This window comes from Vigna unguiculata, chromosome 7 (genome assembly GCF_004118075.2).
Source record: "Vigna unguiculata cultivar IT97K-499-35 chromosome 7, ASM411807v1, whole genome shotgun sequence".
Lineage (NCBI taxonomy): Eukaryota > Viridiplantae > Streptophyta > Magnoliopsida > Fabales > Fabaceae > Vigna > Vigna unguiculata.
In genome coordinates this window covers 23855080-23927168 of record NC_040285.1, presented here as the reverse complement: position 1 = coordinate 23927168, position 72089 = coordinate 23855080, and the positions used below count along the sequence as shown (strand labels likewise).

The following is a 72089-nucleotide window of genomic DNA, read 5'->3' as shown; positions in this document are numbered from 1 at the left end:
TATATGTGAGCTACACCGCATGAACAACCAAAACATATTTATAAACCACATAGCAAATCCTCCACGAACCTGCCACATATTGTGACTCACACATATCATATTTCCATCATGAAAAATATATCTACACGATATGATCCACCTCGAGCATTAACTGCAACCTCCTCTGTAGGTCCAGGAGCACCCTCACCAAAAAAATGCAAACTCCACTACAGATTAGCGTGACTAACAATCATTACACCTTCATGAACCTGACTGCATATTCATTGTGCCAACACGGTGCTGATAGTGATAATTCCATCAAATTCTTCATTGCAACTTCATAAAATAAGGATGATTCTCCAACAACAGGAATTTAATCTTTTCTAATATGGAATATCAGACTGAGCTGCAACCACAAAAGCATACTAAGAAAAAAATCTTATTGAACCATAATTATGATACCACTTGTTGGAAAAAAGCATTGTCAATGAACAACATTATCGTTTTTACCCTTGAAAATCACCCTACTAATAGAGAAATAAGATCAACACTAGGAGTACAATAATACAACGTGAAAACTTCAAAATCAGAGAAAGGTCATGATCGTTGTCTAAAGACAACAAAAGAATAATACTATATGAAAATTTGTACTATACATAGACTACCCTCCCATGCCCTTTGACTCTAAGTACATTCACATTCTCCAAAGCAAGAATTTAACCCAAACCTCACAACACTCTATTACAAGAGTATAAGAAAATTCAAATATAAGCTTAAAGTATTTTTAACTAGGACAAGAAACACCACGGACTTACAATCCATTATATAGATACCAACACTCACTTTCTAACCTATCCTAGATGATGTAGAACTTTTCAAGACGTATTATTTTCATCGGTCCAACAAATTCCTACATGCCTCCAAATATGAAAAGAACGAATTGTACTTTTTAAAAAATATTATAGAATTGTAGTATAAGAAAGAAACTTCCTTTATAAACACTTAATTAATTTTGAATTCTTAAGAATACTTTAATTAAGTTGTTTATTAAGAATATTATATGTGATGGTGATACATTATTCTTATTTCCATTCTTACTTTTAACAAAATACAAAATGTACACCGTAAACAATTCTTGATTAGGGATGACAACGGGGCAGGGCAGGTATGGGTTTCGCTATTCCATACCCATCCCCGTAGAAAAATTCATCCTCATCCACATATCCAAACTCAACAGGTATCAAACTTTTATCCCATCCCCATTCCCACCGGGTAACAAGTATAATCTCATATCCATACATATACACGTTTTCTTCGCTATGAAATACTTTAAATAAATTGTAATTGTTTATATTTTAGATTATAATACCAAAAAAAAAAATCATGAGAATCAAAACATTTATTAAATTTGCAAATATTAATGAAACATAGTTGATAAATTTTAAAAATATTTTTTTAAAAATATAAAAGGAAAACAAATATTCAAATTAAAATATATTTTAAATGTTTGTTTACTTCGATCTTTTAAATTCTAATGAATCTTTTTTTTATACACTAATAAAAGTTATAATACATCATTTGATCAAAATGATACAAAGAACAAATAATAATCATAATAAAAGTTTAAAAGAAATTACAATTATTTACATTTTAGATTATAATACCAAATAAATTTTCATGAGAACCAACACATTTATTAAATTTGCAAACATTAATGAAACCTAGTTGATAAAATTTAAAAATATTTTTCTAAAAAATATAAAAGGAAAATAAATATTCAAATTAAAATATATTTTAAATGTTTGTTTACTTCAATCTTTTGAATTCTAATGAATCTCTTTTTTATACACTAATAAAAGTTATAATACATCATTTGATCAAAATGATACAAAGAATAAATAATAATCATAATAAAAGTTTAAAATAAATTATAATTGTTTACATTTTAGATTATAATACCAAATAAAATTTCATGAGAACAAACACATATATTAAATTTGCAGACATTAATGAAACCTAGTTGATAAAATTTAAAAATATTTTTAAAAAAATATAAAAGGAAAAAAATATTCAAATTAAAATATATTTTAAATGTTTGTTTATTTCAATCTTTTAAATTCTAATGAATCTATTTTTTATACACTAATAAGAGTTATAATACATCATCTGATTAAAATGATACAGAGAACAAATAATAATCATAATAATAAAATTTTAACGTAGATCTTGTATCTTTTGAACTTCACTTATGTTGGATGGTGATAAAAAAATATTCATGACAATTACATTAAATTTTTATATTGTAGTAAATAAAATTTATTTATACAATTATAGTGAACAAATTACAGTATGATTGATAATATTATAAAATAAAAAATAATTAGATAAAATATATCGAAATAGTATTTTACATAATGAAAATAAACAACAAATAAAAATATTACAAAATTAACAAATGTTTATAAACAATTTGAGAGACTATTGAAAGAAATCGCACAAAGAAAAACAAATATATAATTAAGGGTATGATCATATGAAAAATACCTTAGAGATCTAAGAAAACTTTTCAAATATCAACATATATACTCAATGGTTGAGAAATAACAAAAATTATTTTAGTGAAACAAAAGAGTTCTTCAAATGAAACAAAAACTAATAATCATAAGTAAAGGATTTTTTTTATATTACCTAGTAAACGAAATGTTTGTGCTATTAAATATTTAATTTGAGAATATTAAACATTCTCATGTGAAAGGATAATATACAATAAATAAAAATATTAAAAAATAGTAGAAAATTTCAAATGTGAGACATAAAAAAATTTAATTGACATACATCTTTTTAACATAATTAGATAAAGGTTATGATAAAATGAAAAATATAATTGAGATGCGAATGAATTTCATGACAAACCAAATAATTAGAAGAAATAAAAAATAGTATATATATATATATATATATGTGGTTACTTAATTAATTATGAATATTTTAATAATTTAAACGGAAACGGATATTATGGCGAGGATATGTAGATCCCATCCTCATACCCATACCCAATCGAAAAAGTCGGAGATTCTCCATATCCATACCCAGTCTGCGGGGATTCCTCGTCAAAACGGGGACGGGTTCGGACAATACCCACGAGCACGAGTTTATTTGTCACCTCTATTCTTGATGATGAAGGTATTAATTATTCAACAATAAAATTCAAATACGAAATGAGTTGATAATAAAAGTTTCATAACTCATAAATGAATAATGATCTTAGAGTATATTTAATCTGACTTTTTTTCTTGAAAAAAATAAGTTACATACTTTTGCTTATAAATAATTTTTTTAAAATCAAAATAAGTAGTTTTTACAAAATCTAAGAAAAGAAAACTAATATCTACCCAACTAGTAATGGCATAAGGGCGAAACATGGACGGGTTTCGCGATCTCATACTCATCACTATAAAGGAAATTCATCTACATCCCCATACCCAAACCCAATGGGTATCAAAATTTGTTCTCATCCTCATCTCCACCGGGTAACAGATATATTCTCGTATTCTCGTAGCCATACTCGTACCCAGTTTCTTATGATTTCAATATTAATTAATTAATTTTTATAAAATAATACAAAATTACTCTAAAGTAAACATTATATTATCAAATATTTAATGTTACGAGGAGGGTTGTTTCTTCGATATCAAATATTTAGAAAGAAATTATAATTGTATATATTTCAAATTTCAAGTAAAAATACCAAATAAAATTTCATGAGAACCAAAACATTTATTAAATTTGCAAACATTAATAACCTAGTTGATAAAATTTAAAAATATTTTGTAAAAATATAAAAGGAAAACAAATATTCAAGTTAAAATAAATTTAAAATGTTTGTTTACCTCAATTTTTTAAATTATAATGAATATTTTTTCTATACACTAATAAAAGTTATAATACACCACTTTATCAAAATCACTCAAAAGGCAAAAAACAAATATTAAACTAATAATAATAATTAATTTTTAACATAGATATTATATCTTTTGAACTTCAATATATGTTGGATGGTGATAAAAAAAATTAATGGCAATTATGTTAAATTTTTATATTATAGTAAATAAAAGTTATAATACATCACTTTATCAATATCACGCAGAGAACAAATAATAAATTAATAATAATTAAATTTTAATATAGATCTTGTACCTTTGGAACTTCAATATATGTTGGATCACTACTAAAAATTCTCATATTACATAGGATTTTTCTTACAAATTTGTTAAAAAAATTTGGAAGAAAAGACTTGTTTCTACTATTTTTTTAAGAATCTTAATTGGCAGGTGATTCTTTCGTGAGTAATTATTTTTTACAAAATTATAAAATTCGCAAGTATTTCCTACAATTTTTTTGTGAAAAGTGTTTTATACAAAATATTTTACAAATAATTTGGCAGCAATTTCTTGCAATTTTTTTATAACAAAATTTATAAGTATTTTCTTAAAAAAAATCAAAACAAAATTGGTAGTAAATATGAGTTTTTTTACTAGTAGATGGTGATAAAACAAAATTCACAACAATTACATTACATTTTTATATTATAGTAAATAAAATGTATTTACACAATTATAGTGGCAAAATTACCGTCTGATTGATAATGAGTTAGACAATAAAAAATAATTATATATAATATATCAAAATAATATTCCACATGATAAAAATAAAAAACAAATGAAAATATTAAAAAATTATCAAATGTGTATTAGAAACCGTTTTAGAGACTATCGAATGAAATCGTACAAAGGAAAACAAATATATAATTAAGGGTATGATAAGATGAAAAATACCTTAGAGATCTAAGAAGACTTTTCAAGCTTTTCAAATATCAACATAGTTAATAGTTGAGAAATGACGAAAATTATTTTAGCGAAACAAAAGAGTTCTTGAAATGAAACAAAAATTAATAATAAGAGAGTAAAAAAGATAATTTTTTTATATTATCTAGTAAATGAATTGTTTATGCTATTAAACACTTAAATTGAGAGTGTTAAACAATATGATGTGGAAGGAAAATATATAATAAATAAAAATATCAAAAAATAATAGAAATATTCAAATGTGAGACATAAAAAATATTTAATTGAAATACATAATTACATAAAGGCTATGATAAGATGAAAAATATAATGGAGATGCAAATGAATTTCATGACAAACCAAATCATTAGAAAAAATAAAAAATAGAGAATGTTTAATAATATATATAAGGTTACTTACTTAATTGTGAACATTTTAATAATTTAAACGGGAACATTAATATGGCGGGGACGGGTATAATGACGGGTATGGGGACGGGGACGGAGTAGATATGTACATCCTCAAACACAATTGAAAAAGTCAAGGATTCTCCATACTCATACCCATACCCACACTCAATTAATGTGGGGATTCCCCGTCAAAACAGGGACGAGTTTAGTAATACCCACAGAGACAGGTTTATTTGCCCTCCCTATACACAACCAAAGTTCTTTATATATAAGAGGTTATAAAGAAACAAATTGAAAAATAAAAATAAGCGTCTTTATTATGTAGATTTTATTAAATTTCAAAATTGTTTTATCCTTTTATAACATCACTTCATTTCTAACCTAACAATGTTTATGGTTAAATATGTTTTTGGTTTCTAAACTTTGACGTAAAATTGGGATTTGTTTGTTTTCCAAACTTAGATACAATTTAGTCTCAAACTTTAAAAATGAATATATATAGTTCTCATAACTTGACTACATAAAATTTTTTTAACTTGTCGAACGACATCTCAATCTAATGTATGAGCTGTTTATAACATTTGGAACGTTTTAACTCAAATGACTGCCTCTGAAATTTTATTTAACGCGTAAAAAACTAACATTGTTGAGTATGACTATATATTCATTAAGGACTAAATTATATCAAAATTTAAAATTAAAATTAATTCCAATTTTGCATTCAAATTTAGAGATTACAAACATATTTATCCCTTACGATTAAGTCAATATGTAAATTTATTGTAGTTTTTTTAAAAAATTGTCTTATTTATTCTTTAAATAAAATAAAATATTCAATTATTCATTGCTTTTTTAAAATTATTTAAAATTATTTATTGGATCTAATAAAATGTTTTTATAAATTCATTTTAGAAATACTTAAAGATAAAATTTAAAGTTGATGAAGAATTATAATTTTATTCTAAACTTAGAAGTATATATTATATAATTTTATTCTTTATTTGTCTAAAACTACCTTTTTTAAAAATCTAAATTTTCTACCTTCTTTCTACCCTTTATTTTTTTCTAAATTTTCTTAAACAATCCTTTACTCTTTTTTTTTTTCCTTTTAAAAGATAACAGCTAAAAGACAACTAAGAGTAGACATAACTTAACTAATAAAATTTTGATTAGGATATATTTATTATTTTCTTTTATTTTCAAATTATCCTTTCCCTGTATGGTTTTGATGTAATTTTAGAGTTGTCATGCATAAAAGATTAATATTTATTAGTCTATGTTTGCATTAGTATTATTGTTTCTTGGGTTTAACTTCTATGTTCAATTCATTCTTTTATTATTGTTTATTGGGTTTAACTTTTATGTTCAATTCATTCCTTTTTAAGAAGTAGAGTTTAAAAGGTAAGATGTGAGTCCATTCTTTTATGTGATATAGTCTGTTTTTGTATTTAATTATTATTTAAAAATAATTCAATTATATTTAATTATTGAATATATATATATATATATATATTAATTAATTACAATTTAATCCATCTTAATATTTACAGAAGGAGAATAAATTTTATTTATTTACTATTCATTATTATTCTTATTGATTTTTGTATGACAGTTAAGAACAAATTAATAAGAGTGTGGATATGTTGGTTGGAACTACACAAAAACTGACTATATTTGTCCTTTTAAAATAATTGGAATATTTATGGATCATAAAAGTAATCACTTGAAATGTTACATAAATATTAATAATATTCCTATTCTAACTTGTTTTTGACAAATATGTTGTAATCATTGTCTAGAAAGAGTTTGAAACATTTGGCCACTCTATCTATTTAAAATAAGATTTTTAAATTTTACTTTTTATAAACATAATAAAATATAAAAATGAGACAAATATAATATAAAATCATAATATATCAAAATAAGATAAATGATTTTTTCAAATCCAGAAACTCCACTTTATCATTCTTATAAAGAGTTAAATTAATTTTAAAATGGTTAGTATGAGGAATAAATGAGTTTCATCTTAATTAAATATTTATACCATCTTTATTTTTCAAGGGCATAAGAAATTAAAAGGTAACTCTACAAATAATTAATACAAAAATATATCCAAATCTAAAACATAAACAAATTTTAATTTTGTTTATAAATTCGATTCTAGAATTAAATACATATTTAATTATTTAAAAAAATATTATCGCATTAATTGTTTTTTAATAAATTATATTTTATTGTTAAATGTATTTTTATCCACTTTAAAAAGGTATTTTCTGTTAAAATGATGACCAATTCTGTCAGTATTTGCCTGCTTGAGATTATTTAAGATCCTAATCGTGAATGTTCATATCGAAGAAACTTATTTCACAGGTTCCATTCCTCACATACCTGAAACAATAATATGTACTAGTTAAACAGCACTTATACTAATTTATCAATAAAGACAAAAAATAACTAAAACTTCATCAAATAGAGCAAGAACATATGACATTCACCAAGAGAATTGTAACAAAAACTTATAGTAAGAGGATTGAGAAAACAGATACTAAATTTTTTGATCATCTGAGATTGTCCAAAATCTAGATAATCTGAAACATGCAAAAAATGGGCTCATCGATGCAAACAGAACTGAACTATAATTAATTATGGTTCATTATACAATAAACTTAGCTGTACAAAAGTACCGTTAATGACATGAGGACTAAATTGCAATTTTCAATCTACTCATTCCAAATCTACCCAGCAAGTTCTCAATAAAACATCCACATCGTTTATTCCGATAAGGGAATATTTACATCCGACGGTAACAACTGGACTTATCCTAGTCTCTCAGTTTGACAGAGATCCATATGTGGTTATAAATATCTCATTAACAACACCTATTCATTCAGTACTCACAAAATACAATAATTTGGTGAAGAAGTGGCACTTAGAAGGTAAGAAAGTTTCACCCGAAACCAGAAGGAGAAAGTGCTCCTAACGTTGGATTAGACCCTCTACCATGCTCCTCTGCCTCTGAACCCCAAATGGAGAAAATGTTGATTGTGTTGTTCATGAATGTGCTTGTGTTCAGTGCCTCTGTTGTGTCCACAGAGCAGAGTCATATCTCAGCCGTAGGAGACCCAGGAATGCAGAGAGATGGTCTGAGGGTGGCCTTTGAAGCTTGGAACTTCTGCAACGAAGTTGGGGAAGAAGCTCCTCACATGGGTAGCCCAAGAGCTGCTGACTGTTTTGATCTTTCGGGTAAACCAAATCACCTGACACACAAACAGAATCATATAAATTTTCTTAGTTCAGTTTTTTGCATGTTTGATCTTCAATATTGTGTCAGATATTGTGCATGTGATATTTCTTCTTATTCTGTAATTTCCCACATACTTTGTTGTTTTTTTTATGAAACCATCATTGTGTGGTTGTGATGGCCAGATTCTCTGACTCACAAGGTCACAGAAGCTGATAACAGACTTGGCGTGGGAGAGTCGTTTCCTGGTCTAAAGTTACAAAATATCAATAATACAGACCTTTATGCAGCGGAAAAGGAACTGTATCTGGGTTCTTTGTGTGAAGTTGCAGACACCCCAAGGCCATGGCAATTTTGGATGGTAATGCTGAAAAATGGAAACTACGACACCACGTCTGGGTTATGTCCCAAGGATGGAAAAAAGGAACCCCCTTTTAGTCCGGGACGGTTTCCTTGTTTTGGAAAAGGGTGCATGAACCAACCCATCTTGTGCCATGAAAGGACACAGCTCAAAGATGGAAGAATGTCTGGGGGATTCAGGGGTACTTACGATTTGGATGCTGGTTGTGGGGGTGAACAAGAAAGTGCATCTTACTATGAGGTAATTTGGGAGAAGAAAGTTAATGTTGGAAGTTGGGAGTTCAAACACAAGCTAAAGACTTCAAAGAAATACCCTTGGTTGATGCTGTACCTTAGAGCTGATGCAACCAAAGGATTCTCTGGGGGTTACCACTACGACACAAGGGGAATGTTAAAAACTGTGAGTTCATCCAGACCAACATTTTGTAGTCCAATTTCAAGATTTTAATTTCTGTTTAATTCTTAAAATGTGATGATTAATTAAACCATTTGGGTTGTTGTTGGTGGGTGATTCAGCTTCCAGAGTCACCAAATTTCAAGGTGAAGTTGAGGATGGATATCAAGCAAGGGGGAGGTTCCAAGAGCCAATTCTACCTTCTAGACATGGGAAGCTGTTGGAAGAACAATGGTGCTCCTTGTGATGGAGATTTACTCAGTGATGTGACTAGATACAGTGAAATGATCATCAACCCTGAAACCCCAGCGTGGTGCAGCCCCAAAGGGTTGGGTAATTGTCCACCATATCATATAACTCCAGACAACAAAAAAATCCACAGAAATGACACAGCCAATTTCCCCTACTCAGCATATCACTTTTATTGTGCTCCTGGGAATGCTGAACACTTGGAGCAACCAGTGAGCACTTGTGACCCTTACAGCAACCCTCATGCACAAGAGATTCTTCAGTTGCTTCCTCACCCTATATGGGGTGAGTATGGGTATCCCACTAAAAAGGGTGATGGTTGGGTGGGTGATGCACGAACTTGGGAACTCGATGTTGGAGGGCTATCGAGTAGACTCTACTTTTATCAGGTCAATAATTGAACTACTACTGTAGTATTATTTGGAATCTAATGAGTCGTCATGAGTCACCACGCATTATAATAACTTTTTCTTTTCATGTGATGCAGGACCCAGGAACTCCTCCTGCCAGAAGAGTGTGGACATCTCTTGATTCTGGTACTGAGATATTTATTAGCGACAAGGATGAAGTAGCAGAGTGGACTCTTAGTGAATTTGATGTCATTCTAACAGAACCAGGGTCCAACGTTACAGATAAGGCTGAGAGAAAGTAATGAGGAAAAATCATTGTAATCAAAACTTTTGGGATTTTAGATTGTCAACAAAGTGCAGGCTTCTAAATCCTAGAGGTGCTAGAACTTGAGAAAATATACATAAAAAATAAATTTCATTCGTCAAATAAATAATTGTTTCGCAAAATCTTAGCTTGGTAGGGTTTGGATAACATTTTTGAATCCCAGATTACGATTTGGTAGAAATGGAAAAGAGTTGTTTTATCCCAGATTATGGTTTGGTAAAGTAAAATGATTTCGATAACTTTTTCTTATTCCAGCATGCTTGATGTTTGGTTTTCGTTCTGTTAATGTTTTTGTAAGTATTTTTAAAGATAGTTGCTTTATAATTAATCTTGCTGGTGACGAAGAAACAATTACCACATGCACAACAACTTCAGCATTTAAAAGTCGAGCAGTTTTACGATTTTTGTTTTCTGAGTTTGTTTTTATTTTCCCATATAACACACGGTTCCTAATATATACCTGAGTAGCGTGATTTTAGTTTTTAGTTTTCAAAATTCAATTTTTGGATAACGGAATTCTGATTTACTCGCCTGCATACGCCGATTCCGAGCTAGATTTTTTATTTGTTTTTTTCGTTTTAATTTAGAAAAGTACATTTTAAAAAAATAATATAATATTTTAAGATGGGAAAAATAATATAGTAACATTTGTAGTGTGATTTGTAAAATTTGGAAGATAATAAAAAATTTATATACATATATAAGATGAAAAAGTTTTATATTTATAGTTGGATTTTGTAAATTTTAATTTTTGAAATGTTTTTTTAGTTATATTTTTTTATTAAGAATAGTTATTAAAAATTAATAATAAGATGAATGAATATTTTGGAATTGATGAATGTATATTTATAAGATAAATATATACTTTGAAATTTATTATTTAAATATTCAAAATGTTAGTCGTTAATATATACTTACAAAACAAGTAAAAGAATTACTTATACCTAGTAAAAAGGTTTAATATTTTTTTTCATTTTAACTAATTTATTGAAATAATTTATATTTTAAATAAGTTGTTTTTGTTACATTTTTCTTTTTACTAATATATTTTTTATTAGAGAATTTATAATAATGAAATTGAAAAAGTATAAGTGAATAAAAAATTTATTTATTGGATGAATAAAAGTAAAGATGTGTCTTGACACATTCAGTCAATTCATGAATCTTAAAACACGTCAAATTTAAATGTACTTAAAAGCAAATATATATTTTGACATGTCTATCCAATCAAGATATTAAGTTTTGTCTTTATGATAAAACGCACGTAAGAACATTTATTGAGATATTGAATTAGTACATATATAGTAAAACACATCAGATTTAAATATACTAAAAGCAAATATGTGTTTTGATATGTTTATCCAATAAATATACTTTTCCTTTTTTTTTCTCAAATTTAAAATGAAAAAAAAATTAAAAAACAGTTCAGAATTCGGTTCTGAGAACCGAAATCCGACCGCTGGCCAAATCATGCTACAACGAAGGTCAGGATTAAGTTTCCTGTACTCCTGGCTGAGCCGATCTTTACTCGGTCTAATCAGCCGAACTTTTCGCAACGCATCAGCTTGGGAGCTTGCTCTTGACCTATCTGTCACGTCGAGAAACCGAAATACTCGGTATATTCGAAAAAGCTGACCATTACCTCCTAAATCCTTGGTAACTTACCCTCCACGATGTTCGGGGAAACCGGACACGACCAGGGGCGACAAGGATATAAAAAGGGGAAAGGGGAACCCAGGGGGAAGACAAGAAACCGGTCGAGAAAACACATACTCTGTTCAAGGAGGACTTAAGGCAATCCGATAAGGTCTCCTTCCCCCCCGAGAACAGATTGGCGCCCACCGTGGGATTGGTAAAACTGATTCCCAGGCCCTATTTCTTACATATCCACCATGGTCAGAAGTCCGAATACCAGCGAAGATCCTCCAAATCATTCACCACTCAATAATGCATCACCCCCCACCGTAGCGGAGCTTTTACAGCAGATCAATGAATTAAGGCGTGAAAATGAGCGAATACGACAACGAGCAGATGAAGCGCATTATCGGGCCAATGAGGTCCAAGAGGAGCACGCCACAGCCCGTCAAGCAGCCGAAGACGACAGGCGCAGAATAGAGGACACCTTGCGCGAGCAAGACATCGCACGACGATCCAACGAAGACCTTTTACGCCGCCTCCAGGTCCGAGAGGATCGAATACGAGGTCGACGTCTGGCCGAGATAACGGACGAGGAAAACCATCCTTTTTCTCCTACCATTATGTCCGAGCAGGTTCCACATCAGTACATCATGCCCAAATTACCCCCTTACATAGGCACCTCAGACCCCGAGGCGCACTTGAAGGCTTTTGGAGCCCAAATGCTGATCTCCGGAGGAAGTGATGCCATAAAATGCAAAGTTTTGTAGGCACATTAGCCCACGGAGCACTCAAATGGTTCGGAGGGATCCCTAAAGCCACCATCACATCCTTTCAAGTTTTCGCATGACTATTCATTGAACGGTTCGCAGCGAACAAAGCGAAACCGCCACGAATTGCAGACCTCTTCGACATAAGGCAAGGATCAGACGAACCCCTCCGAGAGTATATAAACCACTTTTGTGACGCCAGCACGAACATCTCTAATCCAGACGAAGAAATTTTGGTAGACGCTTTTCTCAAAGGTCTGCGCGCCAACTCCTTTAGTGATTCCCTAGTCAGAAATCCGGCCGTTTCATTAGCTGAAATTAGGGCCAGGGCATCTATTCACATAGAGGCCGACGAGGTGATGCGCCACAAGCGACGTCTAGAACGTAGGTCGGAGGGCGATGCCAAGACAAAAGCCCCTCGGAAAAGGTACGACGATATCGACAAGGTCAGACAACCGGATTGGAGATATACACCTTACGTCGCCCAAACTTCCATTGTTAACCGAACTGGGCGAAGTAACAACTTTCGTTCTCAGCTACGACTCAAATCCGCCAAAACCGACGTTCTGAAAGACGTCGATGTCAATGTACATCTCCGCTTTCCCAAACCAACCACAAGAACGTTGGGCCGTGATCAGAAAACCTGGTGCGAATTCCACCAAGCCTGGGGCCACGACACATAACGATGCTTTACGTTGACAGAGCAGCTGCTACGGCTAAAAGATAAGGGATACCTCGATAAATACCTCCGACCACCACAAAAAGGCAAGGAAGCATCCCAAACCCAAACTCCTCAAAAAATCCCTGTCCTAGGTGATTTATTAACAATCGCAGGGGGATTTTCTGGAGGCGGCACTACATCAGCAAGCATAAAGCGATATTGTAGGAGTATAATGACGACGGCTATGATACCTGCTCGATCCCCAACACCAGAAATCACGTTCTCTGATGCCGACCGGTCAGACATCGTTCCCCATGAAGATGACCCTGTGGTCATATCCATAATCGCGATGGGAAGAAGGGTCCACTGCGTCCTAGTAGATCAGGGCAGCTCAGCCGACGTTATGTTCTGGTCAGCCTTCCAGGGCCTCAATATACCGTTGGATCAACTAAGATCGTTCGATGGCGTGCTGGTCGGTTTTTCCAGCGATCCCGTAGCAGTGAGGGGATACGTTGATCTGCGCACCACATTCGTTGCCGACGAGAACGAGGATGCTTCAAAAACCATCACCATACGCTTCATAGTCGTCCAATCACCTTCATCTTACAATGTCTTGCTAGGCCGACCGTCGCTTAATCGACTCGAAGCTATCATCTCCACCAGCCATCTCAAAGTCAAGTTCCCGACTACCGAGGGCAAAGTCGTCACCTTAAAGGTGGACCAAGCCACCGCTAGGAAATGTTACGAGAATAGCCTCAAGATGCGGCGATCTACTTACACTATCGCCGTCTCCTCCAAGGCAATACTTCCCGCCGCCGAATCGCAAGGATCCTGGAAAGAGCGCAGACCCCAGCCAGTGGGGGGAACCAAGCAAATTGAAATCGGCAAAGGGCACGTCGTCAAAATCGGAGATGACCTAAACGACGATACTGAGCGGAAGCTCCTGGACGTCATCCGGAGCAACTCGGCCTCCTTTGCCTGGCAACCTAGCGACATGGTCGGGATAGACCCGGATTTTATGAGCCACAGGCTAAACGTCAATCTCACGGCGAAACCTAAAGTGCAGCGCAGAAGAAAGATGTCACCAGAAAAACTTGAAGTCGTCCATACAGAAACTGCGAAGCTCCTGTTAGCAGGCCACATACGTGAAATCCAATACCTAGAGTGGTTAGCCAATGTCGTCCTGTTTAAGAAGAGTAACGGAAAATGGCGCATGTGCATAGACTTTACGGATCTCAACAATGCCTGTCCAAAGGATTCGTACCCTCTTCCAAACATCGACACGTTAGTGGATTACGCTTCCGGCCGAGGTATGCTCAGCTTCTTAGACGCATACTCCGGCTACAATCAGATAGCGATGCACCCCGCAGACGAAGACAAAACGGCTTTTATGGGCGAGGCTTCCAATTATTGCTATAAGGTAATGCCTTTCGGTTTAAAAAACGCTGGAGCCACTTACCAGAGGCTGATGGACAAAATTTTGAGCCCTCTGATCGGACGCAATGTTCAAGTATACGTGGATGATATGGTCGTTACCTCTACGCAACCAACCGATCACTCCGCCGACCTATCTGAGCTCTTTACAACCATCAACAAATACGGTTTAAAGCTCAATCCAGATAAATGTGTATTTGGTGTGAGAGCAGGAAAGTTTCTTAGTTTCTTACTGACGGAAAGAGGGATCGAGGCAAACCCAGATAAGTGCACGGCCATAATAAACATGAGGAGTCCACGCAATATCAAGGAAGTCCAGGGGCTCACAGGACGCATGACTTCCTTATCGCGGTTCCTACCCCGAGGAGGAGATCGAGGTCACCCATACTTTTGTTGTTTACGAAAAAATGTAGGCTTCCAGTGGGATGATAAATGTGAAGAGGCTTTCCAACAGCTGAAGGCCTACCTGGCCTCCCCACCCGTCCTGCGCCGACCTATACAAGGGATCCCATTAAAACTATACTTCACCATAATCGACCTGGCAGTCAGTACAGTGCTTGTTCAGCAACAAGAAAACGAACAAAGACCGATATACTTCACCAGCAAAACGTTAAGAGGGGCAGAGGCACATTACCAAGGAATCAAAAAAGCAGCTTTGGTGATCGTGTTCACATCGCGAAGGTTACAACATTATTTCCAGGCCCATTCTATTATTATCATGACCGATCAGCCGTTGAAACAGATATTACAAAAGCTCGATATCTCCGGGCGTCTGGTGAAATGGGCAATAGAGCTCTCCCAATATAACATCAACTACGAACCTCGAGGACCCATTAAAGCACAGATCCTCACCGATTTTGTAGCCGAGCTTACGTCGACGACCGAGCGGACGAACACCCTAGAATCCGAATGCTCGTGGACTCTCTCAGTAGATGGTGCGTCCAGCACTAAAGGCAGTGGAGCAGGGGTCATCCTAGAGGACCCAGAAGGCAACATGATAGAACAAGCGCTGAAGTTTGCTTTCCGAACTAGTAACAACCAGGCCGAATACGAGGCCCTTATCGCCGGAATGCTCATGGCCAAGGAACTCGGGGTGTCACAGCTACTAGCAAAGACCGATTCCAAGCTTATCACAGGTCAGGTGTCTGGAGAGTACCAAGCTCGGGACCCTCAACTAGCGTGCTACCTGAAGTTCGTACATCATCTTAGTTCGTTCTTCTCATCCTTCAAACTCATACACGTTCCACGAGAACAAAATAGTCGCGCCGACCTGTTGGCGAAATTAGCAAGTAACTCCCGACCCGGACATCATAAGTCGGTAATACGAGAGACTCTGATTACTCCACGTGTAAACTCGAGCATAAACTTTCCCCAAAATGGACAGGACCGTTCAGGGTCAAACAAGCCCTCGGAAAAGGCGCTTATCATCTCGAAACGTTAGACGAAGCTCGTATACCACGCACATGGAACGCTAGGAATTTACGTTTCTTTTTCAGTTGAAGTTTATGTATTCTCACCGACACTCTTTTTCCCTTTTTACTAGGAACAAAGGGTTTTTTAACGAGGTCGGCAGACAAATCAAATCAAATAAATTTAGTTCCTAAAATTGCATTCGACAAAATCCCCTAAAGCGTGGCTCGGGGTCGGATTTAAATCCGTATTCGACAAAATCCCCTAAGCTCGGCTCGGGGTCGGATTTAAATCCGTATTCGACCAAATCCCCTAAGCTCGGCTCGGGGTCGGATTTAAATCCGTATTCGACAAAATCCCCTAAGCTCAGCTCGGGGTCGGATTTAAATCCATATTCTACCAAATCCCCTAAGCTCGGCTCGGGGTCGGATTTAAATCCATATTCGACCAAATCCCCTAAGCTCGGCTCGGGGTCAGATTTAAATCCGTATTCGACCTCTCTTGCTCGGTTTTTAATCCACACTGAGGGTTACCACACTGAGGGTTAAGTTTCGCATTGAAGGTTATCAAGCCTGAGGGTTACCAACCTAGCTCGACGACAGCGTCCGACATCAAAAATCATCAAAACGCAAGAAAAATTCTCAAAAAACGGAGCCCGACATCAAAATCATCAAGACGCAAATAGAATTCTCAAAACAGGTACGATAATACTATATTATATATATATATAGCATGTTCTTTCCTATTAGATATACGACATAGGCACTAGGAACATTGTCAAGGTTTACAAAATATTAAATAAAGAGCATGTTCTAAAAGATTTACTCCTCCACCAAGCGACCGTCACGGACAATCTTGCTGGCATCAGCCGCCGAGACATCCGCTGAAGGACACAGCAGTCGTACCTGCTCCAGTGCAGCTTCAAAACCCACTCTGTACGTAGCAACAGCTTCGTTCACCAGTTTCTCCTCCAGGCCCAGCCAAGACTTCTCCTTCTCGACAAATTCTTCCTTCACTTGCTGCAACTCGACCTCTAGCTCTTCTATCCTCTCCCCCCGCTCTTTCAACTTTGCCTTTAGTCCCTGCAAACTTTCCATCTCACTGGAAAGCCGAGCCACCTCCTCTTTCGCAGTGTTCAACTGCGCTTTAAGCAGAGCTAACTCCGCAGCTCGATCCTTCTCCACAAGACTCGCACGACTTAGCTTGTCACACAAAGCAGCTACTGACACCTCAGTCTTATGGAGGAACCCGTTTATGTCTTCTTGAAGAACGTCGACCTCTTGATTCAAGAGACAGTGCAGATCACCATAAAAAACGTTATGTGCTCGGTTATGCGCTCTATGGTTAAACTGAGAATCCCAAAAGTTGTAGCATACACTACTCGACCCCTCCTGCAGCCGCGGACCTTTTGAGGACAAAGTACGCTCGGACCGAACAGAGACCCCAGCAGTCTCGTCCACCACCGCTTCTGCTCGGCTCAGGGGGCGTCACCTTTTAAGGTTTGGACCAGATTGAGTGGCCTCCTCGTCGGATACCACTGTCACGTCCTCTTGAGCAAGAGGAATCGTCTGTGCAAGTGAAGTCTGAGAAGAACTTCTCAGGGCCCTGAATCGTTTGGCTAGATCCTGTTTTGACATTCTCATCCTGGAATCTGCAAAAAGCCACAAATTACGTCAAAAAACAAATAAAATCCATACTGATGAGTATCTCGCAAACATATACCGATGTAACGCTTTAGACTAGTCGGTTGAAACTCCAGCTCCAGGAGCTGCTTGGTGTCAAAGACAGCCTTTAACTGCTCTAACATGAGGCAGTACTCTTTCTCTGCCGATGTAAGATCGAATAGCTGCCGTGCACTCGTGTTATTTGGATTCTGTGTCCAATAAAGAGGGAATCCCTCCAATAAATCCGCCTTGTGTGGGGGAGCTCTTATCTTCAGAAAGCCATCTTTAAACCCTTTGTACGATGATTGAAATAAATTCAGTAAACCTCTACCCCAACGCTACTCAATGACGACCACATATGCTTATGAGGTTTCTTCATCTCAAAGAAATATAAAAAGGCGTTAGACGTCGGAACCACGCCAAAATGTGTGCACAACACATAAAATGCCCGAACAAAGGCCCAACTATTTGGGTGAAGTTGAGCTGGAGCAACGTTCAGCACTGTTAACAACTCCTTTTCAAAGAAACTCAGGGGCAAGCGCAAACCCACTTTTGAAAACAAGGTCGAATAGAAAAAGCAGAAGGGGCCTGAAGGGTCAGTGGAAGTGCCGCGCAGACAGGCTCATCCAACTCGCATCGAGCTACCAAGGCGTCCTGCTCGTTACTCTGACATAGTTGCTGGCCTCGGCGATACCGAGTTATGAAGTGATCCGAGGTGAAGCACGTACATTCTCGCCGAAGAGCTAGGGGCGCCCATGGATAGAAATCGTCATAGGAAGTGGTCATCGCTCCAATCAAAAATCCTGTCAAACACTCGAAGCCAAAAGAAATCTCACTCTACCCAATATCGCAGTTAATACCAGTATCGAGAGAGCATTCCCCTCTCACGAACAACGACGAAAAAGAAAACTGCAAAACCACCAAAACAGGAAAAATCGCTAAAGCCCATCATCTATGAAGAGACCTACAAACAAAAACACGAAACACTACTCCAACGAAACTATCCCCTCTTTTCCCCAAATGCAAAACCCTAGTCGAAACAACGTCCCCAAAAGCGAAACCTAGTCGAAGCCACACTACCACAGTACCCAGTCGAAACCTCTAACGATTCTCGTATCATGATGGAAACGAAGAGAGAAAGGAATAAGAGAGCATACCTGACCAAAGTCGTTTGACCAAAGCAAAAGAAGCAAGAGAATGCAGAAAATGAAACTTGAAGGAGATGAAAAGGCACCAACGAAGAAAATGGGAAGAAAGAGCATTTGAAAACCTCTTATACAGAGTCATAAATGCGGACAAGACAAAGCGACGGTTACAGACTGCAAAACAGAACAACCCCCATCAAACATAGGACACGTGGCATCCTGTCAGTCAATCACAGTCAAAATTTTGAAAATCACGCGCCAAGGAAGTTGTAACGACTCTCTCATCCACAACAGTTGAGATTCAAGGTCGGAGGGTTAATGTACCCCTGGCTGAGCCGATCTTTACTCGGTCTAATCAGCCGAACTTTTCGCAACGCGTCAGCTAGGGGGCTCGCTCTTGACCTATCTGCCACGTCGAGAAACCGAAATACTCGGTATATTCGGAAAAGCTGACCATTACCTCCTAAATCCTTGGTAACTTACGCTCCACGATGTTCAGGGAAATCGGACACGACCAGGGGCGACAAGGATATAAAAAGGGGAAAGGGGAACCCAGGGGGAGGACAAGAAACTAGTCGAGAAAACACATACTCTGTTCAAGAAGGACTTGAGGCAATCCGATAAGGTCAAATCATGCTACAACGAAGGTCAGGATTAAGTTTCCTAAAACAGAATTTCGGCTCCCGATATCGGAATTGTGACCTGAAATTAAATCGATGCTACGTGGACAAATATTAATAATAATGTGCCATGCTGGAAAAAAAATCGCAATTTTACATCTATTTCAGTTCCTCGCGTGTGTATGAACTTATTCAAGTTATCAATTTTTTTAGAAATAAAACTTTTTGTTTAAACTAGAGACAAAAAAATCTTCAAATTTAATTATTCAAATAAACCCATCCGATATACATGTTTCGGTATTCGGTTTTTAGGAAGATAGAGTGTTGATCCACTGGCGCCAAAAATAGGCCGAAATTGGTTTTTTCCGAAACCATAATGGTTTCCTATTCTTTTTACGAAAAAAATAATAAATAAGAAGAATTATAATAAATAAATAAATAATATTTGTAAGATGTTAAACAACGTATACTGTTTTGGTAAGTTACCAGCGTTATAAATTATAGTTTAATTATTTATTTATTAAATGATTAAAAAAGTTGTTCACAAAACTTAAAAATTAACATTACAGGAGTAAATAATCAATATAAGAGGCTGAAATATGTTATTAGTGTGCACTGATAATTTGACGTTTAAATAGTAAATTACATTTCTAATTAATATACGTTTAATTGCTATAAAACATTATCTAACAAAAAATATTATTATATGTTTATTTAAGTATAACTTATTGAAGTAATAAATTAAAATGATACAATTTGAAAGTGCGTTTCTACTTTTAAATAATTATATTATTTATTTTATTCTATTATTATTTTAAAAATAAGAGTTAGAAAATGGTATACTTTAACTCATATAATTAAACTCATGTTAAAAAAATCAGTATTTTATGTTGAAAAAACTAATTAATTAAAAAACATATTAATTAATTATATTAGTTAATTATTAAAAATATATTAGTGAAAATACATGCGTGGGTATTATTTTTTTATGAAAATAAAATCTAATAAAATTATTATTATTATAATTATAAAATTAAATTTAAATAATCTTAACAATTTTATATAAGTAATTTTTATATATTTTTTACATAACTATTTCATTATAAATAGTTATTTTATTTTAAAATAATAGTTAAATTTTAGAAAAAATGGTTAAATAAAAAAACTAAATTTTAAAAAATAACGGTTGTAAAATTGATAAAATAATTATTTTTATTTTAAAAAATACAAAAAATTAAATTTAAAACAAAAGGTTTACACCAAAAGAGTGAATCTCTTTATATACAATTTTAGAATTTGTTCCTCTCCAAAATTTTGATACATTTTGATCCTCAAATTTTAAAGATAAATGAATATAGTCTTTTTAACTCAATTACATTAAAAAAAAAATTTACGTCTCAAACATATCTCATACTAGCATTTGAGTTGTTTACACTATTTACACATTCTTGCTTAATGTAAGCTAAAAACGTGTTTGACATGTGAAAACAATTTAACATAACTGGATTAAAATGATTTTATCCATTCATTTTTAAGGTGTGGGGACCAAAATGTTTAAAATTTCAAACAAATAAATTTCAATTTTGTGTCAAGATTCATGGACTAAAAATTTATAACTGTGTCATTTAATTTATTTCTAGTTAGGCATTGATTATGTTTGTTAATTTATTTATGTGTGAAACAGTCTTCTACACTGACATTTGAGCTAGAATATGTCAACTAATTTAAACAACTCAAGTCCCAACCCAACACGTCATTGACACGTCAAATTTTTTTTAATACAATTGGATTAAAATGACTATATCCATTGATTTTTGGAATTTGAGGATAAAATTATATCAATGTTTTTGACAGAGATAAATTTCGGCATGTGTTGAGTTCATTAATATTGATAGTTGAGACCAACAAAATCTCCACTCCTTTTTGTGTGTGTATATTTGTACGAGTAGAATGAAAAGTTGCTCAATAAAAATTATTAAGAAAAATGTTGAGTAATCTTCGTTAATTTATAGAGAACTTATATTAATATTTCATATATTAAATATGTATATATAGAATTATATGATGATTGATATTCTTTGTAAGAAAATTTTATTACATACAAAAATAATTTACTTATATTTTTTAATTAAATAATAAGTATATATATAATAGTCAAGAAAAAATAATTTAAATAAAAAATAAAATAATTTAATATATGATCCCAATTAACAATAATTAAAAATAAATATACTACATTAAAAATATAAATTTCATAATAATGTAAAATAAAATTGTTAAACATTTAAACACATTGTTTGGAATAGATAAAAAATTATATCAATACATATTAATAAGGATAATAATATATTATTAATAGAAAAAATAAGAAGAATAATTTCAATAGAAAAAAAAAAAACACAATCCTTTTTTCTTTAAAGGGGCAGAGGAGGGTAGAGGGTAGGAGTAAAATGTTGCACATGTTTCAAAAAAAAATTAAATTGCTATCATTTCTATTGAAACAGTGCACCTTTTACAAAATGTAGGTGTAGAACTTGAGTGCGATGGGGACCTACCTACCATGTTTTCCTCAACCACCTAACTTGTTAGGCTGTAAACATTTTGCTTAACACAAGAACATATGTGATGTGATTCATGGGATACAACATTTGGTAATACGTTGGTGTTGGTTTTGGTACTTTGTTGTTTTGAATCTTGCCAAATTTTGAGCTTAGAAAAAGTGCTAGTATTTTTCTACTTTGCAGAAACAAAGTGAAGCCATTTCATTGATTCAGAGTGTAACAAATAGAAGAAGGTGCGTGTTGGTAAATTGTGAGCCAGCATATGTTGCTTCCCTAGAAAGAGAATGAGACGAATATTTTTTTGTCTGATAACAAAAGTGACATGGTGCCTAAGTAAATTTTAGCATTGAAATAAGAGTGCGTGGTATGTTAACTTTGTCAACCACCATCTCGAAAATAACATGCGTTTGTCCCATGTTTATCATCCATTTAATAATCTTTAATAATCCATGGCCTCTTCACATCTGTCCTGGCTTGCATCACCAACATAATCCCTCCATATCTTTGATAAATATTTTGGTGTGTTAAAATCTCTATAACAAGAAAATTAATATCAAATATATAAAATATATTAAAATTAAATATATATATATATATATATATATATATATTAATTTATAGATTTAATTACTCAAAAGTTCCTATCTTGGTGATAGTATGGTAACTTTTTAAACAAAATTGAATTGTGTCTCAAATTTGATAAATTGTCTCAATTAATAAGTTCTTTTCAAAAAAAAAAATTACTAAGTGTATTAATGACATGTCACGTGTCAATATGTAATTTTTTATTTTTAACTTTTAATTTTTTTGTTTTTGCAAAAAAAGTTTGTTGTCACACATGTCAGGTCTTTGGTGTGACACGTGACATGTTGACAAACAAATGTCACGTTTTGATTTCAACTTAGTTTCTATTTATGTCTCTTTAATCCAATTTAGTCCCTACTTTTGTCTTCTTAATTCAATTTTGTCCGATTTATTTTTTTAAAATAAAGTAATATTGTCTTTGTCCGATATTTTGTATTAAAAATGACTTTTTAATATATTACATCGTTATAATTATTAACCTATGTTTTGTTAATCATCACTTTTACCATTAAATCACTAAATCTTAATATAAAGGTTCAATTAGACGGATGATACCCACTTTTATTCATATTTGACAGTTTGGTACCCGCTTTTAAAAATGTGTCAAATGAGTCTTAACTTTTAAAAAAATGTCTCAGTTAGGTCCTTTTCAGATAAAAATTATTAATGTCGTTAACTTTATTCATGACTTTTACCACCAAATTTTAATATAAATATCAATACTTAATTTTGTAAGTCATTTTAAATGTCTCAATTTTTTTCTCAAAGGACCTAATTGAGACATCTTTTCAAAAGTTGAGATTCAATTGACACATTTTTTTAGAACGAATATCAAACTGACACATCCGAATAAAAAGTAAGTATCATCCAACTAATTAAACCTAATATAAATATTGGTACTTCATTTTGTAAAAATATTTATACTTAATTAGTTTTAATCTTATTAAAAGAACACATGGATTAAAAAAATATTTTTTAATTATTAAAGAAAATTAGGAAAAAATTGAATAAAAGAGACATATGTAAGAACTAAATTGAATGAAAATGATATATATATATATATATATATATATATATATATATATATATATAGAGAGAGAGAGAGAGAGAGAGAGAGAGAGAGACTAAATTCAAATGAAGACAATGACACTTGACAGTGATACTCATTGTCCTGTTACGTGTCACATTAGGAAATCATGGACCTGACACATGCCAACAATTTTATTTTTTTGCAAAAGAAAAAAATGTAAGAAAACAAGATTAAAAAAATCACATATTGACACATAGTACGTTGTTAATAGCTTTAATATTATTTTTTCAAAGGACCTAATTGAGTTCCTTTTTCAAAAGTTAAGACATAATTGAAACTTTTTTAGATGTGGAGACCAAATTGACATATCTCTACCAAAGTAGAGACCATTCAAGTAATTAAGCCAAACAAAAAATTATATAAATTTTTGGAGGTACAAAATTATAATGAAATAAAATAGAAATTTATGGATTTGTCTACATTTAATATGCTTAAAAAATGCTTTAAATGTATTGGATAAAAAAACAATAATGACACTTAATTATTCTATGAAGATATAAAATTATCACCTCATAAAATAAGAACAAATTAGTTTCCCAAAAAAAATGTGTCAAAATGTTACTAAATTAAAAAATAAACAGAAGAAAAAATAATTTATGATATTTAAAAAATACACTTCAATTGTAAATTTGATAAACTTGAGAAAATATTTCAAAAATCTAAATGTATGCTGACGGATAAATTTTTAGTGCATTCCTACTTATTGAATTTAATTGTAGTTTGTAAAATTTTATAAGAACAATAAGCTACTTAAATTTATATTAAATATATTTACAGTTAATAAAAGTAATAAGAAATATAAAACAATTACTTGTATGATTGACATGATTAATACTATGATTCATTACTTTGTAAATATTTATATTAACTATTTGATTTGTATCCATCCTTAATGCATTATATATTATATCTATAAATAGAACTATTCTATCATTATTAAGACACACAGAAAAATTGTTTCATATTATTCTGTTCTCTATTTTTTCCTTCTATTATTTATTCTTCCCTTTATTACGTGCTTTATTTTATAACAATAATGAAGTTAATTTTATAACAATAATATACTTAAATAGAATCAAAAGATGGTATTTAGTTTTAAATTCACTTTCTTCGCATACATGCACGGAAAATCTAGTGCATACTTTTTTTTTCGTTTTCACTTGCTGCTTTTCCGTGGCTGAGAAGAAAACACAAATGTTCAACTTAGTTATTGGAAAAAAATTGGTTGATGAGTATTGATCTTTGGGCTTGCGGCATTGTTTGGGTAATAGTCCAAAAACTGTTGATCTTTACTGATCCATGGGCATTATAACTGATCATTGAGATCTACAGGGTTATTACTTCCTGCAACCCTAATTTATAAAAAGACCCATTATATCCTTGAGTCAATACAAAAGTGAATCCTAGTTTTTTCTCTCTCAACATTGTTGTACCTTCATCATTCCAAAACATCATTCTCCTTCTTCCTCACAATGTTTTGTAGCAACTCTCCTTTAACATGTGCAGGAGGTGGCGAAGGAGTCTCTGGCAACAAGCCACATGCCACAAGTTACACGTTACATGTTACGGCCATTCTTCCTCAACCACCATAAAAAAAACACTTTCATTTGATCAAACAAACACTTTCAATTTTTATATTTCGAATTTGGAGTTTTGAAAGGTATTTTCGTATCCAAAATGTAAAACAAAAATTCCAAAACAAGTGTTTCATAATGTATTTTCGAATACAGAAAATGTTTTTTGAAACGTTTATTCTGAAAAATCTTTTATATTCTAGAGTGGTTCATTAAAGTATTTCCAGATCTGAAAATAAATTATGAACTCTATACATTTTGGAATACGAAAAACAAATTCGAAACAAATGTTCCGCAAGTAATTTCTGGATACAAAATTATATTTCGGAACACCCGTTCTATTTTTTTCTGGATACAAAATTATACGAAAAATGATTAATTTAAAAAAACAGTCAAATTGAAAAAAAAAAGTTAAATTTTAAAAAAATTACATAGATAAAAATTAATAAAATAATTATTTAAATTTTTTAGAAAATTATTTAAAGAGTAAAATTGAAAAAGGTAAATATAATCATAAAAGAAATTCAAAGGTATAAATATGTTAAAAATATTATAAAGCTAATAATTTTTAGTTTAAGTTAGATTAAATTGATAATTTTATTTTGTGTATGTTAGAAGTAGTTAGTTTGATGAAATTGTTGAGCTGGACAAATTCTAGGAATGGTTGTTCTTATGTATTTGTTGAGATTTAAATGATTATATATTAAAAATATATGTTGTTGCTTTCAATAGTACCAGTTTTGTTTTGATGAGTCTGTTTTGTAGGAGGATTTCGTATATCAAATGAAAAAGGGGTTATCACATGGTTTTGATGGTGAATGAAATGTTGATATATCTTTTAATCTAATTTATTTTACCTAAAGATCATTTTGAACTAAGAAAGGGGTAGAGTTGTCCAAAATAGACCAATTTAACATTTGATATATCTCTGAAATTTTGCAGACTCATTTGGGAAGAGTCAACAAGTCATTAAGATTTTTTAATTTACTAGACGAACCTTCTCGAAATTAAATTTTTTAAAATTTAGTGAGTTCTACTCACTAGGTGAGCCTTGTGGAAAAGACTCTCAAATTGGAGTATCGAGTGAGTAAAACTCTCACTTAGATAGAATATTAAAAAAGGAACTCATAGAGTTTAGGTGCTTGCAGTGGTAGAACTTGGAGAAAATATTTAGGGGTGCCAAATTATATTTTTTATATATAATTTTCTTAATTAAAAAAAAATTATTTCTTCTTAAACCATGCAATTCAAATTTTTCAATTTTTAATCTTTCTAATTTATTGAATTCACATGAATGAGTATTCTAATTTTTATTTCAATTGAAGCCTATTCAACTAATTCATTACATGCAATTGAAAATACAAAATATCAATGGGTTATACTAATTTGAGAAAATATAATTAGGTTTCATGCCAATTTCATACAAAAAATTCCTAAAATCATAATTAGGGTTCATACTAATTTGGGGAAACTTAATTTGGGAGAAATATCGTAATAGAAGAATCATAATCTAACATACATACATCATACTAGGATACTTATTCATGAGATCGTGTGAGTATGCATTATTTATCTTCTATGTTTTCCAATTTCTTTTTCCTAATTTGTCTTTGTTTTATTTCACACTTTTTTGATGACTTGTTTTGAAAAACCTTATAACCAGATATAGAACTTTAATCTCTTTAATCCAGTTATTAATCCATCAAATTAATTTTTATTTTACTTTTTAAACACTAAAAATAATATATATATATATATATATATAACTTAATAAAAATCATATAATAATATAAAATTTAAATATATATATATATATATATATATATATATATATATATATATATATAATAAAATTAAAAGTTTGGGGGAGCCATGACTCCCCCTAGTCCCTAAGTAGGTCCACCGATGGGTGCTTGGGTTGATATGTGAGTTTGATTTTGCTTGGCCAATTTATTTTATTTTTCTTCCAGTGTCCGATGAGGAGCGGAATTTGAACAAAAATTTTAGGAGGGCCAAATTATATTTGTTATATATAAATTATTATTATTTTTAATTAAAAAAATCATTTCTTTAAATTCTTTTCTCTATTCAAAACAAGCACTCATGACAATAGAATCCAAACAATATGACAATAATATATATAAAAGAGTAACATAAAGTTTATCATCAACAATAATATATTAAAAAAAGTTACCTTTAGTCAGAGTGTTCCTCTATGTTCTTTCAATAACTTAGTCCGCTTGGTTTTTTACTAAAAAGATAACACGATAAACAATATGCAACATCTTTTAATGGTGAATACTCTAACCATGAAGGAAATAAACTAAACCATGTATACTGAAATCTTCTTGGATGATCATCTTTACCAGACAAATTTTCTAGATGCATTTGATATGGACCTCATTTTAGATAAGATTTTCGTACCTCATCAATTTGATTTGGTGGGTATTGCTAAATTTGAATACGCTTACCCGGATCACGTTCTAAATCATTTTCAAATTCATTATATGTAACTTTAGGATCCTTAGAGAGTTGTCTTTCATTTTCTTCAATTTTTGGATTCTCATGAAGTTTCTCAATTTTGGATGACGTAGATGCATTTTTTTTCATCTTTATCACAAGTCTTCCTCTTGAAAAAAAAAACAATTATTTTACTTTTTATCATAATTTTTCTAATATAAATTTGTCACCTCTCACCTATTTACAATAAGATAAAATTATGAATACCCCAAATTAGATCTTAAAAACAAGACTCAATATTTCAAGAAAACTAATAACTTCTAAATGTTTAGCTTCCCTTACCTTAGAGTAGATTCCTAATCTTGCTCTTCCCTTACATAATTTCAAGGCCTAAAATAGCTCTATCTACACAAAGAAGTGTTTGATCAATAATTAGAGCATGATTTTATTATCTCCAACAGATAGAGATATGCCTAAAGCGTAAAAAAACTACATACAAGATAAAAACATATTGCTTTGAAAAAAAAAAGGTAAAAATGAACTTACTCAAAAGAATAAATTGTTCAGTCCAAAATGTTCTTTAACTCCTCAATTTTGTCATAGTGCAATTTGATTTTGAAAATAATAAGGAATTGATAGTGAAAATTGAGATGGAAATAAGAGGAGAAAAAGAGATGGAGACATGGAAGAGAGGAACCAAATAAAGAAGTATAAGAAATTGTAATAGAGGAAAAACATGATTTTTAAATTTTAAAAAAGTTTTTTCAAACTAAATTAATATAAATAAAGTAATAATATATGAATATATTTTTTAAATATATACAAAATAAAATAAAAAAATAATTAGCAGAGCCGTGGCTCCTCCTGTCACACTCATCTTTTGTCACTGTGCATAATCGATAGGCGAGTGAGTTTCCTCTTTAAGCAAAATTAAATTTATGAATATCTAGTGAGCTTAAAGGAGACTGGTCACTGATCGTGTTATGACTCACTGAATGGGTATCCATTTAAGGGATAAAACTGATTGTTGGCATGAGCTTGTGTTTTTGAAAACTCTGAGTTTTATCTCGGTGAAAGAGCTTGTATGCTCGTTGAACTAGATGAGAGAATTTTGTAAATAAAATAAAAAATGATTTTTAATGTTGGATGAATGTATGTGGCCGAGTAAAGTTTTATGATTTTCATAATGTATTATAAAATGTTGATTGGTATATATATCTTATATTTTGGATGGACGGTTGAAACAAAACCGTGTCCCTTAGGTAAAAGAAATTTAAGAAATTTATGTTGACCATATGAGAAAGATTATTAAGATGTAACATAGTTTAATTTAATACATAAGTTTTCTAAAAATAAAATAAAATATCTATCTTATTTTAAAATGTTGATAATTATTGATATGAGAATGAGTGGACCGTAGATACATATACTTGGCTTTGATGATTGTGAATACATATTATTTGTGTGTAAATATGTGTGTAAATATGTGGGATGAGAAGTGAATTAAGTGAAATATATCATATTATATCAAATTCCTTACATATTATTTATATTTATGTTGTTTTCCACTAAATGATGATATAATATAAGGGAACATATATGATGTTTCACGTGACATGAGAGTATGTTGTATATATAATTGTCTCTTTTAATTTTTTTTATAATATTTTTTTAAAATATTTATTTAAGAAAGATTGTGATTATTATATATATATATATATATATATATATATATATATATATTATGTCATGTTGTTACAATTCTATTACTTATTATTGTATACTTTTATAATTATAAAATTAAATATAAATATTTTTTATAATTTTATTGTAAATAATTTTTATTTATTTTGTTGATAGTTTTATAATTAAAAAAAATTAAGTTACAAAAACAGTCAAATTGAAAAAATGTTAAATTTAAAAAACATTACATAGATAAAAATTAATAAAAGAATTATTTAAAGACTAAAATTGAAAAAGGTAAATATAACAATAAAAGAAATTCAAAGGTATAAATATGTTAAAAATATTATAAGATACGACACAACATGTTAGAATTCTATGTTCCGAGTGATGAAAAAGTGGAAAAAATAAAAATAATTTGACTAGTATTATTAATTGTTTGATTCATAAAAATAGAGAATAAAAAAATGGCGGGCCCACAATATTTTTTAAACTAATAAACTTGTACTATTTACTCAGTGTTATATTAAATATAATTTTTATCTTCAAAAATATAATTTGTTTGTTTACTTTCTCGTTTCTAAAAGTATGTAATCTAGTTGTAGTAAAATGTTTTCTTTTCTACATAGCTACCATCTCTTCTTTTATACCAGTAGTTTAGGTATTTTCACGGAAATAAAAGAAAGTACTTATTTATTTTTGTTTTTAATACAATTTTAAGTGATTTATCATTATATTCGTGTTATACCCCTTGCAGTTTTTTTTTTTTTTTAATTTTAACATACATTTATGTAATTACATTTGTTTCCTCCGTTGTCATAACTAATTTTACTCTCCTCATATCAATTAAATGAAGAGTACAACTGAAAAAAAAAGTTTATGTTAGAAAATAACATATAATAAAAGAAAACAATTTAAAAAAAAAATTGTGAATGAATAAAAGAGTCTGAAATATAATTCCCTTACCAGCCTTATGTTTGACTCATCCTTAATTAATATTTCAACACGTTTTCATTAAGATATAATACATTTGTTAACGTACAGTATAATTGCCCCTACCTCGGAAACGGAGTGTAGAGTTTTGAGAAATTCATCAAATTCTAAACTTCAATGTACCATACAACATTCACCTAGAAAAAGCAGTAGTACCATAGTACTACAAACTAAAACATAGCAGTACACTCACCTCACACATTCCACAAATTGTTTTTAATGACACATCGACGTTTTGTGCTACCTAGTACCAGTACTCATCACACAATTTTTCATAGTACAGACATCATTCATGTACTGCAAAGTACAAAGCATTCCCCCTTTGATCAAATATAAGAATGGAATAGAATCATACATGCATTCATGAGTGACTTTTGTGCTTAATCTAGCTAGCAAAATTTCTAATGGGAGAATAATCTTTCTCAGAATGAGACGCTGCTTAATGTTAAGGATGTCCACAACAAGGTCGAGGTAACAGTCAGAAACAGGACAGAGCAGGGGAACAGGCAGAGCATGGATGGAGTCATCAACACAATAGAGCCAAGAAAATGAGAGTTACAGAACAAATTATCTGTTGTGATTCTGCTCATGCACTGCCTCTTCCCTGGCTCTATCAGTATTTCTCCTTTCTTTCATATTGAATCCAAAACTTTTTTTCTCTTAAGTTTTAGCACAAATTTACAACCTCTTACATGTTTCTTTTGCAAATTTGTAAACTTGATAACATATCAACAAGTTTTTAAACATTTCAGGTGGTTGAAAAAGACTAGGATGTTACTTGAGTTCTGTTTTGCAGGAATGGACCAAATTGAAAACAAAAACCAGAAGTGTCATTAAAAGATAAGGAAACTACAAAGAGTAGAAAGATAAGAGAATGATTTTATTGAAGAAAGAGAGAGAAGGGACTTACATGGTGCTATCTCTATGAGACAAGCACAAGGAGTCAATTGAGTTAACTAGGACACATGTGTGAGCTTCTTCCACTCCCAGTTCATGGTCCAGTTTTCCAGATTCAATGAGATTTAAATCCTCCAAAAGAAATACATATTGTTCTTGAACTTCTCCTGCACTCTTTTCTCCTCCCACCATGGCTGCCACAATCTCCCACCGTTCTGGGTGGTTCTCATCCACCACGGCCAAAGCCAGCTCAAACAACTTGTTCTCCTTCCAACTCCACCCACACAAACCCTTGGGAAAATCATCCACGTCGCTCGTTTTGGATGTCATCTTCACAGAACCATGAGCATTACCATAATTCAGTTACATTATGGAAGCGCCTGGGGCACTCAGATGCCTGCAATGACCACAAAAATTGCCTTTTCTTTCGTGTTCTACAAAGGCTACATGAGATTAATAAAACTCAAGCTATGACGGTGAAAGGTTGATTCTTATGGCCGAAACAGAAAAAAGATAACTAGATAGAGACAAAATGAGGTACCTCAATGTTGATTTCTTGCAAGAATTAGCATCTCCATTTTATTTTATGTTATTTTACTGTTTTTCCTATTCAAATTTCCTGCACTTGAAGTCGTGTGATGGTAGCCGGCTTTATGTGGAAATTTATAGCCAATAACTGGAACATGAAAGAAGAACGGTGACAAATCTTCCGCAGTTTTTCTATCCACGTTTTTCTTTCTTTCTTCTCCAACTTTCAACATTTTACGTTGCAAGTATGGTAGGTGAATTTGGTGGCTTAAATTGAACGTTGCTTTACCTTTCTGCTAGATTCGAAATGATTCGATGTCTCACCTATTCGAATGAGGTCACTTTCGAGAGTTGAAAGCGAAATTAGGTGAGATATTTTTTAATTTAACAATGTTTAAGATATTTTTCCATGATCTAATCAGCCCAAGAAATATTCGTAGTAGATATATAAAAATATTTTGAGGAATCACTGGTCAAGGAGATTTTTATAAGGACAATTGTTCAACTGTTCAATAAAGAGTGAAAATATGACTGGAAATTAAATTCGCACCCATAAATTGGTCGAAGTTTCTTTTAAATCTCCATTCCTCTGTTTTTTTACTTCAACAAGTATTTAATAACATTTTTTTATTTTTATATCATAATTTATAATAATATATAAAGAGATTTTTTTTTAAAATTTAATTTTATCTTTTAAAATATAATTATTTATTAAATTTTTAAAAATTAATCGTTACTTTTACAGGTTTTTTATAAATAGTCTATCTCTGCTTTTTTTTTCTTATTTATCAATCGTTATTCTTTTATCTTTTCTAATATATTTTACTTTATTTTTAATAAATATAATTTTATTTTATATATTAACTTAATAACATTACAATATCATCTACTAATATAATATCACATATTTAAAAAATCATACACACGCGACGTTTACACTGATAAATACATACATACATATATATATATATATATATATATATATAAATTAATTAAAAATTATATAAAAAAAGATATGAATAACCAAAAATATTAATGTTGTTTTAAAGTTTGGAAATAACAGTTAAATAAAATAAAGTAACAGGGAGTAATTATTTGTGATATCCTAATTAATGAATTAATTAAGTTAACCACACAAAAGTAAAACTCATGAAAGATTCTGACGAGCCAACGTTCCACACCAGAACCTGTCAAACAAAACCAGACAGCCTCTTTTGATAATTATGAAAATATTGTTTCCAATAAATACCTAAAAGTCGTAACAAGTGGGATCTTACCTTAGTTATAATGACACATCAATATTATTTGTGTCTGGTTTAAGAAAATAAAATATATATTTCGCATGATAAAAGATTGGCTATTTCTTCCTGCACCTTTTCTTTTCCTGCAGCACCATAAAATCCTTAATCTTCAAAATATTGTTTATTAAAATTAGGTTTAAATCCTTAAGTCTTCGTCCCCTTCACTCCCTTAGCTCCTCTCCCTCTCGGACTAAGTTTCCACCGTTTTTGTGCGCCATCGTTTGAGCTCGTGCATCCTCCACGTTCAAGCTTTTTCCTTCCCTTCTAATGGCAAACCATAATGAAGGCAGAGAAGGCGTTGGTCTCTCCAATTTATATATATATATATATATATATATATATATATATATATATATATAAAATTTATTCTTTTTAAATTTTAATATATTTGATATAATTGACTCTTTCAAAAAAACTTTATACATCTATACATAAATTTTGATATTTTGAGATCCATGACTATTCTATTCTCATATTCGAGGTTTTTATTCTCTTCCATAAAAAGCGAAGCATCCCAATTTGTATTTATTGCACTGATTGTTGGATGGATTGGGGTTAGGGATGTTAATCGCACGAGTAAGATACAAGTAGTAGTTTCTTTGTATCTTATTTATTAGATAAATATTTATTTTGTCCCGTATCTGTATGATCTGTTATAAATATTTATGGATACTCGTGAGTATTTATAAAAAGAAAATTTTAAAATATTTAACAATATATTTTAACTATAAATTCAAATAAAATACAATATAGAACATTTATAAATTTCAAAGAAAATCTAAATAACCCATTTAAATAGTGTTGAATGACAGGATTTTTTAAGATGAATTGATAAAAAGTAACTTGTTCAAAACTAATGTGTTAATATTTTAATCATTTTTTAATTTTTTTAAAAATTTAAATTATAGTATAGCGGGTACGAATACATGTCCTATGACACTCGTACCTGTCCCGTTAACTTGCGAGTTTAAAAAAAATACTCTCACCCGTTACCCGTAGATTTCTATTTATATATTCATTTCTATCTATTGCAAGTTTTATTTGCAAATATTCGCGTGTATGAATTTTTTTTGACATTTCTAATTGGAGATATGTCATTGAGCATACTTTTATTGCATTTTGAATTAAACAATTCGAAATGTATTTGGAAAAAATATATTTTAAATCATATAATTTAATAATATTATTATTATATTAATAATAATAATAATAATTATAATAGTATTTTTAATATTATCAACATTAATATTAACCCACTATATTCCTTATGTGATATTTTTTTTATATTTATACTTTTAATTTCATTTGTATTTTCATACTTATGACAAATATTGGTGTTAAAAATATCCCTCAACTCCATGTTTATCAAAATTAATTCTTGATGAGTTTGTTTTAGAGATGGAGAGAAAATTGAAAGAGAATTATGAGGAGAGAAAAAGGAAAGAAAAGAAAGAGCAAAGGTATAAAGATAAAGAAATTTTTTTTAATAAATATTGGAAAATCTATGCTCAAACTATGGTGAAAGAGAGATGGATGAAAAGAAAAAACAAAGAAATGAAAATTAGTGAAGAGAAACAAATTAAAGATAAAGAGTCGAGAGAAAAAGAAATTAGAGAAAAGAAGTTGATAAAAAAAGAAATGGAAGAAAGGTTTTCAGAGATAAATAATTTAAAGAAAAGGAGTTTATAGAAAAAAAAAAATTCAAGCAAAAAATATAGAAGAAAAGAAAAAAAGAGAAATAAATAAAAAAAGTGGTGAGATGAAGGAAAAAATTCAAGAAAAAAATATAGAAGAAAAGAAAGAGAAATAAATAAAAATGTGGTGAGATGAAGGAAAATTTAATGATAAATATGATGTTTTTAATGCATATATTATTGTTTCTATTTATGTTTTATGTTGCATGTGAGGTCTCTTCCGCTTGCATGCGTCATTTTAATTATCAATAATAAGTCTTTTCTTATTAGTGATCATAACGGTATGTCCTGGTCTTTCTTGTAATGTTTCTATGTGTAGATAGAGCATCTTGTAGAGTTAGAGGCGTGTGACGTTTGACGTCTATTGTAAGTTATATACATGTTTGAATTACTCATTACATTGTCGTACTGTGATTTGCTGGCATGATTGAGTTGTGTGATGTTTACCTATTGAATTGGGGGTTAAACCCATAAATTTACGTGATTTGAGTTGTATTATAAAATTTGGAAATATTGTATGATTGTATTGTGAATTTGCGATTGTATTTGAGTTATGGTATGATATAAGAGATATGAAATTATGGTATGTGCTTAAATTCTGTCTGTATAGAATTGTTGATGTATGGTATTGCAATTAAGATCAATTGATATGAATTTTTGTGATAAACTTGAGATTAATTAACATTTATAGTGTTGATAAACTCGTGTTTGGTATGTGCAAAGCATCTGTGAAGGTTCTTAGGGGTGTTTGGAAATGATTTGGGATTGCAAAATTATGCAGAAATCATATTCTGTAAAATTATGCAGGTCTACTAGGCGAGTTTCAAGTCAAGGTTCACTAACTTTTAACTCGCTAAGCGAGAAAATACTCATGGGACGAATTAATTGAAATATTTTCCATTGGAGCGCTAGTGATACACGTGTTGGGCGAATAATTTGTCGCTGATCGAAAATGTATTTTCACTTAGTGAGGAGACGTGCTCGCTGAGTGAGTGGATTAGTACTTGATTGGGTGTTAACTGTTTTAATTTGGGTGTTTTGTAAGTTTTTCTTTGAATGATGGGTATATGATATGAGATTGTTTGTAGGAGGTTGAGTCGAGATTTGGTTGATGCTAATCCAAGGAGGATTAGTAGTGGTGGTAATAGTGTGTGCATTGAAGTAGGGATCGTCTTGGTAGCTATCCTGATGCTCTAATAACCATTCAAATTCTCAAGTAGAGATGAATGAGGTATGTGGTGAGAGGAGTAGGAGGTCCTAGCCTAGGAATTTACCTTGACCAATAAAGTTGGTGAAAGGTCTTAGTGGGAGTTGTATACGTGGTTAGTCTATACATAGAGCTAGTTTTGATTTTTAGTTAATTTACATAAATGTCATATTTTTATAGTCCTATTTTTATAAGATTATGTGAAACACTATTTTATTTGTATTTAAGCTACTAAATTGAGATGTTACAGAACTTGAGTATTCTATAAAATATTTCTAAACTCAGAGGCAGGAACACGAACCAGAAATAATTAAGAAATAAATTGGGAAGCAATAAATGCATAAATGTTAGATTACAATTACTTATCACTACATTTATACTGAGTTATTTTTATTAATCTACAACTATTGATATGTTAGATTACAATAACTTGTATCTTAAAAAATAAAAAAAGACTTTGACACTTGTTTGTAAAAAAAATAACTATTTGACAATTAATTATATTAATATTTTAACCATCTTTTGCTATTTTTAACTTATTAATATATAATATTATAATATTAAAATAAGGTTGTTAAGTAAGTGATTTTTTAAAGGATGTGAAAGTATAATTGTAGGAAATGTCAAAAGATATAAATTTATAAAACTATCAATATTTCATATAATTTTCATAATTAAGCTTTCTACATTAAGGAAAGTTAATATATGATTTATTCCGAATAATTTAGAATACAATTATCTAATATTAAAATAAGACTATAAATGATTATTTATACTCTTGAATAAGATGATACAAAAGTACTATCACAAAAAACAAATAATTATTTATACAATGAAAATTATAATAAAATAGAAAATTCATGTAAGAAGTTGAAACTATGCCATTACTTTCTTTTTTCAGAATAATAAAAATAAAAATTTAAATAATAGTATTTTTTAAGAAATATAAATATTTTTTTAAGGCATACATACATGTTATTAAACTTTACGAAATTATCATAAGAATTAATAAATGTGTAGTGAATATTAATAGTAAATTAATTAATAGTGAGGCTACATACAATTTGAATTCTTTATTAGATTTTTTTTTGGTGATATTTCTCTATTATGTTTAACAAAAAATAATACCAAAAAATATATTATATTTTTAATATTCAACAGATAACAAACATAAAAAAAAAAATCAGTATCTGGACTATATCATGCGGTATATGTAATAATATGATAAAAATGAAGAGGACAAAAAGAATTAATTTGAATTTATAATTAACGATTACAATCACATCTCAAACAAGTTGAGGGATCAATTTTGGCTACATAGCTACAGAAAATATCTAGCCTACCAAATCGATCTTGATGTGTATTGGCATAAGCTAAAAGGAAATGGTTAGAATAAAAAAAGAATGAAAAGAATTAGAATAAAAAAGAATGAAAAGAAGCAATTAACGTTGGCGTGTGTCTGAGCTACGTTAACTTAAGCTTTGGTGAAGCTGGCGTCATAAGGAATGCCGGTGGCAGGCAACCAGGTGCTAGCTTGGAGCCAGGGCTCAGCGGTGAATTGTGCGGCCTCCTCCCTGCTGATGAGACCTTTGCTGAAGGGTGCCCTTGCGTTAGCAACGGAACCAGGTCCAGTGTTCCCAAATTCAGCGAAGTAGCAGTCTTGGGTGTTGGGCTCAGTTGCAGGGTTCCATGGAATGTAGGCCTCTGGCTGGATCAAGTCACCGATCACGTTCTCAATGAACACTGCCCTGGAGAATGCCTTCCATGGCCTTGCAAGGTATGTCTTCACTACCATCCGCTCAGGGAAGAGTGTAGGGTCGGCGGTGATCTCGCAGTTCTGGAGGACAACTCCAGTGGGCATGTTTTTCTGTTGTGTTCCATCAGCCACCACTATGTTCTGTTGGTTTGCGTCGGGCTTCCTCACCAGGATCTTCGAGTTCTGGATCAAGGCGGTGGCGTACCCGAAGATGAAGTCGATTGTTCCAGAGATTTCACAGTTGCGGTAAAACTGACGGTGGGCGTGTGCGTACAAAGTGTCTTGGTAACCGCGCATTGCGCAATCGAAGAAGACTGAGCGATCACCCTGTACACGGAGAGCCACTGCTTGATGTCCGGCTGCTCCAGCGGTGTTCTCGAATGCAATGGACTTTGCCATGAAATCCTCAGCAACAGTGGCTGCACATTTTCAAACCATTAATTAACTACAGATAGATACAGATGATGTATATATATTTTTTTCATTGAGTGGACTTACAGAAGGTGGCGGTTCTCATTGTCTTGGTACCCTCGGCGTAGTTTAAGCGTCCGGTGATGATGGTCTTGGTGGGGCCATCGCCGTAGATGAGAAGGTTCAACTTCTTCTTGTCAACAAGGATGTACTCGTTATAGACGCCAGCCTTGACGTAGATGATGAATCTTCCTTGGTGATTCTTGGGGTAGGAGTTGATGGCATCAAGAACGGTGTTGAATTGGCCGCTGCCATCCTGAGCCACTGTAGCATGGGGGATAACTGGTTCTCCAGCCATGAGCTTGCGATCAGCAGCGGTGAGCCAAGTGGGGTACCCTTCTTGATCAACATCAAGAAGGCGACGAGAGGCTGGTTTCAAGGCCAAGTTCAAGTCCATGGATTGAAGAACCTTTGCAATCCCTGACACGACATCAAGTGCCAATCCAGTGAGCTTTCCAACGTTGTCCAAGCTACCGGCCTCCAACTGTTCCTGAACCTTCTTCTCGCCGTCGGTGTCGAAGCCGTCGAGGCAAGATTGCTGGTAGGCCACCACAGCACCTAACCAGTTCTTGAGTTCGGCACTGCGGTCGGTAACGTCCGAGATGTTGCTCTCTTTGATCAACACGCCTGAGGCTTCGAGTTCGTGCATCGCGCTTTGCAACAAATCCTTGCAATCGTCGAGGGCCATCTTCATTCCCTGGCTGGTATTGCCGTGCTCCACCGTGAGCTTGTCGCTCATGTTGAAGGCTTTTATGACACTGTCCATCGAGGTTTTCACCACGGTGACAATGTAATCCTTAGGGTCTGAGCTGTTTGCAGAGGAAAGCACATTGTGGCACAGTTTTGGGTCGTCTGAGTCTTGGCACAACGCTGTCACAGCTCTGGTCGTGGTTTTCAGTTCTCCTGTGCTGTTCGCGTCTGGCTTCGGGCTCTGAACTACGGCAACCACGCCAATGACAACACCCACCACAAGGACGAGCGAAATTGCGGGACCGAGTACTTTACCGGACATTTTTTTCCTTTTTCTGGGTTCCTCTTTATTGGTTGATTCCCTCCGAAGGAGATGAATTAATAGGTCAAATCGGAGAGAAAGGATTATTGGGAGGGATATATGCTTTTCCCTTCCCTGTTTATTCTTTATTATTATTTGTTTGAGGAGATTGCAATGAGAAACCATGCAGAAGTAGGGTTGTATTTATACCTCATCACACTTCCTTAACACATGGAATTCAGTTTTTGATTTTGTGGCTTTTCTGTGTTCCGCCATAAATGGAACTGAACTTTTAGCTACCTCTATTCCTCCGACCAATTCATGGTGAGGAGAAAAACTAGTTCATGAATGATGCACATAGATTCATACATTTTCTCCTTCCGTTTTTAGGATTCTCATCTCTTTCACACGTTTTCCTCCTCTACTCTTTCATTTCTTATATCGTTTCTCAAATTAACTAGACAAAAAATAAATAAAAACGGATTGACCATTTATTTTAGAATAGAATTATGTTATTACATAATAAAATTATTTTTTTATCAACAAATATATATATATATATATATATATATATATAGACACTTTAGGGGTGCCTCAACCCTTATAGAGATCATGATTTTATATTGAAGTTCTTAGATAAACTAAAACAACCTAATAGATGTGTATAGCAAAAAGATTAGAGACAAATAGAGGATTTTACATATTCAAAGTGCAACTAAAAACTAAAAAGTACCTCCTTAAGAATATCCACTCATAGGTACTTGTTCAAGTCGGTAACCATTGGCAATTATTGGATTCATTCCCTTTAGTCCAGTGCTAGATTCAAATTTGTTCATGAACTATTTGAGAGCTTCCTGATCAGTAAATAGGTATGTGTGTAACATTTTGTTTCCTGACATATTACTCAAAATTAAACAGCAAAATGTTGTGCGTCCAGTAAACCATTGCATCTTTGAAGACTTCCCCTGTGAAATATTCTGCATAAAGCAAAAGAGACCTCTAGATTGAATAGTCTGAGTGGATTATAAAACATGTTTCCTCCATATCATATTTTGATTGGAGGATTCTACGTTATTGATTTGATGCACTCAATTGGGCACAAATTCCAATCATTATAAGAGAAATGGACATGTGGGACTTTTTATTTCATCCATGCCCAAGCATTTAATTGTGCCAAAGTAAAGATTTCCTCTGGATCCACTTTCCCTTGTTTAAACACAAACTTATTTCTATGGTTCCAAATATTCCAAATAATTGATATCTATAAGCCCTTCCATATTTTATTTTCTTTGTTATTTAAGGTCATTAAAGAAAATTGTTAAAAATGCATATTTAGTTGATTATGTTGCAGTGAACTTATACCCACCCATTTATTACAAAAGTTCCAAACCATGTTTGCAATTGTACACGTTAAGAATAAATGGGTTGTATTTTCCTCCTCCAACCCGCATAGGACACATGATGTTTCTGCTCATTGTAACCCTCTTCTGCTCAAGTTTTCCTTTGTTGCTATTTTATTCAATATTGTCCTCCACGCAAAATATTGTGATGATGGAGCTACCTTTATACTCCAAAACATGTTGAACATATCAGAATTTTCCCCGATAATTGAAGTTTTCAATTTCAATTACACAGATTTGATTGTGAATTTGTGTTCCTCATTTTTCCATACCCAAAGTCCTCTCCTTCTCTTAAAATTTGTGTTTGATTTAACACTTTTTTAAAATCCTCTAATTGAGGCAATTCCCACTCAAACAAATCTCTTCTCCATTTCATCAACCATACTCAGCATTGTTAGTCCATTCACCCAACTTTCTTAGTGTTTTCTCCTTAGTAATTGAGTTCTCATATAATAAAATTATATATTCATAGAATTATATTATTATATTATAAAAATATTTTGCATGTTAATTACATTTCATTCGATCAATCTTTTATGGTCTAAATTTAATTATTTTTCATCTTATTTTAATTTATTGTAACATATTAACTATAACAATTAATGAGATTATAACAAGTATACATTTTCATTTTATTAATAATATAAATATTATATATGTTTTCATTTTATATAATTACTATTATAATAACTTTTCTAAGTTTAATGAAATATTTTTGTAATTATGATTTTTCAGTATAACTTAATGTAAATTTGTTACAATGACTACAATTTTTAAATTATCTTAAATAATAAAATAATAATAATAATAATATATTTTTTCATTGTAAAATCTTTCTAATATATGTTAAATTTTTTATTAATCCAAGTTGATATTTTTAATATTCTCATATTACTTAATTTTTGTCCTTTTAATTTTACTATGTTACTCGTAGGAGATTAGTTCAGAATGTTTTAAAAAACTGTTAAGTTTGGTAACTGTTTGTACGTGTACTGTTTACATTGGTTCACTCTATATAGAGAGCTAATGATGCATCTATAAAGTTGTCTTCTATCTCATTTCTCATAGAAGATTGTTCTGGCAAAAAATTGAACATCTTTTAAAAATTGAATATTTTTTAAAAATTGAATTTCTTTTACAAATTGAATATTTTTTTATAGAAGACAAAATTTTACAAACCTTTTTAACTTAATGCGAAATAAAGAGTACATTTACGTCAGAAAAATAGTTCTCTTTGACCTCGAGGATTAACCTTTAATTTATAGACAAAGTGATTACAAAAATAATAATCGACTCACCAAAATATTTTTTCTATAAAAGAGATATCAACTAGTACCAGACAAACTTAGGCCCAATTCATAGGTTCATATACTTTAGGTTAGTCTTGGAATGTCTTATCCATTTTCAGAAATCAGGTCAGACGTACACAACCCCTAGTCTTGAACATCAGTATCTAAAACGTAAAGGCTGAAAAAAAGAAATCCTAGTTTTGCAGGGATCATCACTTTAACGCGTCTTCACCACCTCGAAGCTGAACTTGGGTAATCCCTTTAGATGGGTGAGAGGTGACTTTGGTTGGTCTTGAAAATCTAAGACGAAAATCGAGTGATGAAGAAAAAAAGTTTTCAAGAATCAATAGAAATTTGACAGCAAGGCAAAGTTTTTATTGTATCAATATATGAGTTCCAGAATCTTTAATAAGATCTCGAAGGTAATAACTGCATACGGGAAGAAGAAAGTTTGAGCTCTTACAAGGGAAGAAAATGAGACCATTGTGGAGTATTTTGAAAGGTTCAGGAATTGGTTAATACCATGAGGGCATGCAAGGATGGTATCACAAAACAATCGGTGGTTGACAAAATCTTGAGGACTCTTCCTCAATGATTTGATCACTTGGTGGTTACCACTGAAGAAACATGAGATATTGATTTAATGGACTTAGAAGACTTGTAACACTCGCTCGAAGGTCACGACGAGTACATAATCAATGAGAGGAAAAGGGTTCAAGAACTAACTCTTCAAGCAAGAACTGGTTATAAAGACAAGAGCAAAAAGGCTGGTCAGAAGACAAATAGAAAATCAATGGCAGGCAAGGTGAAATTGAAGTCTGCAGGTGATTCTAGAGAGGGTAATAAAAAAGAAAACTCCTCTGGAAATGATGAAAAGGAGTGAAAAGTTTGACAAGATAAAAGTGAGAGCAGATGGTCATTTTGCTCGAGAATGCCGTAATCGATTATAAAAACTCAGATGCATAACTCAAACTACTATAATCTATTACGATTCCTTTGTAATCAATTACAAACCTAAAAACATCCAACTCTCCACGATTTCAGAACTGTTCATTTGACCAAATAGGAAAGGTATTAAGGGTGTACGATTTCTTCGTAATGAAATCGTGTGGGACCGCATGACTTGACTTGTTTATTTTCATAATTTTTTTATAAATCTTTCTATTTTTGTAATAACCAAGGTAGATTTGCCTAAAAATGAAAAAGTTAGTTTCACACTCCTTTTAGAAACATTTATTTGACACTTCTTTTAATAATATTATAATATATTATAATTTTAAATTAAAAATAATATAATTATAATTAAAATATTATTATTTAAAAGTGTCAAACGTATGTAATTTGCCGTTTTGCAGTCAATATATCATTTTTCTTGTATGTGTACGTCTTATTTCTCTGATTCTTCTAATTAAGTTTCTTATCCTTATGTCAAAAAGGCCACACACAATTCTTTTGTTTGATTCTATGTATCCCTGGTTTTTGTATAGTCTAGTCTAGGTGTATAAAATGGTTAAAACCTCAAGTATTTCCTATAATTGATATATTTTTAATTGTTGATTTCAAAAATAAATAATAATCTTTATAGTTACTCACATCTTCAGGGAAAGTGATAAATATTTTGACAATCTTGTTAATATTAATCAACACTCTTAGTCAGAATTTATCTGGTTTCCCTTGGTGCTTCCTTCTTATAGAGAATACTTCTTTAAAAATATATTCATTGCCGGAATTTATATCCACTTAAATGTTTATTTTGTTTGAGAGGTGTTACATGCATCTTCATCTAGTCCTCCAATATTATCTTTCTTTTCCTTTATATATATTATTGTTCCGGTGTGCAAATTCAGGTTTTGTTAACTACCAGAACAATTCTAGTCTCTCTCTCTCTCACTGTTCTGAATTGATTCCATCCCCTATTTACTCCCTTATGGCTCTTTAAATACTCTTTCCAGTAACCTCCCATCCCTACTGATCCGAAACTGCTCCCTTTCTTTCAGCGTCTTTTAGGGAACCGTCCAAGTAACTAACCACGTATCTCGATGGTCCCTGTGTTCAAACCTAGGTTTGGGAAACCACTTCCGATAATTTAGGGAGTTACTATATAGTGGGCCTGCTAGGCCTAACAATGATTACTCTGACATATGACTGAGGGAAATATCTGACTTCGTCCTGCGAGCTGGCGACCATACTCAAAGTTAGCTCGGAATCCGAGCTCAGCCCACTCTGGTAGGTGGCGGAGCTAGGTCGGTGTCCGAGCTGGCCTTATCTTAACTTACTATGAAACTAGGTCGGAGTCCGAGGATCTAATTATCCCAGTACACAGCCCTCCGACCCTTCGTCGAACTTGTTAGGCTAAGGGTCGCATCCTGTACTTTGATTAGACATTCCTAACAGCATTTATTATCTTGTACCTAACCTCTACACGTGTCAATCATCGGCTAGGCAGAGGTTTTTAGATCTCGTGGCTCCCCTTAAATCCAAAAAGTAACCGTTTTCAGACCTTTTATCTTCGAACATATTCACTTTTCGTGGGTGTTTCTTCTGGCGGGATTTTGCCTCTTCTGACCAGTCTTTGCGCATTCTCAACCTTCTTCCAGGTACGTCTTCCATTTCCCCTTTTTCTTTTGTTCATCAGCATAGGTTGCATCGTCTTTACCTTTGATCGTTCTAGGATATTGTGCTTGATAGGCGAAAACATCTTGTAAGTTGTATTATATCTTTGGTCCTGGATCTTCTTTAGGGATTAGGGTTTTTCTTTTCGTAGTCTTTACCCCAAAGAAACGTAGTTGAGTTTTGCTTCCCCCAAATTCACTATCCTGCTTGTTTTGGCCTGTTTTTCCTGTTTCAAATTTAGCCCTCTGCTTTCTCCTCGTGTTTGCTCGCGTTTATTTTCTGGGTGAAAGTGTTTAGGGTTTTAGGGTTTGAGATGACTTCCTATGATTCGCAATATCCTTGGGCCTCTTTGAGTTTGAAGAGGGAATGTACCAGTTTGTGTACTGCGAAGAGGATTAAGGCTTTTAGGGATGGACAAGCATTGTGTAAGGACGACGAAAAAGATGTGATAGTAGGGCTTTGTGAACTGGACGAGCCGGTGTGTAGAGATGGCACCCTTCCCCCTATCCAAAGATTCACCTTCATTTATGCTACATTTTTCGAGAGGCTTGGATTTCGATTACCCTTTAGTGATTTTGAGAAGGATTTACTAACCATGTTAAATGTCGCTCCTGCCCAACTACACCCGAACAGCTGGGGTTTTGTCCGAGCTTTTCAGATTCTCTGCGCTGGCTTAGATATCATCCCCACGACTCCTATGTTTCTATATTTTTTTGAGTTGAAACAGAGCTCCCCTAAGCAATTCTGAACTTCTTTGAATAGCGTCAGTGGTCGGGGTCTGCTTACCCTGTTTCAGTCCTCGTATAAGGGTGGTAAGGGTGCTTTCCTGAAAATTCTCGCTCTTGAGCATAATACTGCCTTACTGGAGGGATTTCCCTTATACTGGACTAGGCTTCCTACTCCACAAGGTGCTCGCCAGATGGAGGAGCTAACATTGACTGAAAGAGAGGGCTGCGCTAGACTGGAGGGTTTAGAGGTCGTTTTTGATATTCGTAAAATACTAGACCTCGAATATCGCAAAGTAGACTTAAAGTTGTTCATCGGTATACACCCAACCATGCACTCTAAGTTTCAAATTGTCTCTTATGCTTAATACTGACGTTTACTTTATCTGATTTTATCAGAACGCCAGATGGATCTATCACAGAAGGAGCTGCTTCGCAGGATTAAACAACATGAATCAAACAAGGTCGGGGCGAGTTTGAGGACGAAGGGTTCTTCTTCAAAAGCCATAATTTTAGAAAGCGAGCAAGAAACCACACAGAGTGACCCCAAGTTAAAAAGGAAGAGAACCGAACCGCTGAACTCGAAGGCCTTAGACTCCACAGATAACGTTCCGCTCAGTGCTTTGAGTTTAAAAAAGAGTTTTTGGGATGAGAAATTTACTCACTTGGCCTATGGTCGAGCGAATAACTATTTTCCGATTGATGATAAACTGCTTTCAGGTCGTCAGCTTTCCTCGGTCCAAGAAGGGCTTCTCTGTAACATCCATCAAGTTGAGGCCTCCTCGTTGTTCCTTATGGGTCGCCTCGAGGCATCTAAGCGGAAAGAGTCGAAAGTTGTATCTGACTTAGCCGCTGCAAATAAAGAGATTGAGCAACTTCGGGTTGATCTGGTGGATTTTGCGAAGCTGAAGAAGACCCTTGAAGATAAAGAGGCTGAGCTAAGTGTCTTGGAAGCCGAGGTGGATGAGTTGAAATCAAAGGCTGAGAGTTCATCTGCTTGGTGCCAAGTGTTAGAGGATGAGAAGGAAGAGCTCGCTGATCAGTTGTGCTCGACTTTGAAAGAAGGTTTCCAGCTCGCCTTAGACCAAGTGAAGATCCTCCATGCTGATATTGACGTATCTGCAGCTGACATTACTAAAGAAATAGTAGATGGTCAATTGGTTGAGTTAAGTTAGATTTCTGAGGAGTGTTGACAAACGATGTATCTTTTTTGACTAGTATTTTCCTATATTTTGACAAACTTTATCATAATACTCGCCTAAAGAAAGTAACTTTTATGGTATATCTCGACTCAAATTTTGAGATTTTTATTTTATTTTAAGAATTGAATCGTGTGAATTGTTGTGTAGTAATACGAACTTAGGTTGGAATCGAGTTGGATTTGTTAAAACCGTTCAACGTGTTTTGAGGTTTTATGCCTAGCTCGTGGCTGGGTCGGTCCGAGTAAGCCCTCAGTGTGCTGAGGTTTTATGCCTAGCTCGTGGCTAGGTCGGTCCGAGTAAGCCCTCAGCGTGCTGAGGTTTTATGTCTAGCTCGTGGCTAGGTCGGACCGAGTTAGCCCTCAGCGTGCTGAGGTTTTATGTCTAGCTCGTGGCTAGGTCGGACCGAGTAAGCCCTCAGCGAGTAAGCCATCAGCGTGCTGAGGTTTTATGTCTAGCTCGTGGCCAGGTCGGACCGAGTAAGCCCTCCGCGTGCTGAGGTTTTATGCTTAGCTCGTGGCTAGGTCGGACCGAGTAAGCCCTCCGCGTGCTGAGGTTTTATGCCTAGCTCGTGGCTAGGTCGGTCCGAGTAAGCCCTCAGCGTGCTGAGGTTTTATGCCTAACTCGTGGCTAGGTCGGTCCGAGTAAGCCCTCAGCGTGTTGAGGTTTTATGTCTAGCTCGTAGCTAGGTCGGACCGAGTTAGCCCTCAGCGTGCTGAGGTTTTATGCCTAGCTCGTGGCTAGGTCGGACCGAGTAAGCCCTCAGCGTGCTGAGGTTTTATGCCTAGCTCGTGGCTAGGTCGATCCGAGTGAGCCCTCAGCGTGCTGAGGTTTTATGCCTAGCTCGTGGCTAGGTCGGTCCGAGTAAGCCCTCAGCGTGCTGAGGTTTTATGTCTAGCTCGTAGCTAGGTCGGACCGAGTTAGCCCTCAGCGTGCTGAGGTTTTATGCTTAGCTCGTGGCTAGGTCGGACCGAGTAAGCCCTCAGCGTGCTGAGGTTTTATGCCTAGCTCGTGGCTAGGTCGATCCGAGTAAGCCCTCAGCGTGCTGAGGTTTTATGTCTAGCTCGTGGCTAGGTCGGTCTGAGTTAACAAAATTCTAAAAAAAAAAGAAGGTTTATATATGAGTTTGACGCCCACCTCGTTAAAAGACCCTCCAATAAGGTAGGGAAAAAGAGTGCGGGGTTTATTTGAAGAAAGAATTACATGACGACAAAATAAAACAAAGAGTAGATAAAGAACGCTAACTAAAGTAAAAACGCAGGTTTGAAGCGTTCCATGTCCTAGGAATGGCGGCTTCATCCAATGTTTCTACTTTGTATGCTCCTCCATGCAGGACTTCTTTTATCCGAAAAGGTCCGATCCACTTAGGCGACAATTTGTGTTCGACCTCGGTCAGATGTGCTCTTCTCAGGACGAGGTCATTAACTTTGAAGTCCCGGGGAATTACCTTGGTTCGATATTTCCGTTCTACGCGTTGTTTCGTAGCTTCTCCAGTAATCCTTGCTAGCTCTCGAACCTCTTCCAAAGTGTCCAAGTTTGCTCGTATTCCTTGTTCATTTGACTCCGGCGTTATTTCTCTTCTGCCTTCTGCTGGACTCCCAATTTCAATTGGCAGTAGTGCATCCGTTCCATATACCAGGCTAAATGGGGTTTCATGTGTGGTTGACTGTGGTGTCGTGTGGTAGGCCCATAGGATTCTGGGGATTTCCTCGGGACAGGGAGATTTACTTGCTAAAACCCTTCTCTTGAGAGCTTTGAGTATTACCTTATTAGCTGCCTTCGCTTGACCATTAGTCTGTGGATGTTCTATGGAAGAAAAACGTTGGGTAATTCCCAATTTCTGGCATGTGCGTCGCACTTGAGAGCTGGAGAATTGAGTTCCATTGTCGGATATGAGACGACGAGGTACACCAAATCGACATACGAGGTTCTTCCATATAAACTTCTCTACTCCTGATGCAGCGATGGTGGCTACTGGCTCTGCTTCTATCCATTTCGTTAGGTATTCCACTGCTACAATAAGGTATTTTAACTAGCGTTTTGCTAGGGGGAAAGGTCCAAGGATATTTATCCCCCATGTATGAAAAGGCCAAGGGGCATGTATGGAGTGCAGTATTTCTGGGGGAGCCCGGTGGACATTGCTCTGTCTTTGGCAAGGATCGCAATGCTTAACATGTTCTATGCAATCTTTCCTCATAGTGGGCCAAAAATAACCAGCTCGGAGGATTCTTAGCAGCAGGGCTCGTCCTCCAATATGGCTGTCGCAGATCCCTTCGTGTAGCTCGGACATGATCCTTCGAGCTTCTGCGTTCTCCACACATGTTAGTATTGGTCTTGAGAATCCTAAACGAAAGAGGTGCCCATCCACGAGGGTGTAATGGGATGAGCTTCTCTTCACGCGTTGCGCTTCCTCCGCATTATCAGGCAAGGTTCCATCAGCTATGTAGGATCTAATAGGATTTATCCACGATTCAGATTGAGAGATCCTATTCAAGCTCATTATTCTGATTTCGCTGGATGAATCCACTCTGGGCAAAGTGAGTGTTTCCTTGATCACCGACCTGTGCTGGCCAGGTTTGGTGAAACTGGCGAGTTTGGATAAAAGGTCTGCTCTACTATTGTCTTGTCGGGGAACATGATCTAGACGAAAAACCCTGAAAGTCTTTACTAACAATTTTACATACTCTAAGTACTTTGCTAATTGAGGATCCTTTGCTGAGAACTCACCGTTGAATTGACCTGTGACTAATAGCGAGTCACTCCGAGCTGACAGTTTCTTCGCTCCGATCTCCTTAGCTAGTAGCATGCCTGCAATCAGAGCTTCGTACTCGGCCTGGTTATTACTGGCTTTGAACGAAAATCTCAGGGATTGCTCAATTAGGATTCCTCCTGGTCCCTCGAGGACGACTTCTGCTCCGCTTCCCTTTTGATTTGATGCACCGTCGACGGATAGGATCCATTCAGGTGGGGTTGAGTTGATGGGAGCCTGGTCCGAGTTTAGTGGTGTAGGCAAGGTGAGCTCAGCCAAGAAGTCGACCAATGCTTGGGCTTTGATCGGTCCTCGCGGCTCGTAGTTTATGTCGTACTCTGCTAGCTCTATGGCCCATTTCACCAAACGCCCCGTCATGTCTGGCCGCTTGAGAATTTGCTTCACGGGGAGATCAGTTTTTATTTGGATACTGAAACTCTGGAAGTAATGTCTGAGTTTCCTGGCAGAAGTGACGACAGCTAGGGCCGCTTTTTCGAGGGTTGGATACTGTTTCTCTGCGCCGTGTAGCAATCGACTAACAAAGTAGACTGGGTATTGTCTATCTTCTCGGTCCTGTACTAACACAGAGCTTATGGCATGTTCAGTTACTGTATTGTAAAGGATACCCTTTCTGTGGTCGGCTGAGCACCGGTGGTTGGCTTAGGTATTCCTTGAGCCGGAGAAAGGAATCTTCACACTCTGATGTCCACTGGAATCTTTCGTTCTTCTTTAGGCACTGAAAATAGGGGTGACCTTTGTCCCCGCTACAGGCAAGGAACCTGGACAGGGCAGCCATCCTTCCAATTAGTTGCTGAACTTCCTTCATGCAACTCGGGCTCTTCATATTGATGATTGCCTGACATTTATCTGGGTTAGCTTCAATACCTCGTTCTGTCAACATAAAACCTAGGAATTTTCCTGCCTTAACCCCGAACACACATTTCTCTGGGTTTAGCTTCAATTGGTACTTGTTGATGGTGTCAAAAAGTTCTTGTATGTCAAGGGCATGAACGTCGTTTCCTGAGGAAGTGACTACCATGTCGTCTACGTAAGATTCTACATTTTGACCTAGTAGAGGTTGGAGTATCCTGTCCATCATTCTCTGATAAGTGGTCCCAGCATTTTTTATACCAAAGGGCATCACTCGATAGCAAAAATTGGCCCTTACTCCCATGAAGGCAGTTTTGTCTTCGTTTGCCGGATGCATGCGGATTTAGTTGTACCCTGAGTATGCATCCATGAAGCTCAGCAGACCACAGCCGGAGACGCGATCTACCAGAACATCTATATTCGGCAAGGGATAAGAGTCTTTGGGACATGCCAGGTTTAGGTCAGTGAAGTCGACACACATCCTCCATTTTCCATTTGCTTTCTTAACCATGACTACATTGGCGAGCCATTCTGGATACTGTATTTCTTTAATGTGCCCAGCCTCCATCAGTTTTTTTATTTCCTCCGTCGCGGCCTTCTCCTTTTCTTCATTTAGTCTCCTACGCCTTTGAACTCGTGGTTTTACCTGTGGGTTGATGTTCAAGTGATGACAAAGTATGTCTGGGTCAATCCCAGGCATATCCCGGGCCGACCATGCGAATGTGGTAATATTCGCTTGTAAGACTCGTCGTATCGCTGCCTCCGTGGTCTGATCGAGGTCGGCTCCGATCCTTATTTTCTTCCCAGGGAGTATTTCCAACTCTTTGAGTTCGCCAATAGGTTGAGGGCCCTGATCAGTTGGTGGTCGTGGATCAAGTTCGGAATCTGACCTATCTACGGAGCCAGGGATCTGGGTTAGGTTATAGGTATCTCGACGAGTTCGCAAGCTTTTTTCATAACATTTTCGTGCCACTTCTTGGTCGACCTTCATCGTGACCACCTTTCCTTCAGCCGGGAATTTCATCTTCAAATGTGTAGTGGAGATGACCGCGCCGAGTTTGTTGAGGGATGGTCTCCCGAGCAGCATGTTATAAGACGAGGGGGCATTGACCACAATGTATTTAACTACTATGGTCTTTGCTGCGTGTTCGTCAGAGAATGTTGTCCTTAGGTTAACGTACCCTCGGACCTCAACTTGCTCGCCTGAAAAACCGACTAGGACTCCATCGAAAGGTAGAAGCTGGTCTCTGGGAATCTGAAGGCCGACGAAAGCGTCATAGAACATGACATCTGCCGAGCTGCCCTGGTCGATCAGCACTCGATGCACATTTCGACCCATCATGATTACTGAGAGTACCACAGGATCGTCCTCATGAGGGACTATATCCTTGGTGTCCTCTGCCGAAAAGATGATACTGGGTATGGGCGTTGAAAGTTCTAGGACCGTTGCCGTCATGATATTCCGCGCGTATTGCTTCCTGGCTGACTTGGTCGGACCCCCTCCTGCAAATCCTCCTGCTATAGTGTTGAAATCTCCAAGTACGGGAATTTCGTGAGGTCCTGCAGTAGCTTTGGAGAACTGTTCGGCAGGTTTAGTTTTTGCATTATTGCCTTTAATATATTTGTCCACGAGGCCTCTCCGGGCTAAACTTGCCAATTGCCCTGTTAGAGGAAAGCAATCTTCAGTATTGTGACCGTGGGTCTTGTGAAATTCACACCAGGCTGAGGTTTCTTTTCCGAGGAGTCGTCCGATTTCCATGGGGAAACGCAAGTATCTGCTAACTCCTTCATCTTGTAAGATTCGAGCTTTGGATTCAGAAAAGGAAGGACACGAAGATTTGAAGGCCCTTTTATTTGAATGATGATGTGGACTGTAGGGAGTGAATTTGCGGCTAGCTTTCTTATACGGGGAGGAGGTCTCCATAATTTGACGTCGGACTTTCCTACTTTTATGCTCGGACTGAGGCCGTCTTTCTTCTAACCTTTTCCTCTGCATGGCTTCTTCTGTCTCGATATAAACGGTTGTCCTACTCCTTATTTCCGCTAGCGTCATAGCTGGTGCTCGAATGAGAGATTCGCTAAAAGAATTAGCTCGCAATCCTTTTACGAAAGCTCCGACTAGCATCTCCTCGCTAGGGTTTGCGAGTCCCATGTTGACATCACAGAATCTGTTGAGAAATTGTTTCAAAGTCTCCTCCTGACGTTGCTTGATATCGAACATATTTGCTATCTGTAGCTGCTTGGGACGATTTACTGCAAATCTTTCCATAAATAGGCGAGCGAAAATGTTGAAAGAAGTGATGGTGGCGTGGGGGATCTTGCCAAACCATTTTAACGCCGTGTTTGATAGAGTGCCTACGAACATCTTGCACCGCACCGCGTCGCTTCCTCCTGATATTAACATTTGTGCTCGGAAAGCCTTTAAATGTGCTTCCGGGTCGTTTTCCCCAGTGAAGGGAATCATTTTTAGGATGATGAAATGGGGCGGGATGATCTCCTCTACGATCGCCCTAGCCAGTGGATGGTTCTCATCCTGCTCGTCCATTACTCTCCTCGGAAGGTTGGTGTCTCGAAAATGGCTACGATCTCTCATCCAAGTTTGCAATTCGTCGTTGCTTTTTTGCAGTTGTTCTTGCTGACGCATAGACTCCTCCAATCTTTGCCTAGCCTCTTCTGATTCTTTTCGTACAGTTTCATTTTCTTGCCTCAAGGTTTCAATTTGTCGCATGACCTGTTCTAAAGAAACCCGGTCGTTGTTGCTGCTCTCTGTTGCCGTGATCGCCATTGTTACCCGCTTTCGTTTTGTTACTGTTTTGTGGTGCCGGTTTCAAGTTTTACCGTGTCCCACGGTGGGCGCCAATGTTCCGGTGTGCAAATTCAGGTTTTGTTAACTACCAGAACAATTCTAGTCTCTCTCTCTCTCACTGTTCTGAATTGATTCCTTCCCCTATTTACTCCCTTATGGCTATTTAAATACTCTTTCCAGTAACCTCCCATCCCTACTGATCCGAAACTGCTCCCTTTCTTTCAGCGTCTTTTAGGGAACCGTCCAAGTAACTAACCACGTATCTCGATGGTCCCTGTGTTCAAACCTAGGTTTGGGAAACCACTTCCGATAATTTAGGGAGTTACTATATAGTGGGCCTGCTGGGCCTAACAATGATTACTCTGACATATGACTGAGGGAAATATCTGACTTCGTCCTGCGAGCTGGCGACCATACTCAAAGTTAGCTCGGAATCCGAGCTCGGCCCACTCTGGTAGGTGGCGAAGCTAGGTCGGTGTCCGAGCTGGCCTTATCTTAACTTACTGTGAAACTAGGTCGGAGTCCGAGGATCTAATTATCCCAATACAATTATATATATCCATCGAGCTCAAAATGAAATTTTATAAAAGAAAAAAAGAGAAACGTACAAATGAGAGTGACTCATTAGTGTATTTTAAATTAAACTACTTCACTTTCAACAAGATATGAGGGAAAGTCGTGATCAATCTAAGAAATAAAATGAGAAGGACAGAGGACTACTGTGCTACAGAGAGATGTATGAAAATTAATCATAATAAGCAAGTATCTCTAGAAAAATAAATGAGAAGCCGTAGAAAGAAAAAGTGAAGAACTAAATTTATAGCGATATTGTTTGGCTTAGGGCACACAAAAATCAGAAGGCTACGACACACTTGATTTTGATCAAAAATAGGTCGTTAAATAATGGGAGTAATATTTTAACTTTCATTATTGTAGATCATTAATTAATAGACATGTCAAAGTGAGTCAACCCGGCTCCGGCTCACACGGGTTGGCTCATCACGAGCCGGGTTGAAAATGAGTGAACCCAATCCGGCTCACCAACCCACCTAAAAAAATTATTTATTTATTTATTTTTTAGTATTCAAATATTTAAATAAATTTTTAGTAACCTATGAGATGACAATCATAGTAAAATCAAGAACCAATGTTTTGATCATGCTCACCACCAATATATGAAGAATTATTTTCAAGAAAGTACCATATAGTCTAAGAAAGTATGACTAATATTACAAATTTTCTGTCATGCTATTCAACAAAATATAAATAAAAAACTATACATTTTTTTCATGCTAATTTAGAAAAAATTGTTTATAAGACGGTCACTTGAGTAATTTACTATAAAGATTATAGTTAAAGATTAAAGTATCAACATATATAATTTGACAATCAAATTAATTAAATATTCAAACTATTCAAATCTAATTAAGCAATATTCTAGCGTTTAAAAATATGAAATTGTGAACAAATATAATAGGAGTAGTAAATAATTTTTAAAAAAATTAAAAAAAATTAAAAAAAAATTAAAAAAATTGTAAAAAAATATTGGTGGGTTAAGTGGGCCAACCCACCTTCAACTCGGCTCGAACCCGTTTAACCCGTGTGTTAAGAGAGTCGGGTTGAGTTCAACCCACTTTTGAAAAAGTTGAATTTTTCTCAACCCAACCCAGCTCGAACCCGTGGTGAGCCGGGTTGGCTCACGGGTTAAAACTCATTTTGACATCTCTATTAATATATCATTATTTTTTTTTGAAAGAATTAATGATCTCCTCTCAATCACATAAAATAAAAAGGATGAGACTAAAGAAATAGAGAAAAAGTATTATTTTCCAAAATAATGAATCATTGAAAATACAGAAAGTAGCGCACTAAAAACTCACAAAGGTAGGAAGAAAAAGATTGACAGTGAACAAATTGACAAGCCTCTCATGCCCTTCATCGATATATATATGTACATATACAATATACAATGAATGAATGAATGATAGCTTATTGCTTAGTACTATATACTGACATGCACTCTTGGAATGTGAAACGATGATCCAAGGAATTTCTATAGTTTGGTTACTATACAGTATTTGGGTTCATCTAAACCTAAGTAACACGGGATATATAGCAAGGTGTTGGGGAATGTTTTTGTTAATGGCTACAAAAAGGACATGCATGCATTTGTTGATGCGTGAGTTTGAGTTCAAGCTTTGTTGAAGCCAGGAGTGTAAGGAATGCCGGTGGCAGGGAGCCAGGCGTTGGCCTGGAGCCATTGGTCAGCAGTGTATTTGGTAGCATCATCCTTGGTAAGGACCCCTTTACTCCACTTCACCCTAGCTTTCACATCGGCACCCGGGCCAGTGTTCTCATACTCAGCAAAGAAACACGTGTCCAGGTTCAGGTCACCATTCCAGGGAAGAAACCCATCAGCCTGAATCACATCGGTGATCGTGTTTTCTAGGAAGATGGCCCTCGAATATGCCTTCCACGGCCTCGCCAAGTATGACTTGAACGACGTCTTTACCTGCTCCAGTTCCGGCTCCGCCACGATCTCGCAGTTTTGTAGCACCGCTCCCGTCGGCATGTTCTTTTGGTCCGTCCCGTCCGCCACCACAATGTTCTGCTGATTCGGATCTGGCTTCCGCACAATGATCCTCGAGTTCTGGATCAGGGTTGTGCCGTAGCCGAAAATGAAGTCCACCGTGCCGGAGATTTCGCAGTTGCGGTAGAACTGACGATGAGCGTGGGTGTACAGCGTGTCCTGGTAACCGTGCATGGCGCAGTCGAAGAAGGCCGACCGATCGCCTTGCACGCGCAGCGCCACTGCTTGGTGTTTGGCCGCGCCGGCGGTGTTCACAAATGCGATAGATTTTGCAATGAAATCTTCTGCCACCGTCGCTGCAAACGGTTGTCACATATTAATATACTGTTTTCACGTGTTGTTTGATACCTAGTCATTGAAATGAAAATAGAAGAGTAACTCACAGAAGGTAGCGGTTCTAATTGTCTTATAACCATCGACGACGTTTTTATTGCCGGTGATAATTGACTTTGTGGGGCCATCGCCGTAGATTAGAAGTCTAGCCTTCTTTTTGTCGACTTTGATGTATTCATCGTAGGTACCAGCCTTGACGTAGATAATGTATCTGCCTTGATGATTCTTGGGGTAGGAGTTAATAGCCTCCTCAACGCTCTTATAATCGCCACTACCATCCTTGGCAACGACCACATTAGGTTTAACGGAAGCTGTATCCGCCAAGAGCTTCCGATCCGGCATGGACAACCACGATGGATATCCTTCTTGGTCCACATCGAGAAGACGACGAGACGAAGTCTTGGTAATCAGATCCAAATTGAAGTCAGAGAGTATTTCCGCGAAGCCGGATACAACGTCAAGCGCTAACGCCGTTAACTTCCCAACACTGTCCAAACTTTCGGTTTTCAACTTGGATTGCACCTCCTTCTCTCCGTCGGTGTCGAAGCCGTCCAGGCACGATTCCTTGTACGCCACGACGGCGCCAATCCAGTTTTTGAGGTCGGCGGCGCGGGCGTTGATGTTATTAATGTTGTTCTCTTGGACTATAAGCTGGGAGGCTTCTAATTCATCGATGGCGAATTCCAACAGGTCCTTGCAATCATCAAGGGCCATCTTGATGCTAGAGTTTCCCTTGGTGTTTTCGACGGTGAGAGTGTCGCTTAGGTTGAAGGCTTTGATGACGTCCTGCGTCGCTTTTTTCACCACGGTTTTTACGTATGCGGTTGGGTCTGAGGTGTTGACGGAGCTGAAAGTGTCGGAGCAGAACTCCTTGTCGTCGCTGTTTTGACACACGGCTTGCACGGCTTTCGCGTGGGTGGTCAACTTTCCGGTGCTGTCGCCTGCGGCGGCGATGGGTTCCTCGTCCCCGGTGGAGACAAAAGCGACAACGCCTAGGGCAACGCCTACTACGAGAATCAGAGAAACAGCAGAGACCATTGTCGCGTTCTTTTCCATTTTCTTTTTTTTTTTTGTTTTTTTCTTCTTAAACTTTAATAGGTATGAACGATAAGAAAGAGAAAAAGGTTCTCTTCTTCCCTGCTGTTTACGGGGGTGGTGCTATGAGCATTGCTGATTATTGCAGAATCATTTTTATAGAACTTTGGTTTCCTAAAGATGGATGGTACGTTTGAGATTTTGTTTTTAGAAACTTTCAACATCTCTCTCAAATTATTCATGGCTTCTGTGGACTCTGCTATGAATCGACAATTTCGCATTGCCTTTAGTTTCTTACGCGAATATGCATTACTATCCATCAAATTGGCTACCTCTACTTTTAAAGTTTCAAGTGCTAATTATGCTTATCCTTTTTCACGGTTAATTATGCGTATCAATCTTGAATAACCATGTCATTCTAATTTCATTAATTTTAATAACTCGCGTTTCTAAATAAATAACAAAAAAACTTATTATATACAAGTTTTCCTTTTTGTATATTTATGCTTCGTAACAAAGTTAGAAACCTTAAACTGAATATAAAAGATACAACAACTCTTTTGACTCAAACTAAATAACACTAAGTTCAAAATATTTCGCGAGAGTTAAAATTTTTTATAAAAAAACATTTAAAAATTTTCTATCATCCAAAATATCAGAGAATATTTCAATTACAAAGTATTACTACGAAATAAAGTACTAGATGATAACATAATATAAAAATTAACAATCTAGTAACAAAATCTAATTACTCGCTAACTAGATGATCTTAGGCCCAATCTTGTAGGTTGAATTCAATGCCTTTAAGCAGATTGACTCAACCAATAGACGACCCAATATTGAGACGGTAAAACCCATCGGTCTTCATGAAAACATGTCTCGACACAAATGACCTTTTCCTTCCTCCAATCTCCTTGAGATGTAAGGATTGCCATATACTTGTTCTCTGTGACTTTTAGAAGCTTCATTGTCAGTTTAACTCATCATAACCTTGTACCTAACTTCTACACGTGTTTTCCATCTAAAGGTTGACTTTACCCCGCACGCGCAAGCTTTCGTTGGGAAATCGTTCCACTTTTTATTTCAAAATTACAACTGATTAACTCAAAAATTGGGCCACTGAAAAAAATGCAGATGCAACCGGCTCGGTAGAAATGGAGAAGAAATGTCAAACCCCCAAGTTAATTCATCACTAGATAAAACTTTTGGGTGACAAACTACTACACACAATTGCAGAGAAATGCACATTCCTTTATTAATATGGAGGGGCTTATATATAAGCCTTTTGTAACTTAATGTAAATAAATATCCACATTTAAAGAGCCTAAGAACGTGGAGACACTAACTGCAACTAAGTCCCTAATATTAAGGGTTTTATTAACAGTAACAAATTGATTAAATAAATATCAGCAGCAAATAAACAATTCTTATCCTAACATATCCCCCCCTAAATATTATTATGTTATAATCAATTTAAGTTAGTAACCTTGCAAACTCCTAGCAGTTCTTTCAATTTCACAAATGCATTCAACTTGAGTAGTTTGGTCATTAAGCCTGTCACTTGATTTATCTTTGTCATCATAGTTGAGATTGCATTAAAAATAGCATACACCTCGACGACTAGACTCTAGCCAATTTATGTGTATACATGCACTCAAGACGATCTATGTGTATGTACAGTGGACTTCAAGACAACCTATGTGTATGTACGTATTGGGTCAGACTCAGAACAGAGAGCAGACCAAGGTGTGCAGACGTATTGGGTTTGTACTGAAACCGACCTTAACACCATTTGACATACTCTGCCCGACTTAGAGCCGACCTACATATTCCGGTGCACTGGATCCGACTTGGACCCGACCTATCTGAAAGACCCAATTCACTTAAACCACAACCCCTCTCTCCTCAGGATAACGGAAAAACAGTCACACCTCCCAGATCCTAGGAGGATTCAAACAAGGATGAGTTGGAAACCTCTATAAAGTTAAACAGCAGCTCCACCAAGGGGAGGAAAAAAAGGGGAACAAGCATGATTACAAATAAAAAGTATTCATTTGTAAAACATCTAGCAAGAAAGGCAAGTTGTGATCATTGTGCACCTCGGGTTCCCTTTTGCAAGAATAGAAATAGAATTGGATGTCCGTGTTATTAGTTTGTCCAATTTGACGTGGAACTACTGGCAATCAACTAACAAATTAGAACTCTGCAATGTTTCTTTATGGACGACACATATAATAATGTTTCTACATTGCCCCATTGTCTGTTATGATGTCCCCACCAAGTCATACAACTGACATATTACTCTAATGTTGAATTCTTTCTTCCATGCAATATTTGATCTTTATTATTCTCAGCTGCACATATATACCTGCAAAAAGAAAAAGAAATTAAAATCTCTGAACTATAAAGTCTAAGTTTGGTTAGCTATCACCCCGCATTGTTGATAGGTAATTTGTATACCCTATACTTTTCAGAATCCAAATCATGTTTAAATCAACAAGAGTGTACCGTTTAGGTTTCCTTTGTTGCAATTAATTTGGTCAACATGCTCACTATTGCTTTCAAGAGTATGAGAAGTTAATTTTTTTTTCCCACACTTCATCCATGCACAAATTCTCATGGGAAATCTTCTTCACCATAAACCTTCACTTTCCTAAACACAAGATTACTTCTTTAGTTCCGTATACACCACGTGATACCTATATCCACACTTACCACCATATCATATTCTTATATTGATTTTAATGACTACGATGTACATTACTCATCCACATATCACACACACACACACATTGAAGGATTATATATTATCAAAATTTTAAAGCATTGTATCAGATTTCACACAAATATTTGTTTGAAACATCTTCAATTTGAATTGTTTTTATAAGATTTTCATTATAGACAAGAGAAATCAAGAAGTCACAAATGTTTTGAAATTCTTTTAGAATTTACCTATTTATGTTAAATCAAACACCATTTTCATAAATAAACCAGTGACAATGCGATAGTAGTGACAATGATAATAGGAGTGATGACAAAGATTCAAATTTTCAATTTCAATCTTTGTTGCATTTATAACTTTCTGTTATTCTACCGTTGATTTATTTTTTGTTCAATCTATTTTCCAATTTTAGATTCAACGATGTTTCTACATTTCAATTCTATCTCTGATTTACAATTTATTAGTCAACAACAATCTGTGCTTGCAATTCCAGTTCAATGCAAGTCAGAATTTACGTTTTACAGTTTTTAGGCTTTATTTGTTAATTCTTTCAATTGATTTTGATTTTCTGCTTTAATGTATTTGAGTTTACGTGTAATCTCTAGAAGTGAAGAATGTCAACCATGAGTGTTTCTAAGTTTACTTCTAGTTTTATTATCTTTTAATTTTTTATTTTTTATTAAGAGTTTTTTTATTTGAAATTACAATGTATATTTTTCTTCATGAATTAAAGAATTTAAATTTGATATCTTTGCGTACAAGAATAAAGAGAACTTGACCATAGTTTATGCTTGGTGTTTTCATACTTCTTGAGTTTAATTTCTATTATTGTTTTGAGACATCACAGTGTTTCATACACCTTACTGATAAAATAAAAATTCTATTCATTGTTTTTACTGATTCACTTCAATTTAGTCAATTTGTTTAATTTTCAGTTTCAACAAATACTTAGTATTTAGCTTTCTTATGTGCATGTTTAGTTTCCATTGCACTTTACCTTTTAGTTTTATCGTTTTCTAAATTGGTAGTTAATTACATTTTTTGTTTTTCTAATTATCTCAGTGTCTAGTTTCAATTTGCCTTTAATGGGCTTTACAAATCCAGTTATGATTTTTCTAATTTCTTTTACTGTTTTAAATTAGTCTCCTGTAAATTTACTTTTATTGTATTCCATTTTCATTTTCTAGTTGGTTCTGATTTTACAGTTCAAACCTTTAATTGCTTCTCAAAAAATTTCATTTCAATTTCACATTACTACTATTTTAATCTCAGTCTACATTTCTTATCATTTTCATATTAGTTTTTACACTTAAATTCTCCCATTCCCTAATTTGCTAAGAAAAAAATCATTCAATATTGGATTCAACCATGTTTGGCTCTGTATTGTGCTTATAAGGAGGACTTAGTTTGTTTGAAAACAGATATTATCAATCCATAACAAAAGATCCCACACATGATGTTGCAGGACAAAGCTTTTGGTATTTGACATCTCTCAGTAACTATGAAATTAATAAATCATATAATGTAATGAAGAGAAAGAGAAAGAGTAAGAACAAATAAATATATGGGTTACATATATCATTAACTTGTGATACACTTATGAAGAGACTTTACAAAGTAAAAATTTCAAATATTATCTGTACAGTTTTCTCGTGTTGTGTACAAGATATTATTCCAGCCAAACATGGAAGCAGAAGCGCAGCAACAGTGATGAAGAGGAAGCTAATTATTTCTATATAACTAGAGGGATTAACCTGCACAAAAAATTACACAAAAAAAACTTCTTCCCAAGATTAGGCTGCAGTATAACCCTAGCATTCAGAACAACTAACACCACCGAATTCAAGATTTGAGGAATCCAGCGGCGTAAGGAACACCAGTAGCCTTCAACCAATCATCAGCACCCGTAGTTCCACCTCTAAGGAATTGGGCAACAGTGAATTGTTGGGCTACGTTCTTATTAATACCTCCTTGGTAACCCTTCCACTTTATCCTTCCTTGAAGGTTGGAACCAGGTCCGCTGTTAGCATACTCAGCATAGTACAAGGTATCCAGAAACAGGTTCCCATCCCAAGGGGTCCACCCGTCGGGATGAATGACGTCACCTATGTTGGATTCCATCACAATAGTTCTTGCAAATTGCTTCCACGGCCTCCCCAGGTACGATTTAACGGTCAACCTCGAAGGGTACAGAGCCTTCTCCGGCACTATCTCGCAGTTCTGGATCACGATCCCTGTCGCCATGTTCTTCAGCTTCGTTCCGTCCGCGGTCACTGTGTTGAACTGGTTAGATAGTGGCAACCTCGCGACGATTCTCGAGTTCTGGATCACAGTGGCAGATGCTCCAAAGATGAAGTCGATTGTTCCAGAGATTTCGCAGTTCCGGTAGAATTGACGGTTCGCGTGAACATACAGTGTGTCTTGGTAACCGTGAAATGAGCAGTCGAACATTGCTGACATGTCTCCCTGGTTTCTGAATGCCACCGCCTGGTGCTTCGCGGCTCCCGCGGTATTCTCGAATGTCATTGACTTCGCGATGAATCCTGGTGCAGTGTTGGCTGTGTATATGCATTCATGTAAGAGTTAGTGATACCAACAACAACAAATTAACCCTGATACCGTATTAAACCTAACTCAAATCAATAAAATTGAGAGAGGGTAGATACCGAAGGTAGCAGTTTGCATTGTCTTTACGCCATCTACAAAGTTCTTGTGACCAGTGATGATGGTCTTTGCAGGGCCATCACCATAAATGAGGATATTGGTTGACTTCTTAGGAATGAGGATGTACTCGTCGTAGATGCCAGCCTTAACGTAAATAACAAATCTACCTTGGTGGCCTTTAGGGTAGGAATCAATGGCTTCCTTAACGGTTTTGAATTTACCACTGCCATCCTTGGCAACCACTGCGTTTGGTGCCCCTGCTTGCCCTTTATCCAAGGCAGCAAGGAGCTTCCGATCTGCACCAGAGAACCACGTAGGTAACCCTTCATGGTCCACCTGTAGAAGACGCCGAGAAGCAGGGCTCAAATTCAACTTCAAGTCGAACCTCTCAAGAATATTCGACAAGTTTGTCACAATGTCAAGGACTATGCCCGTCAGCTTCCCCATTTCGTCCAAACTATCTGTGTTCAATTTTTCTTTAATTTCTTTCTCACCGTTTGTGCCGTTGTTCAACCCGTCCATGCATGTCTCCTGGTACGAGATTATAGCACTCAACCAGTTCCTGAAGTCTGGGGTTTGGTCGTACATGGCTTGAATGTTCTGGTCGCGAACCAGGTTAACCGACGACTCGATTGAATCCAACGCGAATTCGATCAGGTCTTTGCAATCATCCAGGGCCATTTTTATGCCGGGATCCTTGTCGCCATGCTCCACTTTCAACCTATCACTCATGTTCAAAGCTTTGATCACTCTTTTCATCGTTGCTTCCACTCCTGCTGCTATGTAAACCTTTGGGTCTGAGGTGTTACCGTCCACAGAGCTCAGAGTTTCGTGACACAGCTTAGTCTCTTCGGTGCCTTCGCACATTGCCTTCACATTCTTTTGTTGAGCAGCTATTTTAGGATCTGATGAGTCACTTTTGTTAACCACCACCACAACACCGATGGCAACACCCACCACCAGAATCAAGGAAACACCAGACACGAGCACTTTTCCATTCGCCATTTTTTTTTTTTGTTTTTTCTTGATGAGATTTTTTTTTTCTGCTACCAATTAATGACGCCTAAGAAACGTTGGCAAGATGCTCCTCCCCTTATTTGGTTTCTTCTTCTGGGAGGATATAATTTATTGGTTAGTGTTATTTGCTTCATGAATCACCATAATATTGATTCAAGGGCTTTATATACACTTCGTAGTTTCTATCTTGGAATAGATGAGAAGCGGAGCATTGGCATGAACGAGTGTTCAGAATTGACGTTGCCTTTCAGAATTTTCGGAGGGATAATCGTGGCACTTATTTCTTCCACAACGGTTTATTGCTATGGCGAAAATAATCATACTAAAATACGTGAGGATGTTATTTTCTGAGTAAGATTCTGCGTTGAATTGATGGTAGATAATGTTTGCATGGGTCTGGATCTTTTTGTCCTTACATACTTTGAAGCAATCCTTTGTTTTTGCGGAACCGCAGGATTTTGGTGATGGATTTGAAGGACTTGTTATCATTAATAGAGATTATAAGGCTTTTATGCATTATGAGAGTCTTAATCATACAGAATGTGTATGGACATACTTATACTTATATATCAAATATCTTTTGATATATAAAAATATTTAATTAAAATTTAGGGTTAAATCACATACATTTTTAGATTAAATATCACGTGAAAAATTTAAGAGATTACATAAAAATTTAATCTAATATAATCATATTGATTTACATAGATCCAAACTTTAATTTGTTAGATTGGACACTTATCCTACGTCTAATTTTGAATTTCCGAATTCGACTTTCCAAATTATCGTTACCCAGCTACATTTCTAAATTTTATTATGTATACTCTGTGGATATTTAAACTGATGAAAGTGGATCAGTGCATTGTTATGATGAAGTAACCCTATCCAAAGGTTGCACAGGTTCCATATGTGTGCAGCTGTCATATAGAACGATAAGTGCTTATTCGCCGAAGAATCTTGGAGGTGAATTTGTTGTTTTTGAACGCTGGTTGGGCTATTATTACTTCCAAGTAACTTGAGTCGAGCTTTGAGTGTAATTAGATGAAATATTTACTTTTAAGAAATTTTCTGAAGCTGAAATCAGTAAAAGATTAAAGATACCTATTAAAATAACAATAAATGAGATATGTGAGTAAAGATTTGAATTCAGTATTTTCTGAATACAATGTAATATATAGGATTATTAAGCTCTTGAACATAAACTTATTGCGTCCCATCATTTTCTTCTTGCACCCCTTCAATTCCTGAATTTATCTTCCGGAATACCCAAATATTACTGATGAGGTGGGAGAAGAAATTTATGGAGCGCAATAAGCAATCAATATATATATATATATTGACTTAGAGATTCTGGGTCTGCTCAAGATCCATTTTTTCAAAGTTGGATATCCCATATTTCTTTGGGAATCGCTTCCTGGACCCTAACAAAATTCTTCCTGAATCCTATTATTCACAATAAATAATTCCGGAAATTTTTTCCGGAGCCTCTTTTATCAGGGAAAGCATTTTCCAGGAAAGAGTTTCGATGGGGTTGGACGTAGGGATGGCAACGGGGCGGGGTGGGTACGGGTATCATGATCCCATCCTCATTCCCATAATAAAAATTCATCTCCATCTCCATCCCCAAACCCAACGGGTATACAACTTTTGACCCATCCCCATCCCCACCGGGTAACGGGTATTTTCTTATACCCATACCCATTTTTTATTGTTCCATATATCAATTAAATATTTTTTATAAAAAAAATTTAAAAATCACACCAACGGAATCATGATACTATCAAAATATTCAATATTAAAATAACATACTCTTTTTGATTTTCGTCAAATATTAAGAAAAATATTATAATAGTATAAATCTCAAATTAAAGTATCAAATAACAACTAAATAAAATTCAAATAATTATATAAAAGCTAAAAAATTACACATTACTAAAATTTTATAATAACCAAAATATTTATTAATTTTACAAATGATCAGTGGTTTCATTTGCATTCGATCCACCTACACATAGAAAAAAAATGAAAAATTAGATATGATATAATAATTGAAATTGAAAATTTTAATTACTAGAATATAATGTACCTTCTTCATCAGATTCATTTTCACTCATGAGAACATCTTTTCCTTTTAATTTTTTAACACCTACAAACACCAAATGTAGAATATTAGATGAGAATTCACAAAAAATACTAACAAAAAATATTAATAAATTTGAGTAACTTACCTAGATGGTTTGAGTTCCATATCCAACTTCTTGTACACATCAAAGCCTCTATAGTAAATAATTAAACATTATCATGAAACAAAAAATAAATAATAAATAAAATTATCATAAAGGAGTAAAGATAATTAAATGTGTGACCCAAATTTGAGAATATCCATTTGAACATAACATAACGAAAAAAAAATGTATAATTAAGATTATGATAAAAGGAAAAGTACCTTGAAGATCTGCTTAAACCTTAAAGAACAAGCCAAACAATTAAAAGAGAGTAAAAAAGTGTATAACCAAAGTAACAAAAAGAAGAGCTACAAAATAAGAGTCAAACATTTTCATGAAAATAAATAAAGATAATCAAATGTGTAACCTAAAAATTATTTCATAGAATGAAATTGAGGAACACCTATTTGAACATAACCATGTACAGAGAGTAAAAATTATGTAATAAGAAGAAGAAAAATTACCTTCAAAATTAAATCTTGAAAAACAAACCAGACAATTGAGAGAGTAAACAAAGTGTATAACAAAAAACAAAGAGAATGAGAAATATGTTATATATATATATATATATATATATATATATATATATATATATATATATATTATATTATATTATATTATATTATATATTATATTACTATGTATATATATATTATATGTGTGGATATCTTATGTTTATATATATATATATATATATATAATTATTTATATATATTATATTATATTATATATTATATTATTATTACTATGTATATATATTATATGTGTGAATATTTTATGTTTATATATATATATATATATATATATATATATATATATATATATATATTTATAGATATATATTTATTTTAAGTATATATTATATTATATTATATAATAATATAAATATAATAATATATATTATATTATTATGTATATATATTATATGTATATGCGTAGATATTTTATGTTTATATATATATATATATATTTCTTTTAAATTTTTATAAATTTGTCATGTTATAAATTTGTTTATAAAAGATCTCACTAGTTAAATGATTAATTTGTTTTATACGTATATATTATATATATTATATTATATTATTATGTATATATATTATATGTATATTATATTATATTATATTATATTATATTACATGTATATGTGTAAATATATATATATATATATATATATATAAAAGTATATTTTATTTATATGTATATATACTATATTATATTATATTATATTATATTATATTATATTATATTTTATGTGTAAATATATTATTTATTTATATATATTTTTTAGATTATTTAATAAATTATAAATAGTTTAGTAATTTAAGCGGGGACGGATATTTGGGCGGGTATATATATATCCCCATCCTCATCCCCAGTTGAAAATTTCGGGTATTATCCATACCCATACCCATACCCAGTCAAAGCGGGGATTCCCCGTCAAAACGGGGACGGGTTCGGGTGATACCCACGGACACGGGTTTATTTGTCATCTCTAGTTGGACGAAGAAATGTGATGTGGTGTAGGAAACAACACACTAAGTCCTTTTGGATCCCAATAATTGGGCCGGATATACCATTTTTGTTATATTTTTATTTTATGTATGAAAAGGAGATGACCGTAAATTACTTTTCTAATGAAAAACTTGGATAAAGATCGGTGCAATATGTACATGAAAAGTAAAGATCGGTGCAGATTACATCGCAAACTATGTTAACATAACCATGCACTTCATATATATTAAATCACACCTCAATTTAAAGACATATCCACTATAGAGAAGAAGACTTATATGATCCTAAAATACTTTGCATTGCAAATCTTTTTTTAACACCATCATTAGGGCAGAATTCCTCATCCTCTGATCACCAGAAGAAATTAGAAAGTAGAAGAAAACGATATACGTGATTAAAAACTAAATCACAAATGAAACAACAGCCACAACATGGAGTCGTTAAACAATATTTTCCCTTTTTCTCCTAAAGTTCTGAAATTGGAATTACGAATAATTTATACAGCTCTCAATTTAACAAATATCTTAATAAAAGATTAAAACAATCAATCAAATAAGAAGGGCTCTTTTATGAATATCTGTTTCCAGCAGTCCACTGACTTGCTCTTAGCTTTGAGTATACCAAATTTAGTTTTGTAGTTTTCCCATCTCTTTATCGCAAAGATGGCAATCGTCCAGAAGTAAAGGATGGAAAGGGAAAAAAAATAGAGAACAAATACATTTTTTTTTAACTTAAAACAAATACATTCAAATGAATAGCAAAGAACCTCATGGATTATGAACAAAATGAATGTAGTGTAAACAATTGGATATAAAGTCATGCTGGAGCAATTTGCCACCATCTTCTGAAGCACTCTTATATATTTGGCATGCAAACTTGTGCACATACTCACAAATAGAGACAAAGAGAAACAGAGAATTAATTTGGTGTTTCACCGGCGGGTCCAGGTCGAGTAGCCAGCAAAGGTTGAAGAGCTTTGACTACAATGCTCATGTTTGGCCTGAAATCAGCTTCATATTGCACACAAAGTGCAGCAACAGCAGCCATCTGCAATTAACCAAGTATCATGTTATCCGTGAACATTGTTCTTAAATTGATCTTTTATCGCTAAGGACAGTTATCCTGGGTATTTGTAGTTCCTATTAAGATTCTAAGGGGAAAAAAATGAGTATGGTTCCTACGTGAAAAATTTGTATATTTTCCTCTGGTATAATTAATACCTTAAATTCGTACTGAAATTGAGATCATAAACAACATAAAAATACTGTCTTCCAATTACTCAACTAATTAATACATCCAACAAATTTCCACCTGAAGGGGAAAGATACAACATTTTAGATTCAAAGTTTGGTCTTCTGCACATTTAGTATTTACTACCTAAACAAATATAGAATTCTAATGCTACCTCTAGTGAGCTGCTTTGCAGAGTTTTCCGGTTCATATGCATACAATTTCAAATAATATATAAGCAATAGAATATTTTCAAGTACATTCAATACAACGTTTGCAAGAAAATGGAAAAATAAACTAAATTGGGAAGAATGGTATACGAAATGAATGACAGTAAGCACCTTAGCAACAGCTTTGGGTGGGTATTCTCCACCTAGTCTTGTATCAACACACTGCCTGACTTTATCCTCACTGAGTTTTGGTGTAGCCTGAAACAACATATATCCATTGCTGTTGTCAGTATCATAAGCTAGAATTTTGGAGTCAACAATAGACAGTAATAAAAAGGTTTAATTTCCCCTTCTTTTGATTGGAGTGTGTTTGAGGAGGGGTAAGGATAAGATATAGGTTCAATTAGTACCCAAGTAACCAGACTCTGCTGTCCACGTGGTAGTGTATGATCTACAGGTTTCCTTCCAGTCAGAAGTTCCAGAAGGACGACCCCAAAACTGTATACATCACTCTTAGCATTCAATTGTCCAGTCATTGCATATCTGCATCCACAAGATTAGACAGAGTAATTCAGCATTCTGTCTGAAGCCAGGGTGCCAGATATAATAAAAAGCTTGTTTCTCCAAATTGATACTATGATAGAGAGACAATTTATTGGAATTGGTAATGCTGTTTAGTGAATTTAGTCAACTGCTACAGAAGGGAAATTGATGAGTTTGTAATCATGTCTTACTCTGGAGCATGATAACCAAAGGTTCCAAGGACACGAGTAGAATGAAGACGTGCAGCCATGTCCGGAGCTTGATTTGATAAATCAAAATCTGCAATTTTAGCAACATCATCATCAAAGATTAGCACATTGCTTGACTTGATGTCCCGGTGGATAATGTGGGGATCAGCCTTCTCGTGCAAGTATTCAAGTCCTCTTGCAGCCCCCACAGCAATCTTTACTCTTTGTGCCCATGACAAAACTGGACCAGGCTGTGCTCCTTTAACACCTTTTCTGCCTGCATGTACAATGACAATTGTGAGAACATTTATGTATAAAAAGATACGGACTTGATTAATATATCTCTCAAGTGCTGACATTGCAAGTGAAGGCAACAAAACGAAAAGAAAACAATGTCAAAAGCCATAATCTCCTCAGTTCTTCTAATAAAGAGAAAAATATTCAATTAGCCGTCTATAGATGTCAATAGTTTAAAAATTTGACCAAAGAAAATTATTTACCATGCAAAATATCATGTAGAGATCCATTAGATGCAAACTCATAAGCAAGAATACGGGAGCTTCCATCAATGCAATATCCAAGCAATTGAACAAAATTGTCATGCTTCAGCCTTGATACCATTGAAACCTAAGAGTTTAAAAAATAAGAGAGTTTATGGGAATTGAACAACTTGATGACAAGACAAAAAAGTATTAAACCAAGATCGTCATATACATACCTGGGCTAAAAATTCATCATCAGGCTGCTTACTGGCATCCAAGTTCTTGATTGCAGCTGCCTGCCCACTTTTAAGAACACCATAGTATACTCTGCCATAGGATCCCTCTCCAATCAGAGCATCTTGACCAAAGTTATCTGTAACTTCTTTCAGTTCATCTGCTGGTATATTAGGAACTTCAATGGGCCGAGCTTTAACCGGCTGAGTGCCCTGTTTTGCAGTTTCAGAAGCATGATAATTTCCATCATTCCCTGCATAATTGAGTTTATCACAATAACTTTGTCAAATTCAATTTTCATGTAGAATAACATCAAGAAAAATTAAAACAATGAAGTATTCATAATGAAGCTTTTCAATCACATATTACACAATCAATCCAATTGACATGGAATTATCACTCGAAGATGCAAGAATGCTTAGAGTAGCAAACCATACACACATCATCCCTGATGCATTGCTCTAGCATTGTATGAACCAAATTACCTGCTGGATTTTTTACTACATAGGGTCCTCCACTTTCAGCAGACTTCTGGAGTTCATCCTCCTCGCAACAGCCGAAACAACTCATGATTCTTTCTCACTGAAATATTTATTAGCCCATTAAATCACACTAGATAACAGTTAACTTTTAATTTTAATATTGCATTAAAAAAAAAAAGGCATCGATGAAGAAGTTCATTCCTACAAAATAACACACACCCCGGCGACAATTGCAGTTTTCATCAATTCAAAAGAAAAGAAGGAAGGAGGTAGCGCTATTTGGTCTGGTTTCTGTCCATTTACAATGATTGGTACTTTCAAGTATTTCAGCGTAGCTTCATTTCATTTGCATGATATGGAAATTTGAATACACGCAATGCTTTCACTCATTTCATTCATATCAATTAAAACACGCAATATAACATTGTCAAACTCTTACAAATACCATCAAATAGAAAACCGAGATTATTATATTCTAAATTATTTGCACAATTTCACCATCCTTCAACAACAAATGATGTGTAAAAGCTTCAAAGACGTGAAATCAGCGTTTGCGTCCAATCCAATTTGATAAACTCAGCGTTTTGGTTAGCAAAGTCTCAATCGATACAGAAGCTAAACGGAAAGGGATCGAAACAGTTTCCGCCAATCAGAGTAAAGTGCAACTAAAGTCCATGCCATCAGTCACAGATCAGTGAAACCGAGAACAAGTTATAACGGCCGAAATCAACGTTTGCAGAAATATTAAAAATAACGTTCATCCACAAAAGAAGAACCAATCGGAAAACTGAAAATAGCACGGAGAAATCATCTCAGCGAAGTGACATTGAAAATTGTGATAGATCGAACAGTACCTGAAAAGAAATGAGATGACAAGATAGCGGAATTGAGAGTGTAGAGGCGCGGAGAGCGACGACACAAGGGAAGGATCTCGGTTCCAAAAGCGGCCCAATAGAGGCGCAGGATAAGCAGGGAGGAGTGCGTAGGATAAAAGAGTGGAAGAAGTTCTTGACTCTCTTTGAATTGGAATTATGGTGGTTGCGTCGTGTTACAGAGTTACAAGTGTATTATTAGATACAGGGTTTATTTGTTTTTATTATATATATTCTCTAAAATACAACTAAGTATAATGATTCATGAAGTATTTAAATGCCACTAATTCAGCCTCTTTTTCTCTCCTTTTACGTGTTCTGCACCGACCCTGCTGGCCAGACTTGACTTGCGAGCTAAAAACATTGCACATAAACACCGCTGGGGTACACTAAAGTTCGAACAAGTCCTCGCCTCGCCGTGTTTCAGTTTACATTAAGAAAAAAAAAATGGATAACTTTTTTAAAATTTCAAAATATATTTATTTATTAGTTACTTTTATATTAAGTTAAAATAACCCTTTATGGTACAGGAAATAATATATTTTTTTATCGTGAACAACTTTTTCACAAAATCACGTTGTAAAATAAAAACTTTTTAATAAAATCATTTTTATCTTATCTATATATTTTTTTTTTAAAAAAGCATTGGTTGTAAAGACTCTTTCAATATGTAGAGATATATAAGTTCTTCAATCATTTTCATAGTTGAATGGAAAAAAAAAATATTCCGCAAGCTGTTTTCTCTAGTATAAATAGTTATGAGAAATTTCTTTTAAACAGAATGTAAATTAATTAAAACTTATTAAACATATCAAGATTTCATCAGAAAACTAACTAACTATATTTACAAATTTACA

General features: G+C 34.5%; 6 protein-coding genes and 1 long non-coding RNA gene across 7 annotated transcripts; 2 read left to right on the top strand and 5 right to left on the bottom strand.

The window, feature by feature from the left end:
- Positions 1-8109: 8109 nt before the first annotated feature.
- LOC114189710 lies at positions 8110-10391 on the top strand. Its single transcript, XM_028078365.1, has 4 exons — positions 8110-8476; positions 8660-9234; positions 9351-9866; positions 9965-10391. The coding sequence occupies exons 1-4, from the start codon at positions 8260-8262 to the stop codon at positions 10127-10129; spliced, it is 1473 nt and encodes a 490-aa protein (XP_027934166.1). The 5' UTR covers positions 8110-8259; the 3' UTR covers positions 10130-10391.
- Positions 10392-30694: 20303 nt separating this feature from the next.
- LOC114192092 lies at positions 30695-32055 on the top strand. Its single transcript, XR_003606060.1, has 2 exons — positions 30695-30908; positions 31190-32055. It is a non-coding gene; the product is annotated as an uncharacterized LOC114192092 (long non-coding RNA).
- A 5253-nt stretch (positions 32056-37308) lies between these two features.
- Positions 37309-39442, bottom strand: LOC114190933 (pectinesterase-like). Its single transcript, XM_028080011.1, has 2 exons — positions 38319-39442; positions 37309-38239 (listed from the first exon to the last, which is right to left on the bottom strand). Exons 1-2 carry the CDS (start codon positions 39301-39303, stop codon positions 37539-37541), a joined length of 1686 nt encoding a protein of 561 aa, XP_027935812.1. The 5' UTR covers positions 39304-39442; the 3' UTR covers positions 37309-37538.
- Positions 39443-47748: 8306 nt separating this feature from the next.
- LOC114191324 lies at positions 47749-50464 on the bottom strand. The gene is made up of 3 exons (XM_028080494.1): positions 49907-50464; positions 48723-49830; positions 47749-48518 (listed from the first exon to the last, which is right to left on the bottom strand). The coding sequence occupies exons 1-3, from the start codon at positions 50462-50464 to the stop codon at positions 47749-47751; spliced, it is 2436 nt and encodes an 811-aa protein (XP_027936295.1).
- Positions 50465-54742: 4278 nt separating this feature from the next.
- Positions 54743-57000, bottom strand: LOC114190957 (pectinesterase-like). The gene is made up of 2 exons (XM_028080053.1): positions 55907-57000; positions 54743-55819 (listed from the first exon to the last, which is right to left on the bottom strand). Exons 1-2 carry the CDS (start codon positions 56910-56912, stop codon positions 55125-55127), a joined length of 1701 nt encoding a protein of 566 aa, XP_027935854.1. The 5' UTR covers positions 56913-57000; the 3' UTR covers positions 54743-55124.
- A 4185-nt stretch (positions 57001-61185) lies between these two features.
- Positions 61186-63413, bottom strand: LOC114191931 (pectinesterase-like). Its single transcript, XM_028081385.1, has 2 exons — positions 62280-63413; positions 61186-62171 (listed from the first exon to the last, which is right to left on the bottom strand). The coding sequence occupies exons 1-2, from the start codon at positions 63280-63282 to the stop codon at positions 61456-61458; spliced, it is 1719 nt and encodes a 572-aa protein (XP_027937186.1). The 5' UTR covers positions 63283-63413; the 3' UTR covers positions 61186-61455.
- A 4153-nt stretch (positions 63414-67566) lies between these two features.
- LOC114191932 (pto-interacting protein 1-like) lies at positions 67567-71482 on the bottom strand. Its single transcript, XM_028081386.1, has 8 exons — positions 71215-71482; positions 70364-70460; positions 69881-70131; positions 69663-69789; positions 69166-69439; positions 68842-68974; positions 68603-68689; positions 67567-68078 (listed from the first exon to the last, which is right to left on the bottom strand). The coding sequence occupies exons 2-8, from the start codon at positions 70446-70448 to the stop codon at positions 67950-67952; spliced, it is 1086 nt and encodes a 361-aa protein (XP_027937187.1). The 5' UTR covers positions 70449-70460; positions 71215-71482; the 3' UTR covers positions 67567-67949.
- Positions 71483-72089: the final 607 nt, after the last annotated feature.

Excerpts from the sequence above, each read along its gene's own strand:
- LOC114189710 (XM_028078365.1), top strand. The coding sequence starts at position 8,260 with ATGGAGAAAATGTTGATTGTGTTGTTCATGAATGTGCTTGTGTTCAGT. Across the intron at positions 9,235-9,350 it reads CAAGGGGAATGTTAAAAACT|CTTCCAGAGTCACCAAATTT; the intron begins GTGAGTTCATCC and ends TGGGTGATTCAG. Across the intron at positions 9,867-9,964 it reads GTAGACTCTACTTTTATCAG|GACCCAGGAACTCCTCCTGC; the intron begins GTCAATAATTGA and ends CATGTGATGCAG.
- LOC114190933 (XM_028080011.1), bottom strand. The coding sequence starts at position 39,303 with ATGTCCGGTAAAGTACTCGGTCCCGCAATTTCGCTCGTCCTTGTGGTG. Across the intron at positions 38,240-38,318 it reads AATGAGAACCGCCACCTTCT|CCACTGTTGCTGAGGATTTC; the intron begins GTAAGTCCACTC and ends GAAAATGTGCAG.
- LOC114191324 (XM_028080494.1), bottom strand. The coding sequence starts at position 50,464 with ATGCATCCGGCAAACGAAGACAAAACTGCCTTCATGGGAGTAAGGGCC. Across the intron at positions 49,831-49,906 it reads AATACCTAAGCCAACCACCG|GACCGAGAAGATAGACAATA; the intron begins GTGCTCAGCCGA and ends GTGTTAGTACAG. Across the intron at positions 48,519-48,722 it reads GCTAAGAATCCTCCGAGCTG|TGGAATACCTAACGAAATGG; the intron begins GTTATTTTTGGC and ends TTATTGTAGCAG.
- LOC114190957 (XM_028080053.1), bottom strand. The coding sequence starts at position 56,912 with ATGGAAAAGAACGCGACAATGGTCTCTGCTGTTTCTCTGATTCTCGTA. Across the intron at positions 55,820-55,906 it reads AATTAGAACCGCTACCTTCT|CGACGGTGGCAGAAGATTTC; the intron begins GTGAGTTACTCT and ends AACCGTTTGCAG.
- LOC114191931 (XM_028081385.1), bottom strand. The coding sequence starts at position 63,282 with ATGGCGAATGGAAAAGTGCTCGTGTCTGGTGTTTCCTTGATTCTGGTG. Across the intron at positions 62,172-62,279 it reads AATGCAAACTGCTACCTTCG|CCAACACTGCACCAGGATTC; the intron begins GTATCTACCCTC and ends GCATATACACAG.
- LOC114191932 (XM_028081386.1), bottom strand. The coding sequence starts at position 70,448 with ATGAGTTGTTTCGGCTGTTGCGAGGAGGATGAACTCCAGAAGTCTGCT. Across the intron at positions 68,975-69,165 it reads TTTGGTTATCATGCTCCAGA|ATATGCAATGACTGGACAAT; the intron begins GTAAGACATGAT and ends TTGTGGATGCAG. Across the intron at positions 68,079-68,602 it reads CACCCAAAGCTGTTGCTAAG|ATGGCTGCTGTTGCTGCACT; the intron begins GTGCTTACTGTC and ends GGTTAATTGCAG.